A 72,089-nucleotide genomic window follows, 5' to 3' on the forward strand; every position below is an offset into this window, starting at 1 on the left:
GCTCAGGTACCTCTTCTATAAAGATGTCTAGGGGTCAGGGCAATTGTTGACAAAATACACTGTCATGCAGGAAGTTCCTCTAGGGTAGTACAGAGTGTGATCATCTCACCAGTATTGTGGGCATTATCTGGTAACTTGTTAGATAGGCCTTCAAATTTAGGAACCAAACTTGGCAATAAAAGATGGTTAAACACATTCACAGCTAAACATCTCAGTTTCATGGGAAACACTGATGGGACCCTGTAAAATGAAAATCAGAAGTCTTAAGGAGTTGCACCAGGTCTTAGCCCTTTTCTGTTTGCTCCCCTAAACATTCCTATCTCATATTCATGAATTTGATGTTTTTCAGTAGTTCGTTTTGTAAAGGAGACATATGTTTTTCATCATGATTCATTCAAACCATTGCAGGATGCTCTTTAGAACTTAGAACTTCTTTCAGAGTAGATTGTCCTGATGAACAGTTAGAGATCTGTGTGCAATATGAATCTTTATGCTAATAGTAAAAATTTATTTTCTAGCCTGGACTGAATATCTTCAGAAGTGTTTTCATAGCTTCATGGTCATAGAAAGCTGTCCTCTACGAATCACTCATTGTGGGCTCCTTGCTGTCTAGTGCTCCAAGAAGGGAGAGCTGTTAGCAGGAGCCATTTCTTCCTGCATAGAATAGCGAGAAGGCTGGCTATGGTTAGGCCCATCGTGTCCTTGAAAGATGGTGATTAACCGAGAAGTCACTTGAGCTGCACGATTGACTCTCATTTGTAGATGGTTGGAAGGAAGTTTCCACACCTCTGAGGGTTGGAATTCATCACGAATGTCTATGGTTTTGTCTCAGCTCATGCGGACAATACAGAGATGTATGTGAGGAAAACATTCTCCCTTTCATTTCAAAGTTATTTATAACGACTGAAAATCCACAACTTGAAAAGGCTCGAAAGTATGTATTCCCCTTTGAGAGAACATAAACATTTGACTTTTCTTTCTGGAAGAAATAAAAGATGAAAAAAACCTTATTTCAGTCTTCACCATGGGTTTAATTACTTTGGAGCCTCCTCCTGTGCTTTTGGCCTATTTGGCAATCCACATTTATGAATCATCTAAAAGCAAGTGGGCAAGCAATTATGAATGATTTTGAAAAACAAAGATAGGACTGTGAAGCATTTGCTCTCCATATATTTTGATGTCAACTGTGTGAAATTTCTTGGTTTGGAGCATTGTCATATGTAAAAATGACCTAGGAAGTATAACATGTTTTGTTTTTAATGATTAAATCTAATTCTATGGGTTTCTCATATTCTGTAATCATTCTGGGTAGAATACTAAACATGATGGAGAACTGTTTTATGCTCTGTAGGAACACAGTTTTTCTATCTCTTTTTGTGTTTTTCCTATCTACCCTATCAAAATGTAATCACAACTATAGAGCTGTGTGTAAAAAGTACACTGTTCTAGGGCTTCCCTGGTGACGCAGTGGTTGAGAGTCCGCCTGCCGATGCAGGGGACATGGGTTCGTGCCCCGGTCCGGGAAGATCCCATATGTCGCGGAGCGGCTGTGCCCGTGAGCCATGGCCGCTAAGCCTGCGCGTCCGGAGCCTGTGCTCCGCGATGGGAGAGGCCACAGCAGTGAGAGGCCCGCGTACCACAAAAATTAATAAATAAATAAATTAAAATGCAATTTAAAAAAAAAAGTACACTGTTCTAAATGGTACACTAAGTGCATATCCTCAAATTTTAATGCACATTTAATTTAATCTATTCCAAAGAACAGAAGTATTTACACAAGGAGCTTGTTCTCACCTTCCTTGAATGATAAAAGAAAAATTCATTTAGCAGATTAAAAAAAGACTCGGAAAACATGAAGATAAAAAATCAGCCTGGTGAATCTATGGATGAAGTACGGTCAAACCACAGATATCTAAGCCATGCACATAGATTTTTCTGCAAAAGCAAATATTTCTACTGGTTGAGTAAGACTGCAAATCAGGTCTTCTGCTTTAGGCTTGGTTGCCTCTTTCTCTTTGATTTTGTAGTCCTCAGAGATCTAAGCTGTGCAACTGAGTTATCCTAAAACTCTCCACAACGGTTTTCTCTTTAATATATAACAAATATTAACTAACTATAAAGAACATCGAAGACATTCTGGATTAATATTCAATATGTATGGCAAGAGAAATTCAAGAAGGTGTTCTTATATATCCACATGTACACAGAATGGAAATGAGTGAAAGCCAGGGAACTAATTACTAGATTTTTGTTGTTGTTGTTTGGTGTGTACATGGAATTACATTTTATAGTGGATGTTGTTTCAGGCAGTCAAAAAATAATAATTTACTTTAAATGAGATTTAAAAATAGAAAAAAATGCATATTGGTGTGTGATGTCTTTGCTTAAAGAAGGTAATAAGAGCTGAAAAGCATGTATAATGTTAGTTGAAATGGTCAAGGAGTGAGAGGGGCACTGCTGACATGGCACTTACGTGACCCTCCTTGCTGTCCTAGTGTGACAGTTCTACAAATATTGTACAAATGATGTACAATACATCATGAAAAGCTTGTCATTCGATGACTGATAGGAACAGACTCCTGTGTCAAATTAGCACTATTTCAGGAAGGGAGGCAATAGTTGGAAAACATGCAGAATTGGGAACTTTGGGAATATCAAAATAAATCCTGGCACAAAAAATAAATGCTTTGTTGACAGGAGGAAAATCTTCTTAATGTGTGACTTTAAACTGCTTGCTGTGAGTAGACAGAAACCTGATCATTTTAACCTGGATTATAGCATGGCATGTGCTGAGAAGACCAGAGGGGTTAGAATGAGAATAGGCTTGTGTTCCTCTCTTCTCCATGCACAGGTACCTGAAGAATAATACAACTACCATGTTCATCGTTAGAAATACTTGTATCCAAAATCCCAACACACAACGCTTATTTTCCTTGTGGTGGGGAGGTAAAGTAGGGATAGATTTACGTTTTGATGGAGGCAAATTTACTGATATGTTTTTCTCTTATTGTTTGTGCTTTTTGTGTCATACTTAAGAAATCTTTGCCAAACTCAAGATCACTAAGATCTTTCCTTATATTATTTTGGAGAAGTTGTATAGTTTTAGCTTTTACTTTTATTCTTTGATCTATTTTAATTCAAATTTTGTAAATAGTGTGAAAAGTCAAGGTTATTTTTTTTTACATAAGGCTCTCCCATAATTCTAGCACTATTCGTTGAAATAATGTTTCTTTCCTCAGTGAATTGTTTTTGTTCAAAATGAATTGACCATGTATGTGTGGGGATATTTCTGAATCTTATTCCATTGATTTATATATCTTTCTTTATAATGTCTTGATTATTGCTACATTATCTGTCTTGAAATAAATAGCGGTGTGGAAATACTCCAAATTTGTATTTTTTCAAAGTTTTTTTACTATTTTAGGTACTTTGATTTCCCATATAAATAATAATAAGCTTGTCGATTTCTACAGAAAAGGCCACTTGGATTTTGATTGGGATTACATTGAAGCTATAGGTCAATTTGGTGAGAACTGACGTCAGAATAGAGTCTTCTAATCCTTAAAAATGGTATACTTCTCCATTTATTTAAAAAAATTTCCCTCAGTACTTTATTGTACTTTTCAGTGTACAAGTCACACACATCTATTTTCAGATTTATCCCTCCGTATTTCATATTTTGCTATTACTGTAAAGACATATATTTTAATATCAGTTATGATTGTTTGTTGGTATTACTTATAAATACTGCTGATTTTTGTATATTGACTTCATACCCTGCAACATTGCTAAATTTATTTATTTTAACAGTTATTTTGTAGCTTCTATAGGATTTTCTACATACACATTTATGTTTGTGAATAAAAGTTTAGGTTTCCTTCCAAATTATTTAACATTTTTGTTTCTTTTTCTTGCCTTATTGCGCTGACTGGAATCTCTAATATGTGAATAGAAGTAATGAGAGTGGACAGTCTTACCTTGTTACCTATCTTAGGTGAAAAATAGTATGATGGTAGCTGTAGACTTTTTGTAGATGCCCTTTAACAGGTTGAGAATGTTCAGTTCTAGTCTTAGATTCCTGAGGGATTTTTTTTTTTTAATCAAGAATGAGTTGGATTTTGTCAAATGCTTTTTCTGTATCTATTGAGGGAATCACATGATTTTTCTTTTTAGTCTACTAATGCGGTGAATTACACTGACTGGTTTTTGGCTGTTAAACCAACCTTGTATTCCTGAGATAAACACCCTTAATCATAACATATTATCCCTTTTATGTATTGATGGAGTTAATTTGCAAAAATTAAAAATTTTTTTACATTTACATCCATGAAGGATATTGGTTTGTAGTTACCTTTTATTATAATATCTTTGTCTGGTTTTGATAGCTGATTAAGGCTGGCTTCACAGACTGAGTTTGACATCTTCCTTATTCATTATTTTCTGGAAAAGTTTTTAGTTAGTATTCCTTTTTCCTTAAATGTTTGGAGAATTCAGCAGTGAGCCCATCTTGGCCAGGAGTTTTCATTGTGAGAGTGTAACTACAAATTTAATAAATATTCAGACTATCTGTTACTTCTTGAATGAACATTGTCCATTTCATCAAAGTTTTAACTTCAATGGCAAAATATTGTTTAAAATATTCTCTTTAATCATTTTATTATTTGTGACTTTTATAGCTGTGTCACCACTCTCATTCCTGATATTAATAATTTGTGTCTTCTCTCATTTATTTCCTGATCAGTATGGCCAGTTCATCAATTTTACTTATCTTCTCACAGACCCAGTGTTTGTTTTTTAGAATTTTCTCTATTGTTTTTCAGTTCTGTTGATTTCCACTCCTCTCTTTACTTTAGATTTAACGTCCCCCCTGCCCCCAGTTTCTTAAGGTAGAAATTGAGTGTAGTGATTTGAGAGCTTTCTTCTTTTCTAATATGGGCCTTTACTGCTATAAATTTCCCTCTAAATGCTAGCTTCGCTGGATCCCACACTTTTTCTATGTTGTGTTTTTTTTTATTCAGTTCCAAAGTGGTCACCATTTGGAAAAGGACTCTGTGACTAATTAGGCTTCTATCTTTCACTCAGATAACAAGTGAGGACATTTTGTTTTATCAATAATGGAAGCCTAAATTATCATATAGGAGTTGTATATTATGTGAGAGTATTGAGCAATGCAAGGGGGTGGGATGTATCAGACACCTTTTATGTATCTCAGATCTTTTGGTTTCACCTCTTTCTAGAGTCTTTGGGCACTTGTTGCACTGAACTGTTGCAACCACTGATTTCACAAGGGAAAAGTATTACAGTTCTTTGCTTTACACCTATGCATCTCTAATACTATAATGCTCTTGTTGCTACTGAAGTGTGAGACTGCAGGACCCACTTGGTCCCCATGCATGTGCAAACCAGAGGTACAGGGGAGCCAATGTCAATGGGGAAAATCTTTGTTCAGTAAGAGATGTTACCCAGTGGGTAAACTTTTCCTCCTTTCTCCCCTTGGATCGATTGTTCTGAGATAGTAATTTATACAGCCTGTTGGAATATGGTTACAGAAGATAGAATGATCCAAGAAGCTGTACAAATGACTTGCATTTCCTTTCCGTCCTCTTTGACTTTTCCCCTTTCCCTCACTCCTGCTTTCCTAGGATTGTACTCTCTAATAAAAGAGTGGCATAGCCTTTTGCCTTCTATTCTACTTTCTGGGAAACCCAGACTAAGGCAGAAAGGGCTCAATAAATGATAAATCAGCACTTATTATCTTCAATTAATTTTACTTAAAATTGTTTTATTTTCATCAAGGTCTATTATGATTGAGAAAATCAAGATAAGGATATACAAAGTTGTAACTAAGTTTTAACTTAGCCACTGTTGGAGGAGGTCATGGAGAGGATGTGACCGCCGGTTGATCCTCAAGCTGGACTTGGGCAATCAGAGGCTCCTCACCCTCTCCCATCTTTGGAATGTATGTTCCACCCACCATTTCCACATTCGCAGCTGTTTCAAAGACTCAGCCTTGAGAGAATTAGGTGTTGTCAAGACCGTCTGGACTAAATATGTGATTGAACCCAGTTAAGCCTTCTATATAAACTTCTAAGAGTCTGGCAGACGGGTGCAGAGATCTGCTCATCTGGAGGCCACCCAAGCCAAGCCTCGGATGTAAGTTCCCTTGATTATTAAACCTGTCACCTACTGATCTGGAGAGGTCTGCCTCTTTCTTTGGTCTCCCCTTGCCCTCTCTGTGTGGGGGCCAGTTTGCGAACTGACAACCAGTGTTATTCTTTTGAAACTGAACCATTATTAGAAGTTTTTTTTTTTTCTCCACTCAATATTGATTCAGCAGTTGCTTTCCTCTGATGATTATATTTCCTTCTTATGTATAGTGTTTTGCATTTTGAGTTTGGGTGTCTGGCATCAGGGAGCAGGTGTTAAGGCTTTCAAAACTCTTTTTGGGGTTAGAGCCCTTGTATTTTTTTGTATAAATTGCACTGTCTGAAAGGTGAATACTCATTGATCCTGAGTATGCGGTAACGTGTATTTTTTAAAAAGTCATCCTTCTCTTTAACCACCTCCATGTCAGCTCCTTCTGTTTGCTCTGAGCTGCTTGTATTGATTTTGGAAGAAGGTAAGAGGAACTATCTGTGTTATGAATAATCTCTGTGGAGAGTCATATATTGTCACTTGTAAACTAGTGTATGCTTGTAGTTGCTAAAGTTGTAGCAACTGTAGCAAAGTCGCTGAAGTTCTTTATGGGTTTGCTTATTTGCTCCTTTCTCCTTGTTCAGTGACTAAAATCTTGTAAACCTCTGTCTGCTGGCAAACTCTTCTGTTGACAGCCAGAGCCAAGATTTCATAAAATGCAACTACTGCTAATCTGGTATTTGAGAAGCATAAGGCATGGGAGGCAGTGGTATGTTTTATATTACCTCGTCATTACAAAATTAATAAATGCTCATCATGCAAAATGTAACAAATTGGAAAAATAGAAGACAATATCACCAGTAACTCAACACAAATGTGTCACTGTTGGCATTTGGGTGTATCCTTTCAATCATTTTGCTGAGCGTGTTATTTTTATGTGACTGTTATCACAGAAAATTAAATACATCAGTGTTTTCAAGAATATATTTTCTGATTTGAAAAGTAATACATGCTTGCTCTAGGAAATTTGGAAAATAAGATATTTTTGATAAAGAAGAAAATTAAAGTAAATTATGTCACCTGAAATAATCACTTTAAATATTTAACTTATTTCTTTATAATGTTTTTCACATGCAAAAGATTATTTAAAAATAAGCATTTCTTAAAAGTTCTAATAATACTCTGGATAAGAAATATCAACAGCTTTACCTGATAGCTTTATTTTCTTTTTTGCTGCTTTATGGATTTATTTACTGTAGACTCATAACTTTTTATTATCATTTTTAGTTTTTATTTTATATTGGAGTATAGTTGATTAACAATGTTGTGTTAGTTTCAGACGTACAGCAAAGTGATTCTGTTATACATATACATGTATCTTTTCTTTTTCAAATTCTTTTCCCTTTTAGGTTATTACCAAATATTGAGCAAAGTTCCCTGTGTGATACAGCCAATAGCTTTTATTAAATCTGAATTATCTAAACTTTAACAAAAGTGAACTTAATTTGTTTTCTCCTTACTTATTAAAAATATTAAGTTGTAAGGGCAAATAATTACTATCAGGCTAACATTTGAGGAAGAAAAATGTATGCCTGATAACTTCTTAATATAAGCAATATCAAGGAGGAGATCAGAATACCAGGTGTTTCCCAGAAAGAAAATACATTAAAGTTTTCAGAGGAAACTTGAGGAGTTAATGTTGAAATTCACATGAATAAAAGGCTGAATTAATAATAATGCAGTCAAGCTGGTTGATGTAGAACCAGAAACAGGAACACAGCTACACCATAAGACAGACAGACAGACTTAAAGACAAAATAGACACACACACATACTCTTGTACAGACTGAAGATAAAATTAGCTTAAAGTGACTGCCTAGAAAATTCATGGAGGTAGTTCAGGTCTTAGGTAGGCTTGCATAAGTAGGCTGGTTTTCAGCAAGCTGTTCTAATTTTATTTTATCATATATATGATAGTTACAGAGTCACAAGAAGTTGCAAAGATGGTACAGAATAGTCACGTGTACATTTTACTTAAATATCAAGCAAACACAAAATCGACGTTTTACAATACATGTATATAGTTCTATGCTATTTCATTACATGTGTAGATTTATGCAATCACACTTGCTGACTATGGTCGAGTTTTATAAAAAAAAAAATTTTTGAAGGGAGTGTGAAATATCCATGGAGGAAAACCCAATAAATATTTTAAAATGTTGTGGTGGTTTTAGATATGTCCACAAATTCTTTGATACTCCTCCCTTCCCATCCCATCCTACTGGGTGTGGGCTCTTCTTAGTGATCTAATTCTGTCAAAAACAATAAAGTGGGAGTAGTAGTATGCAACTTCAGAGACTAGGTCATAGAGGGCGACACTCCCTGAGTTGGAATACTCACTTGGTGGACTGTAGCTGCCATCTTGTGAGCAGCCACATGGAGAAGAAGCCCATGTGTTGAGAAACTGAGGCTTCCTGCAAATACCCATGCAAATATGCCATCTTGGAAGTGAATCCTCCAGCCTCAGTAAAGCTTTCTGTTATGGCTTTAGCTGACATCTTGACTGAGATCTCTTGAGAGAGCCTGAAATACAATTGCCCAGCTAAGCTGCTCCCAGGTTCCTGAACCCAGAAACAATGTGAGATAATACGTTTGTTTTCTTAAGCCACTAAATTTTGCAGTAATTTGCTGTGTAGCAATATATGACTAATCCAAGCATCATTATGTAGGAAGGCATATAAAATATGTTAGAAAATCAAAAGAATGTTTTAAACATCATGGAAAATTCCTACAGATCACCTTTGATTTTTATAATTACAACAGCATTATGGGCATGAGACAATTAATGTCAGGCCAGGAGACAGATCACTGGTTGCCCCAACTATGAAGGATGTTTGTTTTTGCTGTTTCTAATTGGGGTAGAGGAGAACCTAGGTCATGGGATCTTCTAAGTTTCCATCCCACACACTCCTTTGTCTTTTTATCCCCTGAGGCTGCTGGCTATGTGGTACCTTTTGTGAGGTTTATTTGCAATGATTGACCTTGGCCATAGATGGAGGTCACCCAAAAACTTTGTGCTAGACCGAGACACAAAATAATTATCCACTGGCCAGTCTCTGAGATGATTTATTGTTAGAATTTGAAGCCAAAACTGTTTGTCTTTTGAATCTATTATTTTCTCAGTGCTCCAATTTAGTTACATTAAAAAAAAAAAAGAGAGAAGAGAAGCGAGTCTGTGATTTATAATATAAACAAAGCTAGAACTCATCACTCACTGTCAACTGTCCTGTTTGGTTTCCACAGTATTTGTGCTCAATCACCCTATCCTTATTTTGTGTCTATTGGGTTGCCCAAAAGTTGGTTTGGGATTTTCCATAATATCGTACAAAACACCCGAACGAACTTTTTGGCCAAACCAATCTTTAACAAATATTTTCTGATTATAAATATACTATCTTTGAAGCTTATGTCATCAGCCTATGTAATAACTACGGCAACCCTAGAGCAACCACTGGCAGGTTCAGACTTTTTTTATGAAGGTACTTGTTGGAGGAGTGTAGCAATCTAGCAGGAATTGGGAGATGGGGCATTTGTCTCGAAGCTACAAAGTGCCAGGAGATTACAGGGGCGGGGTGGTGGTGGTGATGAAACTTCCCTCCCTTCCAGGCATTTGTTGGCAGTGCCATTGAAAACAATAATCTACTGTGGAAACTTTCTTTCTCCATCTCTTTTGTTGGCAGCTCTTCTTCCACCAGTCCCTTAACTGCTATTCCCTAAAGCAATGTTTCTCAAACTTAAGCATGCCTCAGAATTGCCTGGCAGATGTGTTAAAACAGATTTCTGGACCCACCTTCAGAGTTTCTGATGCAGTAGGTCTGAAGTGGGGTTGGAGAATTTTCATTTGCAACAAGTGCCCTGGTGGTGCAGGTACCGCGGTTCTGGTGACCACACTTACTTAAGAACCACTGCCCTCAAGTTCTATGCTTGAGTAGTAGTGGGGACCCAAGGATGTGGGGAAGGACAGGAGCCAGTGCAGTGAAGGAGAATGCCAAACTGCTCTGCATGAGGCAGCAGAAGGAATATGTTTTTGCTCTTGAGGGAAGAAGTGAAGAGGAGAGAGAAGGAAGAAGCAAGGTGGCATGAGGAAGATAGCTTGAGACCGAGGGATCAGATAAAGATCAAGGTGGCTCTAGAAATATGCCTGGTAGAGAGGTCCTTGGAGATCTTTATAAGTTTCTCCTCCAATCTGGAAAATTGTTAAAATATAATAAAGTCACTAATTTTCCTAGGAAGGGTGTGTGTGTGTGTGTGTGTGTGTGTGTGTGTGTGTGTGTGTGCGCGCGAGAGAGAGAGAGAGAGAGAAGGTACATGTGCCTTTGTGAAGAAATTAAGACAGATGCTGATTTTCTGCTAAGGGTTGATGCAGCGCAGAAGAGAGAGAGCACCTTTGAAATGGTAAAGTGACCAGCAAACTAAGTAAGCAGTAGGTTGTAGTCAGAGGTGATCCTAACATGTTAGTCTCCTGCACTACCCCCCTTCCCTTCACTGGAAGTTATCGTTGACTTAGAGAAGGATTGGGGATTGCTCAGCACATGAAAATGGGGGCTTGAATCAATCATATTTAGTTCTCTAGGGGCCAGAGACGCCTCAGCTAACATCCGGGTTTGTTTCTCTTGCAGTTCTCATCTACTTTGTGTTTATTCTTAAGTCTTTCCTTCAGGTAAGCAGAGTGCAATGTACTTCTTCAAATCACTATCTCCAGAGGCTGTGGTTGGACTTCTCCTCTTGAATTCATTGGATGGTATAGGGAGATAACAGCTACATGCTGCAGGTTATTTTTATTCTCACCTCCAGATGAAGGCTGGATATTCTCCAGCTTCTGGGAAGGGAGGAACTGCCCCATCTCCATTTGGGGGAGACCAGGAGGACAGGGACTGTAAAAACAGGTCCATCCCAGCTGAGGGGAACAAGAAAGATGTTGAGGGGCCCCACGAGCATCTTGAAGTCCCATGAAGATGCCTACAACTTCCTATCACTTTCTCTGTTGTGAGGAAATTCAGAGATTTAGGGGTTCACACCTTCCCTGTTACAGTTCATCTTCAAATCCTCTTCATCCAGAAAACTGTGAGCATGTGAGGGAAGGAAAGGAAGAAATAGCTACCTTGGCATTTGAGACAAATAGACCTGCCTCTCGCCCCTGCTTCCTTAGGTACCCATGTGGTCCACGCTTGTGCATCCTTCTAGGAATTTATCTGTTGGTTTCAGCACTGACGAGTTCAGACTGTTTTCAAGCCTCAGAAGAAGAAACGGCCAGTTAGAGGATTTCATTTGAGGCTAACGGTGGACCTCAATGTGGTGCTAGTCAGAGGAAGGGAGAGTGTTGTTTCTCAATATCTTATTCACCCAGACAATGCTATGTTCTGAAAACTTGAAGAGATTAAACATTGAAAACTTTTATGATGGCGATGGTGGTCGTGGTGGTGAATCAGACCATTTTTGCCTGTAGGAGTCCTGCATACAGTCTAGCAATCCCCCATAGAACAGTTCAATGATTATTTTTCTCTTTTTTCACTTTATTGAGATATAATTGGCAACTAAAAATGGTACCTTTTCAAGGTGTACAAGTTGATATTTTGATATATGTATACATTGTGAGATCACTACAATCAAGGTAATTAACATATCCATCATCTCACATAGTTACCACCTTTTTTTTTTGGCTGCACCTCCCGGCATGTGGGATCTTAGTTCCTCAACCAGGGATTGAACCCCCAGCCCCTGGCAGTGAAAGCACAGAGTCCTAATCACTGGACTGCCGGGGAATTCCCTAGCTACCACTTTTCAATTTCAATTATTGATGCAGCGCCATACCCTGAGTTCCTGCTCAGGGTAAAATATCTTTTCCAAGCACCAAAACTTATGTCAAAGATGGAGTGTTGGCATAGTCCTCCAAGTGGAGGATGCCTCATTTGAACTGCTGGATCAAGGCATTATTTTTCCTGCTCCAGGAATCCCTACCCTTCCCCTTCCTTGCTGATTTCCATACTGCTTCCTCTGCTCTCCTGGAGTCCCTTTTCAGCATGTTTTTGACTGTTCTCTACCCACAAAGTGGAAGGCGTGTGAGAACTGAGCTCCACCGCGACTGTCAGTTCTAGGCATTGTATCAACACCAACAGAATCCCTGTCTGGGCTCTTCCCAGAGGGTATGGGAATCTTCATTCAACAGACAATAAACAATAGGGAACAAGGATGCTGGCCATTGATGTCGCATAAGAGGTGCCTGTTTTCATTATTTATACTCTCTGTCACTAGCTCATGGAGCCTTTATTCAGAAATGGTAGGCAAAACCAAAAAAGGATTGATTCATGGAGGAAATTGCTCTTGAAAATAAATTATGAATAAAAGCATTTCTGATAATTCTGAAAACTTTGGAGAAGAATAGATTATTGGAATAATATTGGCAGCTTACAGTATGGGTGAAAAAACTAAACAACTGAGCCTGGGAAGGCATGGGGAATAGAGGCCCTGTCTTTATTCAGGTTTTTAAATTCCTGGATGAGAGAATTTGACTGGAGCAGATAGAGACTATTATCTCTACGTTGGTTCCAGCGTCCATATTGCCAGGAGATAGGACAAGGAGCACAGCTGCTGTGATTGGGAGAATCCTGGTGAGCTGAGCAGCCCCTCCCCCCATATATATGTACTGTATGGGTCATTGTTGTTTATATATATATACATACACATACACACACACTTCTGTCTTCTTCTTCTTGTCTTCATCATCATATCATCACTATCATCATCATCTAGCTATCAAGACTTTATTGTTTCAGAGAATTTTTAGGTTTGCAGCAAAATTGAGAAGACGATACAGAGATTTCCCATATACCCCCTACCGCCATACATGTATAGCCTCTCGCATTATCAACATCAGTCACCAGAGTGGTACATTTTCTTTTTACCAAGGATGAACCAACACTGACACATCATAATCACTCAGAGTCCCCTTAGGGTTCTGTATTGGTGTTGTACATTCTATGGGTTTGGACAAATATATAGTGATATATATCCATTATTATAATATCATGCAGAGTATTTTCACAGCCCTAAAAATCCTCTGTGGTCTGCCTATTCATCGCCTCTCCCTGCTACCCCTGGCAACCACTGATCTTTTTATTATCTTTATTATCTATAAAACTATACTGTAGTTTTACTAATTCCAGAATGTCATCTAGTTGGAATCACACAGTATGTAGCCTTTTCAGATTGGGTTTTTTCACTTAGCAATATGAATTTAAGATTCCTCCATGTCTTTTCACGGCTTGATACCTCATTTCTTTTTAGAGCTGAATAGTATTCCATTGTTTGGATATACCATCACTTACTTATCCATTCACTGCTGAAAAATATTTTGTTTGCTTCCAAGTTTTGAATAAACTTGCTTTATTTTTTTATTCAATTGTGAATAAAATTGCTATAAGCATGTGTGCAAGTTTCTGTGTGCACATAAGGTCAAATATAATTTTAACCAATCAAGTTAGTAGCTATTCAACAGAATGTGCCTAAACTTAGATTCTTACCACTCACCATTTATCTTAAAATATGAATGATTTATTACCAAACTGGGGTCAACACAAAGCATTCTCCAGTGAAAAGCAATTTTCCTCAAAGTGTGGTCTCCATACCATCAGCATGAACATCACTGAGAACTTGTTAGAAATGCAAATTCTTTTTCCCGCTTCAGACCTAGTAAATCAAAACCTCAAGGTGAGACCCAGGAATTTTGTTTAATAAATGATTAAATTATGATGATTCTGATGCATGTAAAAATTTAATGTGCATATGAATCACTAGGGGGTGTTGTTTAAGTACATAGTCTTATTTAGTAAGTCTGGGGTAAGCCTGAGATTCTGCATTTCTGACAGTCTTCCAGGTGATTCCAGTGTTGATGATGTAGAGATCAAACTTTGAGAAACAAGACTTGAAAGATATTGAAGGAGAAAATTTTTAGATCACTGTCTAAAACTGCTGAAATCCTGTAGACAAAAGAGCTACAAAACCCAGAAAGCTCTTTATGAATACATTATTTTTATTGCTGTTGGATGATGATAATTTGCATAAGTCTTCAGAATGTTGTATGTTGTTTTGGGGGAAAGGGGAACTCTTATTTTCAACTGGCAGGTCTGCAAACAGAATTGGTTAAAACGTTTATGTACGAAAAAGTTTATGTACGAAGTCACCTTTAAGTCAAATGTGTAAATGCTCCATCATGTCTTAATCTCAACATGCAGCAGCATGTACCAAGAGCAGAATCAACATCTCCAGCTATCCTTTATTTTGTCTTGTTCATGACAGAAATACTGTGCTCCACATTATTTAAAATGGTAACTCAAAGCTTAATGCTAATGAAGTTACCAAGCCATGACCTAAAAGAAGGGAGAGTCTGGCCAGATGGCTCAAGTCACTGACTATAACTTCTTAGGTCTTTCTTTTCTGTCCCAGATTGATCATATCTAGTGTTTTTAGTCTCTGGCTATTTGGTGACTAATCTTGAAAGCTTTTGAGAATCGGGTCCAATCAGCAGTTTGCTATTAGTGCCACTCAAATCTGATGACGTTTGCTTGACACATTTGACTTAATGGAAGTGGGGGGAAACTAAGTGGGTCTATGAACCTTCCCAGGTGAGGATTCTCTTAGACTATGTTCACAACCAATATTTTCATGTCCAATTTTATTGCTTTCATTATCAGATGGCTGTTCTTTGAGTTTTTGCTTTGGAAAGGTTACAGATGGTTTCATTTCACGTAATGAATTCAAAACATTTAAGAGGATCTCTCCTATGCCAAACTCTCCCAAGAGGTTTAATCAACCTAAGTATATATGAAAAACACTCTCATTACAACCGAAATTAAAACAAAAACCAAGATTTATCTGCAGAATAATTTCTATTAGAATTATTTGAAGAGGTCAAATGAGCATGAGAATAAAGATAAACCAGTAAACATAATTTATTTAATCTTTGAAAAATACTCATACACTTTGGTAAGAAAAATTAAATCATCCTTGAGTGAGGGCTTCCTCCTCCCCATAAAGCCTTTGTTTCCTGTCAAGAAATAAAAGGCAGAGATACAGGGACTTCCCCGGTGGTGCAGTGGCTAAGACTCCACGCTCCCAATGCAGGGGGCCCGGGTTCAGTCCCTGATCAGGGAACTAGATCCCGCACATGCATGCCACAAATAAGGAGCCCGCCTGCCACATCTAAGACCCGGCACAACCAAATAAGTAAGTACATAAATATTTTTAGAAAGGCAAAGACACAGTGTTTTTCTGAAGAAAGAAATATTGACAGTGTGACGTCGCATAAATTACTTCTGACGTGTCTAAATTAACATTTTTATAAATGATCTGGATGGTCAGTTATGCACAGTTAAATGGCAAGTGATGAGCACAATAATAACATTTGGGAGCCTAATGGCTATTTCTGGTTTGAATTTAAGGTGTGATTGCATTTCAGATATCACCGTCTGATCACTCAGCTTACAGGCTTGGAAACGTGGTTATCTTTTTATTGAGAGCCTTTCCAGAAAAATGGCTTCCTTAACTTGGAAGAGGCTGATTAAAGGTAAGAGAGTACAGTTTTTATAAAGACTTTTTCCTCATTATAAAAATCTATAGATGTTGCTTGTAGAAAACTTAGAACATATGAGGATATTCAAATTTAAAAAAATTCCCCTTTACCCCACTATTGTTAATATTTTGGGTTTCAGTCTTTTAGTATCTGCATATACAGTAAAATTTTACTAACCTTGCATGAAAATCTTTGTACATTTAAGTGTGTTGTCTGGTTCAATAGATACACCAAAGTTATTTTTGTAGATTTTTCATAATTACCCTCCATAAATCTATAAATTTGCATTCTCTTCTGTTAGGTATGAGGGTGCCTATTTTCCTACCTTTTCATCACCATAAGAGATGTCATCCCACTTGCTTTTGGCATTGGCCTCTTTCTCATGAACCTGTTACTGACATGCTTGGTCCTACCTGGTCATTGGGCTTATGATACCACCTGCTACTATTGGTCATCAATCATCCTTGCCTCTGTCTTGAATTGCTGAACCTCAGAAATATTTATTTCCTAAGATTCCAGGTCTCTTTTATGGCACCAGTCTTCCCCCCTGGGTAGAAGTATTAGAAAACATCTTGGTTTCCTTCATACCACATACAACGTGGGAGAGACTTTTCTATACAGTTTCCTCTGATAGTGCAGCACTACTGCTGTTAAACCATATTGAATGTGGCCCCAGGCTGAAGGCTAGGCTTCCGAGAGAGTTTGCAGCCTCTCCCAAGCAACACCTGGAAGAGTGGGGTGCTAGCTTTGATGTTCTGCTATTCTTTGATATTTATCTGAGTGTCTCTGCAGTTTATTCCCCCTAATCCATGGAGGTTTGGCATTTGACCTCCTTGCTCTATCTGTATAACTTCCCCTTTCTTTCAGACATAGAAGTGTTTTCTTTTTCTTTCATTTCCATTCTAGTCTGGCTGGGATTTTGTCTACATAATATTATTTTTCAAGATGTTGTGATGAGAAGCATGTAGAGAATCATGATTATTTATATTATGCCTTTAACATGTGCCTTTATAGCACTGATTATGTGCAAGGCACTATTTTAAGTACTTCTCAAATATTAATTCATTTAGCCCTCACTGCAATCCCACAGGATGGATTATCCCTACTTAACTACTGAACTGAGGCACAGAGAAGTTATGTAACTAGTCCATGTTTACACAGCTTATAAGTGGTAGAATCAGGATTTGAATTGAAGCATTCTGGCTTCACAGTCTATACACTTTTCACTGCACTACATTGCCTCATATTTGAAAAAGTCTCATTTTAAACTGCCTCATATAAAATGAAAAATATATTATTTTAATATTTTCAAGATTTCCCCCATTATACACACATAAACACACACAGAAGAGGGACTGGAAGAATATCACCTAAAATTTTTAACAGCAGTTATTACTGCATATTGGGCTTATAGATCAGGTGATTTTAATTTTACTTCTTGGGGCTGTTATAAATTTGCTTCAGTGTAGATGATTACCATGATGTTCAATAAAACAACACATTTATTAATAAAAATGTGATTATTTGCAAACATACACTTAGACTGAAAAGTCTAGGCTCAGAAAAGAACTACTTTTTATTTCATTAATTCATTCAATATTTGTTGAAGGAATGTACCATGGATTACTCTATGACTAAGGATATGGAGATGAGCAAAACATAGTTCCAACCTTTAAAGGAATTATTTATAGTGAGGGTTGAGAGGTAAGTGGACAATTGTGAAACACTATTCTAATAACTATTACAAGCTTGAGTACACAGTAAGAAATGCATACGAGAGACACAACCTAGTCTTGAAGGATGGGTGAGTGTTTATTGAAAACTGAGACTGAAGGAACCTGGGGAGGGGAAAGTAAAGTATGTCCAGCCAGAAATACCAGCATGTGCAAAGGCCCTGATGTGTATCCAAGGAATTGAATGCTACTGTTGAGCTGAAGAACTGAATAAATTGTTTGGAGTGGTGAGAAAAGACACAGGAAAGCAAGTTTAATTACAAGGATGTAATTGGCGATTTTGGCAAGAGTAGATTCAACTGTGAAAGCAAATGAACCTTTGAAAACAGGATGACATAGAGGAGGGAGTTTATACCTCTTTAAAGAAGGAGTTCGAAGAAGGACAGGTGGAAGTGGTGGTATAGTGTTTGAGTCTACTTGAATCCTCCCACAAAACAAACATAGAAACTAAGGATTACAAGACCAAAATCCCATGGGTAACATCTTAACAAAACTAGGTGACCAGGTACCCCCAAACTCCAAAGTACAGCAAAATGTTGCCATGGTTGAAACTGCAGAAGAAAATCCTGAAATTGATAATAAATACTCACCCTCAAAAGAAAGGGTCTCACTCAGGAGTGAAAGGAAACTCAGCCAATCTGGGAAAACCAGCTCAAACAGAGAGAGAGCTTTTAATGTTCCAATGTGCATATATGAGTACAGGGAGACTTATAAATACTTGACAATGCTGAGCCAGCCTAGGCTCTATGAACTCTTAAAACCAACCTGCTTAAATTTTCTTCCAGGACAAAAACCCATATTGAAGAGAAACTATGGGAAGTAGAATCAAATTGACACTTGGGCAAAGGAAAAGAAAAAAGATTCAGATGAGAATGGGAGAAGAGAAGGGAAAGCAGATTTCAGAAAGAACTCGGCATATTTTGAATTATTGGTCATTAATGATAGAAATGTCAGCCCTACAACCATGAGCTCAGAAACTTGTTCTGATTCACTCCATTCCTCCAAAAAGGAGGCTCCCCCTAGGAGCACAGGAAGACCTACTGCACGGAAACATGAACAACATAAGAGGTCGGTCATTAGGTCTTACATGAATTATTACAAGAAAAAAGAGAATAATGAGCAAAGTAACATTCCCAAAGACGTTCAAGATAAAAACTGTAGCCCAAATATTTATAATAAAGTTAAAGAACTTCCACATCCAGATGTGTTTTCCCTATTCCTCCTGTTAAGTACAACTAAAAACCTTGGACTTAACATATAAAATAAACATAAAAAGCCACTGGTAGAAAAAAAAAAGGCAGACTTGCTAGGGAACTTGGGACTTGAGACATGATATGGTGGTGAGCTCTTGGGTTTTCTTTTTGCCTCACATATCTCAGAATTAAATCTGAAAAGTGAGCAACCTAGAAATGCCAGTGACTACAGACAAAGTCCTATAAAAGCAGTATATTTCTACCCAAACGACCAGGAAATGGGGAAGCCTAGGAAATCAGAAAACTTTCAGATATTAACTGCTCTGCTGCAGTCAAATACCATACAAAAACTGTGGCCCCACTGCTACCCATGCCAGCAAAGGCTGAGTGGAGAACCTAGAGTTTTATTTTTAAAAGGCTATAACAGTGTGGCCCATCAATTTCACCTGAGTGGTGTCAGAGAAGTAGGGACTTTTATCCTTTCAATCTTGTAAGAAGGCCTTGCACTGTCAGTGGACACCTCATGGGAAGCTGGAACTCCACCTCATTACTTACAGTAATGAGGAGACCTGCCCTCACCATAGCAGGTATCAATTGAGACTAAGTGGAAACCTAGGCTTCTACCTCTGTGTAGAAGAAATGAGGCAGCACCACCTTTCCCTTCCCTTCCAGAACAGTTTTAGAGAAAGTCAGCTAAAACAGAAGATTTAATAGTATGCAGTCTCCTAACATAATAGAAAATGTCCAAGTTCTTAATTCACAGTCACTCATCATACCAAGAACCAGAAAGTTCTCACAGTGAATGAAAAAGGCAATCAATAGATGCCAATACCAAGATGACAAAGCTGTTAGATGGCCTGACAAAGATTTCAAAGCAGCTGTGATAAAAATGCTAAAATAAGAAATTATAAACATGCTTGAAAGAAATGAAAAAGTAGAGATCCTCAGCAAAGAAATAGAAGATATAAAGGAGAATCACACAGAAAAATTTTAACTGAAGAATACAATAACCGAAAAATACAATAAAAATACAATAAGTACAATAATTTTAACTGAAAAATACAAGTTAAAAAACAGTAAAATATTAACTGAAAAATTTTAACTGAAAAATACAGTAACAATACAAAAATACGAAACAGAAAGTTCAGTGGATGGACTCAAAGCAGAATGGATATGACAGAGGAAAGAATCAGTGAACTGGAAGATAGAAAAATATAAATGATCCAATCTGAACAGAAGAGAGAAAGTAAACTATATTTTTTCCAACTTTATTGAGGTATAATTCACAATTAAAAATTGTATATATTTAGGGTGTACAATGTGGTGTGGTGTGTTGATATAAATACCTTCTGTAATGATTACAAGGAAATTTCTCAGTACTAAAAAAAAAAAATTGAAGCACCAGAGAAAAATTGCAAGCAACGGTGGATTTCTTTTCAGAAACAATGCATCTCAAAAGGAAGTAGCACAATATTATCAGATGCTGAAAGAAAAGAACTGCCAGCCCAGAATCCCAAACGTCACACAAATATCATTCAGGAATAAAGGGGAAATCAAGACATTCTCAGGTGAAAGAAAACTAAGGTAATTTTTCACCAGCAGATCTATCCTAAAATGTAAGTTCTCTAAACAGAAACAAGGTGATAAAAGAAGAAACCTTAGAAAATCTGGAAGGAAATAACAAAACAGTAAATTAAAACATGGATAAGTAAAACAGGCTTTCCTTCTGCTCATAAATTTTCTAAATTATCTATGAAGGTTGAAACAAAAATTACAACACTTGTGGTTCTAAATGGATGTAGAGGAATTATTTAAGGCAATTATATTGTCAATGAGGGAGGGTAAAGGGACATAAAGGATGGTAAGGTATCCATGCTTCAGACAAACTGGTAACATGATGACACCTGTAAATTGTGATTATATAGAGTATATAATTATATATGTATATATATTTAATATAATATCTAGATAATGTCTCTGGATAATTACATTATCTAGGTATATAATGTAATATCTAGAGCAACCACTAAAAAAGCTATATAAAGAGGTACTAAAAAGGTATAGATGATTCAAAATGGATTCTAAAAAATGTACATGTAGCCCACAGGAAGGCAGACAAAAGAAAATAGAGAGAAAAAAAAAAAAACCAAAACAGAGAGAATAAACAGTAAATTTAAATGGCAGATTTAAGCCCTAGCAGTAATTACATTAAATGTAAATGGTCTAAATATACCAATTAAAAGACAAGGATGGGCAGCTTGGATTATAAACTATATTCTATCTATAAGAGATTCACTTCAATCATAACCATATAGGCAGGTTGAAAGTAAAAAGATAGAAAAGGTATATCATTCAAATATTAATCAAAGGAAAGCTCTAGTTGCTATATTAATATCAGATAAAGTTGACTTTAGAACAAAGAAAACCACCAGAGACAGAAAAGTATATTATATAATGATAAATAGGTCAATTCACCAAGAATACCTAGCAATCCTAAATGTATATGTACTTATTAACAAAGCTGCAGTATATTTGAAACCAAAACTGATATAAATGAAAGGAGAAATAGACAAATCTATAATTATATTTGGAGACTTTAAAAACCCTCTCTCAACAATTATTAGAAATACTAGACAGAAAATCAGCAAGAATATATAAGAACTCAGCTACACCACTGACCAACAGGATCTAATTGATATTTGTTTAACACTATACCCCCAAACAGTAAAATACATGTTCTGGGCCATAAAATAAACCTTAACACATTTAAAAGAATTGAAATTATACAGAATGTGTTTTCCAGCTACAATGGAATTGACCTAGAAATCAGTAATAGAAAGAATGGGAAAGTCTCCAAACATTTGGAAATTATACAACACACTTTTAACTTATCCATGGATCAAGGAGGAAGTCTCAAGGGAAATAAAAAATAATGTTTAACTGAATGAAAATAAAAATTGTGGCAAAGAGCTAAAACAGTACTGAGAGAAGAATTTATGTCTTTAAATACATACATAAGAGAAGGGGGCATCTCATATAAATAACCTAGGCTTTCACCTTAATACGTTGCAAGAATAATAGTGATATAAACTCAAAGCAAGCAGAAAGAATAAAATAATAAAGAGCATAAATAAAAAAACTGAAAACAAAAAAGTAGAGGAAAATTAGTGTAAGAAAGGGTTGATTTTTTGCAAAGACCAATAAAATTAACAAACCAGTAACAATACTACCAAAGAGGTAATGAAACAGGGACTATTACTACAGACCGAGCAGATAACAAAAAGACAGTAAGGGAGATATTGAAAACAAACTTATAGTTACCAAAGGGGAAACGTGGGTGTATGTGGGTGGGGATAAATCAGAAGCTTGGGATGAACACGCACACACACTACTGTATATGAGATAGATAGCCAACAAGGACCTACTGTATAGCACAGGGAACTCTACTCAATATTCTGTGATAATCTATATGAGAAAAGAATCTAAAAAAAATGAATATGTGTATAACTGAATCACTTTGATGTACACCTGAAACTAACACAACATTGTAAATCAACTATACTCCAAAAACAAAACAAAACAAAAAACCCCAAAGGATAGTAAGGGAATGCCACAATAAACTCTACATGCATACATATGATAACTCAGGTGAAATGAACTAACTCCTTAAAAAATATACAAACTACCACAACTCACCCAATTTGAAAAAGCTAATTTGTATAAGCTTTTAACTATTAAGGAAATAAAATCTGTAATTAAAAATCTTCCAAAAAGAAAATCTCTAAGCCATTGGAGAATCCAAACAAAAGTTTAAAAAAAGAATTAACACGAATTCTACATAGCCTTTTCCAAAAAATGGAAGAGAAGGGAATACTTCCTAATTCACTCTATGAAACTACTATTTTCTTGATACTAAAAGCAAATGAAGATAGTACAAAAACAAAAAAAACAAAAAAACCCAATATCCCTCATGAATATATTGCATGAATTATATAGCATGACCAAGTGTAGTTTATTCCAGGGAGGTAGGGCTGTTTCACTGTTTCAGTCAGTGTAATCCACCATATTAACAGGCTAAAGTAGAACAATCATATGGTCATATTAGTTGATGCAGAAAAGCATTTGACAAAATTTAACACTCATTCATTATAAAAACTCCAGAAAATGGGAATAGAAGGAGGACTTCATGCACTTAAGCCTACAGGTAACATTATATATAATAGTGATAGGCTGAATGCTTTCCTTCTAAGATCAGGAACAAGGCAAGGATGTTCATTCTTGCCACTTTTATTCAATATAGTACTGGAATTTCTGTGCAATAATGCAAGAAAAGGAAATAAAAGCCGTACAAATTGGAAAGGAAGAAACAAAGCTTTCCCTATTTGCAGATGATATAATTGTATACATAGAAAATTCTAAAGAATCCCCCAAAATAGCCAAAAACGAAAACAAAAGCCCTTTCCTAAAATTAATAATTTAGTTTAAGAAGATCACAGGATACAAGTTAAACATACAAAAATCAACTCTATTCCTATATACTAGCAATGAACACATAGATACTGAACTTTAAAATACAATACTATGGGCTTCCCTTGTGGTGCAGTGGTTAGCAATCCACCTGCCGCAGGGGACATGGGTTCGAGCCCTGGTCTGGGAAGATCCCACATGCTGTGGAGCAACGAAGCCCGTGTACCACAACTACTGAGCCTGTGCTCTAGAGCCCGTGAGCCATGGCTACTGAGCCTGTGTGCCACAACTACAGAAGCCCACATGCCTAGAGCCCATGCTTCACAAGAGAAGCCACCACAATGAGAAGCCCAAGCACCACAACGAAGAGTAGCCCCCGCTCGCCTAAACTAGAGAAAGCCCGTGTGCAGGAACGAAGACCCAACACAGCCAAAAATAAATAAAAAATAAATATATTAAAAAAATACAATGCCATTGCAGTTGCTTAGAAAAAAATACCAAACCACTTTGCACCCACTAGGATGGCTAAAATAAAAGAGATAATAACAAGTGTTGAGAGTATGTGGAAAAATCGAAACCTCTTTCATTGCTGGTGTGAATGTAAAATGGTTCAGCCATTTTTGAAAGCAGTCTGGCAGTTCTTCAAAAGGCTAAACATAGAGTTACCATATGATCCAGCAATTTCACTTCCAAGGAAATGAAAAATAGGTTTCACACAAACACTTTTATATCAATGTTTTTAGCAGCATTATTCATAATAGCTCGAAAGTGGAAATAATCCATTCAAATGTCCGTCAACTGATGAATAGATAAATAAAATGTGGTATATCCATACAGTATAATCTTATTTGGCAATAAAAAGAATGAAAGACTGATACATGCTACAAAATGGATGAAACGTGAAAACACTGAAACCTTAAAACACAGATAATTTGCCTCTCTGGGGTATGGATGCCCTTATTGATGAGCCCCAGGTCTTCCTTTTCCAGGAAGCCCTGGCCAGATCATGGCCTCCTTGAGCCTCTGGCCATAAGGCCAATATCCACCATTGCATCTCAGCATAGTGGTCAAAGCATCCTCCACAGTTCTTCCTGGTCTGAGGCCTGTGATGTCCCTCCCACTCACAGTGGTCCTGGATGAGATGCTCTGGCTACTGCTTTGAGGGCCTCATCTGTCCAGTGGCAGACGTTGCCAGGCCTTCCCTGTCCTCTGGCTTTACTGATTCTATCATCTCATTTCTAGGTTCTTTTATTTATATTGCCTTTTCACATTCTGTACAACTTTCTTACTTTTTATAATTTGATTTGAAATCTTACATTCTAATTTTCATCAGTTTTGCATGGTAATATCTTTTTGGTATGTTTTCATAGAAAATGTGTTCCAGTGTCTATTCTCGCTTTTCTTACAGTAGCTGTGTATATCCAAAATCTTTTCTGTTGCTCATTTGTGTGAATTAGTTTTTCTGGATTTTAAAATAATAATGTAAATTATTTTAATAGTAATTAAAGTATTTTTAATAATTAAAAACAATGTGAATTTGTTGTTTGTATGAAGTGTAAAAAGATATAAGCTAGTACTTTCTGAGATCTCTCAATTCTGTTCTCATCTGTGCTTTTACTTGTTCCTTTATTTGCTTCTATTGCCTCTGTCCTGTTTAATTTGGAATTTATTCTCATCTATTTTTCCTCACTGCAGGGCCTTGTCCTGGAAGGGATCTATTACTAGTTAGATTTTAGAGTTCATAAGACTTGGTCTGTACCATCCCCTTCAGGTCCCATGCATAATCACTTGCAAGTGTGAAAACTTTTTCCACTTCAACTGTTTTGCTCAAATTGTACACCATGTTTTCCAGCGTGCATCTGTTGTCTCTTTCGGTTTTCCTGTTGTCAAGTCTGGTAGATGTCTAAGTGACTCCCCTGCTTCCCCTAGCACACGTGTTCATACCCATTAGGTTTCATAGATATGGGTGGTATGCCTCCACCCACTAGTATTTTGAGAGTTGTGAGATACCTTGTCATCTAGTTTTAATTTACCTGCTGCCCATTAGTTTTGCTATCTAGTGAACTCATCTCTTTTTTATGGGTGGGTTTTGGTGAGAATAAAAACTATGCTTCTACTGCTACTGCTACCTTTCAGAATCCTCTCAAAATGGAATTCCTGATCATTCACCCCAAACCAGTCTTTACCAAATTTTCTCCATATCAGTAAATGGCATCACTAATCAGTCACTTATACAAGTCAAAAACGAAAGTGTCATCAAGGATACAGCCTTTCCTTTCATCCTTCGTATCTAATCCATCAACAAATCCTGTTCATTATATCTCCAAGATACATATTAACTTTATTAATTCTGGTTCATCTTCACTATCATCACTCAAGTCCAAAATGCTGTCATCTTCCCAGATTCCTATAATATTCTCTTTCTTGGCCTCCCTGTTTACACTCTTCTCCTTCTATAAGAGCCAGCGTGATCTTTTAAAATTATAATTTCCTGTTTTAAAAGGCTTTTCTGTTTAAAATGGATTTTAATAAAATTTCAATAGAATAAAATCTTTCAATAGCATAAAGTCCCAGCTCCTTCCAGGTCCATAAAGTCTGTATATAATAGGATCCTTTTCTGATTTTCCAAACCTCATCTCTCTCCTATCTTCTCACTATTCTCTATCCAGAGCAGTATCATTTCAAAGCTAAATAAGTGATTCGTAGAAAGGGAGAAAATATAGAAGTAAAAGTTTGATTACCTTGATGAGGTAGAAGAACAAGTTACTTACAATAGTATATAACAACTTTGTTCCTATATAGTTCTGATACCTCTCCCTCATTTGTGCTATTATTGTCATAGACATTACATCTTTACACTATGTGCCCCTCAGCACAGATTTGTAATAATTGCTTTATACAGTTTTCTTTTAATCATATAGGAGAAAAAAGAGTTACAAACAAAACATACACTTACACTTTTATATTTATCTATGTAATTAACTTTACCAGTGATCTTTCTTTTTTCATGTAGATTTGGGTTACTCTCTAGTGACTTTTAATTTAGCCTGACAGAGTCTCTTTAGTATTTTTTGTAGGACAGGTTTGCAAGTGATTAATTTGCTTAGCTTTTGTTTATCTGGAAATGTCCTAATTTCTCCAGTTTTGAAGGATAATTTTGCTGGGTATAGAATTCTTGGTTGAGAGTCTTTCTTTGAGCACTTTTAATATGGCATTCCCACTGCTTTCTGGTGATTTCTGATGAGAAATTGGCTGTTAGTCTTGCTGGAATCACTTTTATGTGATGAGTCACCTCTCTCTTGCTGTTTTCAAGATTCTCTCTTTGTCTTTCTCTTTGAATAATTTGATTATGATTTATCTAGGTGTGGATCTTGTTGAGTTTATTCTGCTTGGATTTCATTGAGCTTTTATAGGCAGATTAACTTTTCTCCATCAAATTTGTGAGGCTTTTTGCCATTAATTTTTCAAATGATCTTTCTGACCCTCTCTTTTTCTTCTCTCCTTCCTGGACTCCTAATACAAAGTGCTGGTATACTTGATATTGTCTCACAGGTCACAGATGCTCTGTTCATTTTTTCCTCATTTTTTTCTTCCCATTCTTCATACTGAATAATTTCAATCAACCTATCTTCAGATTTGCTGATTCTTTCTTTTCCTTGGTCAAATTTGCTGCTGAGTCACATTAGTAAATGTTTCATTTCATTTATTGTATTCTCAACTCCGAAATTTCTGTGTGTGTGCTTAAAATAATTTCTCTTTATTGATATTCTGTATTTGATAAGTTATTATTCTTATACTTCCCTTTTGTTATTTAGGCATGGTTTCCTTTCATTGTCTAAATATATATATTAAAATAGATTCTTTACATTCTTTGTCTAGTAGTCCTAATGTCTGGTCTTCCTCAGGGACAGTTTCTGTTTATTGATTTTTTTCCCTGGGTATGGACCATGTTTTCTTATTTCTTTTTATGTCTAGTAATTTTTATTGAAAACTGGACATTTAAAAGAATATAATGTGACAACTCTTGAAATCAGATTCTCTTCCCTCCCCAGCACTGCTGTTTGCTTAGTACATTTTGGGAACTAATTCTTTGTTGAGTGTTGTCAGTAAAGCCTATATTTGGTTAGCTTAGTAGTCAGCTAATGATTGGATAGAAATTTTCTTAAACACCTGTAATCAATACCTCCCTGTCTTGTGGAAGGGTCCTGTGTGTGTGTTGGAGCAAACCTTCAACAGTCAGTTAGGCAGTTAATAATTTTGCCTTCTTACTTGTGCAGAGCCTCAAGGTCAGCCCACAGTGACAACTTAGGGCCTTCTCAGATCTTTCCTGAGCATGTGCACAGCCCTGGACATGTACATAGCCTATGCATCGTGTGGGCTTCTAGATTCCCAGAAATGTCTTGGAGCTTCTTAATACCCCTGTGGGCATCTCATTCCCCAGCCTTTCTTTTTAAAAATTTTGGTTTGCTTATTGTTTACTCCAACTGTTATCCACTGCCTCATGCAGTCACCAAGTTAATTAATTGCCTCTAGTTGTTTTTACAAATTCTCCTGGGGAAATAGCTTTTACACTGACTGAGCTCTGAGTCAGGTAAAAAACCACAGCCTTGAATATAGCATTTTCCATGGAACCATAAGGCAGGTTGAATAATGATATTGATCTGGGAAAGAGGCTTTGAAGGAGCTCCACTACCATTCTTCCCACTCTGGTGGTTATCAGGCTTTTAGTTTACATTGTGACTGCAGGCTGTTGGTTTTCACCATGATTGCTTTGGTTTTTTAAAGCCATCTCAGAACTGCAGAGTAGAGGATCAGAAAAGGACAAGTGAAAATGCCACAGAGCTTCCTTGTCTTACTAGAATTCAGACTTTTTCCTTGAATAAATGCTCCTTGCATTGCTGAAACCTTTGGCTTATATCCAGAGTTCTGAAGAATTTGATTCTGACAATGTTTTCTATTTTTTCTTAAAAAATTTTTTTTTGATGTGGACCATTTTTAAAAAAGATTTATTTATTATTTATTTATTTAATTTATTTTTGGCTGTGTCAGCTCTTAGTTGTGGCACATGGGATCTTTGTTGGGGCATGCGGGATCTTTTGTTGCAGTGTGTGGGCTCTTTGTTGTGACACACGGATTTCTCTCTAGTTGTGGCATGTGGGTTTTCTCTTCTTTAGTAGTGGTGCGCAGGATCCAGGGCATGTGGGCTCTGTAGTTGTGGCGCGTGGGTTCCAAAGTGCATAGGCTCTGTAGTTTGTGGCACACAGCCTCTCTAGTTGAGGTGCATGAGCTCAGTAGTTGCGGTGCACGGGCTTAGTTGCCCCGTGGTATGTGGGATCTCAGTTCCCTGACCGGGGATCGAACCCGCATCCCCTGCATTGTAAGGCAGATTCTTTACCACTGGACCACTAGGGAAGCCCCTGTTTTCTATTTTTATCGTTGATTTTATGGGGGAGAGAATTTTATGAGGTCCTAATTCTGTAATTATCAGAATCATCTCTAAAGATCTGATGATGACTATCGTCATCTCTAAAGATCTTATCATGTGACTATATAACATGCTCCAACTGGTATTTATTTGAAAACATATTTATAATATGTTACATTCCCTAAGCCTGGAATTTTTCCAGCTGATTCTTTAAGTTAAGGAGTCAGAAAAACTTAGTTCTTTGGAAGTGTGTGCTATGTCCATAATGACCAATAAAATGTAGAAGGCTAGTGAGAGAGATTGAATACTTTAATTCAGTTTTCAAAAATAAAGTGAATGAATGTCTGGAATATTTCATGCAGTTCTGGTTTCTATACATTAAGAAATCATAATAGCAAGCAGAGATATGCATATAATATAAAATTAAAGTTAAGACAAGTTTGTCTTCTAGACAAATTAAAAAGACAAAGGCTGCAGAAAAGAAAATTTATCTTTGATTAATAAATTTATGGAAGTTGTTTTCTCAAGGGCTAATAGAGGTGAAATTTATCATATTAAAATTTTGCTGCCTTTTACTCTCATTTTTTCAGAAAACTTGACAGAGCAGTAGAAATCAATTAAAATTAAAAAATGATTCTTACCTGAATGTAAAATATGTCAAAATTTAGATCTAACAGGATTTAACCCAGGTCAAACCTTTGTCCCTGATACTGTAGCAGATTTAGAGATTATAGTTTGATACATTGTTCCATTCAGAGGAACCATAATTTGACCAAGAGTATGACCAAAAGCATGTTTTTCCATTAGCAGGCCAGAAGTTTATGTGTTATACACTGAATAAAAATTAGAAATTATTTTATTGCTAATTGAAAGGAGATATCAAATCCTAGGTCCAATAGTTTAGGTCCAAGACCCGTGACAAGATTTGAATTTGACCATGAATCATGGAAATTGCAGTGTTTTGAGTCTGACTCTTAAAGCTCTAAATTGATTTTGGTGGTTGAAACTGGATCTTGGCATTTTTATTTAATTTTTATCAGTGTATTTCCTGTGGTTACTATTATTGTATGTATGTATGTATTATGTATGTATGCATTTAGAGAGAAAAAAATGGAGAGATTTTTTAGTTTTGATTTTTTTGTCACGAACAATTAGGGCCTTCAACATAAAGTTCTAAAATAAATCAGTGTCAGCATAAAAGATGAAAATATAGTAGGGTACATGAATTTAGTTATATTATGCTCAGGGTGTATTTGGTTGAATTATGCATTAAAAAGTAAAACATAAAGCAGACTACACTGTGCATGATGCCTCCCACTTGGAGGGTTAGGGCACCATTCTAGGGGAGATACACTGGTAGCATAGAAAAGGCTGGTGGCAATAAGGACATGAAGTGGATGGATGAAACGTGTTTAAGAAAGTGAAAAACCAACATTTATAATTTCTTTTTTCCCCACGTAATATAATTCACTTCACCAAGATTGCAAACTTTTTGGCTTTAAACATCCATTCCATTCCAATAAAATGAACTTTCTTTCCTGTTGGTCTTCCTCAGAATAAATACTGTGCTCTCTTCATAGATGTTTGAAAATACTTCTAAAATATCTTAGGGAAAAAGTCTTAACATGGGGATCTTGATACTAAAACTAGCACAAAAGCATTTTCATTTGGCCTATACACGGTTTAAAAAAATTGAATTAGTTGTCAACCTTTATATGTAGGGAGCTTCTTCACATGAAAATACAAATTTTTAGCTTTCCTTGAAAATGTGGGTGCTTGACCAGATGGCTTCTCTTAGCATGTAGCAGCCCACTGAGGTTGACCAGCTGCCTGAAGACCACATGCTCTCCAGACTCCCTTGATCCTACCTGACAGTTTCACTCATTTTACAGGACACATTTCTGCTCCCCCTGGAGGCACTTAAGTTTGCAACTTATGCCCAAATGTTAAACAAAACCCCCTCTATAGGTAGTTTATAAGTAGTAAGAATACTACTTATTAGTTTGGATCAAGAGTGGTCAAACAGCTTTATATCATTAGTGTTTGTTCTGTAAAGATGGTGAAGCTATAAAATGTTTCCTTTATGTCTCTGGGCCACTTGAAGTTGGGAAGCCCAGGTATGTGAGTCAGGAGAAAGGGAGGAGAAGGAAAGAAGGAAGAGAAGTGGTAATAGAAGAATATATACAAGCCTTTGGAGACATGGGGAGCTAAGAACTGACCTAAGTGGCTCCAGAGTGTGGCATTTAAAAGCCATCTTGCAGGGCTTCCCTGGTGGCGCAGTGGTTGAGAGTCTGCCTGCCGATGCGCGGGACGCGGGTTCGTGCCCCGGTCCGGGGGTATCCCACATGCTGAGGAGCGGCTGGGCCCGTGAGCCATGGCCGCTGAGCCTGCGCGTCCGGAGCCTGTGCTCTGCGACGGGAGAGGCCATAACAGTGAGAGGCCCGCGTACTGCGAAAAAAAAAAAGGTCATCTTGCAGACTAGAGATTAGGAGAGGAGGAAACTTGACAGATGTTGTTGATTAGAAGCTTTGGGTTCATAAAAATGAGAGACACATAGAGGAAAATTTCTGTATCTGAGTGAGTTTTTCATGGTTGGGGATTTTTATAACTGGGGATAAAACCATTTTGTTAACAAGTCCAAGCTTGCTCTGCTCGCCGCACGACAGGCCAATACACTGGGAGACAAGGTGTTGAGGCAAGGACTACGACGTTATTAGGAAAGCTGGCACACTGAGAAGATGGCAGACTAGTGTCTCAAAAGAACCATCTTCTCGGGGTTTGGATGCCAGTTCTTTTTATAGAACAGAGAGGGAGAGGAGATGAGGAAGTAAAGTAAAAAGACCATAAGTTTTGCAAATATCCCCTGGAATGGCCAGCCTTGGGGAGGGGATGTGTTAATTTCTTCTTTCTTGCAGCCATCCTCAGGTGGACAGGGTCAGGATCCTTCCCTGAACAAAGGCACTTTGGTTTAACATTCAGGCAGAGGGGCAGGGTTCCCTGAAGCAGGCCGTTATGTATAGACAGTACCCTTTTAGTGAACAAAAGCAGCGGAAAGCAAAGATTAAAGTAAAAGAAACAGATCTAACATGTAGTCAGATTTGGCTCTTCCCTGTTACATTACAATTTTACCTTTATTTGAGGGGTACACTTGGGGCCCAGCAAGAAAAAAAAAGGAGAGAAGGAATTCTAATTTATATTTCAGAGATAGAAAAGATCCTTGCTTCCCCCTTTCCTCCCCACCTCCCTCTCTCCCTCCCTCCTCCCTTCCTTCTCTTCCTTGTTCCTTTTCTTTTTCTTTCTCTCAAACAATTTATTGAGCATATGCTGTCCTAGTGATGTACATAGCTGACTGTCATCCAAGGCAATATGTGTTTACTACTGTGATAGAGGCTCAAGGTGCAATAGGAGAGGGCCTGGGCTCAACTGGGGAAGGTGGTATGATGTGAAAAGAGAGAGGGGTTTGGAGTCACATATATCTGGATGACATTTAGATTCCACAACTCCCTCGCTCTATAGCCTTTAATGAGTTATCTCCAAATCCTACTTTCCTCATCTGTTAACTTGGAGCGTTGGTATTAGCTGGGCACTTACCATATACTAAGTACAGGTGTGTATTATTTTAGTTGATCCTTACCAGAGCACCATGAAAAAGACAGTTATTATTCTGTCTTTTACTGATGAAATGGAGGCAGACTTTCTGTCCCTTTTCCAAGGTCACACAGCTGTTTTATTATCATTAAGATATGGTAAGGCCATAGATAGATGGAATAGATCAGATCAGACGATGACTGCCATTGAAAAGGAAGTTTGCTATACTCACAGGTCCCAAGAGGAAGGGACATACCATGGCAGGGGTGGGGTTGTGGGGCACTGGAGTTGGTCAGGAGACAGAGGGAGAGGGGGAAACTAGGCAAGAGCCTTTACTGTGATTTCCATGGGAAGGACCAGGAGAGACAGATGAAGCAGGTTTAGGATTGGCTAATTTGAATAATCCCAGTAGGCTCTGGGGTCTGTGTGCTGTCCCTAGTTGCCTTGGTACCTAGCCCTGAGGTGAGCAGGGCAGGCAGATCGTAGCCTGGAGTGTGAGAGTCCAATAAAGGAGGTGGTTAAGAGTGTGGGCTGTGGGTGGTTGGTTTACATTTGAAAAACATACATTTTTTTTTTTTTTTACTATCTCCAGGAATTGGATAACCTTGGGAGGGGCAGTCCCTCTGTGGTCAGCAAGGCTCGAGATGTCAAAGCATCAGGATACAAAAAAATAAAAGGTAAGGTCAATACAATGGCTTGTCAATAAGTGATGGAGCTTGGATACTGATTTCTTGACTCAAGCCCAAGTCCTTAACATTCTGTGGTAGGACGCATAGAAGAGCCCAGTTGAGGGATCTGAGGACATGACCAGTGGACCTAGAATTGGAAGCCAGTTCATTAATTATCATAATTTAGTTGAGCTGGTTTATTGCATGAGACCACGGCTATGCCTCCTTGTATATACTGGGTTGGCCAAAAACTTCATTTGGGTTTTCCGTAACATCTTACAGAAAAACCCGAACGAATTTTTGGCCAACTCAATACATGAGCCTTCATGTACCTGAAGTAAATGTTCTTCCTGATAGACTGACAGAGCAAAGGAAGTGCTGCAGTGAGATTAGCAGAGGAGATAGAGATTCATAAAAGGAAGACCGCCATGGTTATTATGACCCGGCTCAGTAGAGACAATGCCTCCCTCTCTCTTACAAGGAGTTTCAAAGTCACTAGTTACAGTAAAAGCTCATGACTCTAAGGACCGTTTTGGACCCACTTTGTCAAAATTCCTTGGCTTGAAGGGGTGTTTCTTGCCCTAAATGCTTCCTCTGAGGTCACCTCAGGCCTAATGTGGGTAGACTTAGTCTGAGAAGAGAAGGTGAGTAAGGCAGCAGGGAAGACGTACCCTGAAACAGCTGTTGCACCATTGTTCCCCTTAAGCCCCTCATTCTTTCCTTTATTACAGCAGCTGCACAGTCCAGGTTCATTTTCAGAGTCTCTGCCCCTTGGCCAGATGTTGGAAATTTTACAGGATGCAGGAACTAAGGAGTGAGACCCCACCCTCAACAAAACTGCTCGTGCTTTTCCAAATTCAGGAGAGATCACCCCGCAGTTAGTTTGTAGGGAAAAATAACTGTAACAGAACCTGTTTTTCATTTACTCAACAAATTAATTGCCTATTTACACATGTAGTTCTGAAATGTTTACCAATATATGACATTCCTGAAATTTCACAAGCTCTCTTTAAATAGTACACTTTATTTTCAGGCACAATTGAAGAACTCACTGAAAATCAATTCTTGCTTATAAAAATAGGTTCTATATTACTTATTTGCTGTAACTCAATGATTTGCTATATGTGAAGATAGCTTAAATACAAGTTTAGTTGAAGACGACTTTATTGTCAATATGAACCCCAGTAAACAGTGACTTTTTCTAGTTTTATTTCATGGAATAGCAAGTTAATACCATTTTTTATGAATGTGGAAATAAGTCACTTTTTAAAATGCAAATGACCTGATTTCTTTAAAGACATCTTTTACTAGAAAATTTGGACTCTAGAATGAAAGCTGCAGGAAAACGAATATATTTCCCTTTAATGTGGTGAAAGGTGGCTTTTAGAATGGAAGTAGCAGGTTTCCTCTAAATGAATCCTGGCCAGAAGATGGAGAAAATTTGCCAAAATGACAATGATTATGTACAAATATCAGAGTCAATACAACACACTCTTAAAATGAAATGAAGTTCGCAGGGCGGCAGAAACATTTGAATGATGAAGCCAAGGACTGACAACAATTGTAGTGTGAGTTACTGTTTATTTTTGAGGCTAAAATATTTGATTTCAATCAAGAGTCACTATTGTTTAGAATAAATTCTATTTTGTTAAGATTACTCCCTTAGCATTTAATCAAAGAAGGGCTGGAAGGAAATTTGCTTTTGTGAAATCTTCTGATGCAGGAAGCCACTTTAAAAGTGGCTCAATAAGTATCCTGTCTTATAGACAATTCATTTGGTGGGTGATGGGATTTGTAAACTGAAAATAAGAATTCTATTGCTGGACTAAAGAGTGACTATTCCCTATAATATATATTTGAATGATAGTCCCCTGCAAAAATATATTTGTTGTGTAACTGAATTTGGGGTTGGGAAACTTCGTTAGAAAATTACCCTCTTTGGAAAGACTGCAATTAAGAGCCAATCCTATATCCATAGAAGTGCTTTAAACATTTGCTTCAACTTTAAGTCCAACTTGAGTCTCATAAGATTTGGGTGGTTGGGTAGAGTTTGGGTAATGGCTTCCTCACATGTATGGTGTTGCTGGTGGCTTTGTATCTCCAGAACATGGATGGATTTCCATCTGGAAGGAGAACATCAGTCTTGAGTTAGAGGATCAGGCAGACTGAGGGGGGCAGGAAAAAAGAGAGAGATTCAGACAGAGGCTGGCACAAAGGGGTGCTTTGCTTCTCATTACTCATCGTCTGAATCCCAGGATTAGGCTATTCTATTGTTTTCTGTTTTAGACTGCGATGGTCTTCATAAATCTAAGACATGTGTATAATTCTTTGTAGTATCTCAGAAATATCCAGCCAAAAGGTTTTAATCACCCCCAGAAGTTTTAGAAAAGTTCTGGTGTAGTTTTCACATCACGTGGGTCGGTTAACAGGGCATCCCAAATTGGAGCATTCCTGTTGATGGCAAGGGGCCCTGAAACCTATCCAAATGTTTTGTTTATCATTTGACTGCCTTTGATTTAGTAGGGACAACCTGTATCTATGCTGTGGGTAAGAACATCATGTCTTAGGTATCCCCTCAAATGTATTTGATCTTCAGAGGTACTTCAGGGTCCTCGTTCGTTGCAGCTACATATCTGTGATGCATCCATCTAGTTTTGTAACTTAGAGAGTGGCAGAGATGTCACCCAGGAGTAGTGATGACCACCTAGTGAGAGAAATAATGTAAATGCTTCTGAGGAGACTGAGTAGAGACAACAACAGCTCTACTCTAACACCTTCCTGGGGGGGAGCGGTCCTGGGCACAAGAGGATAACTTGGGGTATATTTCAAATTAGGAACCTCACGCATGGAAAGCTCACCTCTTCTTCCTGGTTGGCTGCACTGATGTGACCTTCACTCCCTGCCCTTCCCTTCTTTTCATTGCTTTCTCCTTGGTCACTCTCTCCAAATTTTCTCTCCTATGAAATAAAATCCTACCATCTTGGCACCCTCTAATTCTCTGGTGCTTTTTGACACCCAGAAGCTGTGCTCTGAGGGACATTATTGTCTGATATCCTCCTGACTAGTGAGCCTGTCTTTTACCCCTTTAAATCTCACCTATTGTAGGTTGATTGAGTGCATTCTATGTGTGCATGTAAAAAACAAAGAATTAGCTAATGCTGCTACCTTGTTGACTCTTAAGTCATTCAGAAGAGTGCAAACAATAGGGTTTTAAAACTCAGAAGGATAGTGATGCAATAAATCCAACTTGCATTTCCTTGTGCTGCTTCATTCAGATAGGAATACTTGGATATGTGTGGCCTTGTCTGTGCAGTCATTTGAGATGAATATTGTCCCCCTATAAACATATGCACTCTCTTTGAGTGTGTGAGAAGGCATAAATAATTTCTAGACAGATAGGATGCTGTTTCAGCTTTTATTATACCTTTTTTTGGTAGCTAACCTATTGTTTTAAGACAAAGAAGACTAGCAGGACTATTTTGAAAGACATTTTCACAAACATTGCTCTTGGGAGTGTAAATTGGTACAAAATTTATGGAGGGCTATTCAACAATATATGTTAAAAGCCTTGAAAAACTCATACTCTTTGAACTCAATAATTTCACTGTTTTGTATTTACTCTAAAAAGAAAAAAAATCACAAATATCCAGAAAGATTGATATCCCAGAATTTTTCATATCAGAGTTAATAGCAGTGAAACATTGCATACCCTATGTCCAACAATTGAGAATGATTAAATAAATTATGGCACACGTATATAATGAAATCCATTTATGCATTTAAAGTCCTGTTTATATATAAAAGGCTCAAAAAAACAACCAACTCCTAATAATAGCTATTTCTTGGTAGTATTTCAGAACATTTTCTTTCTTTCATTATATTTTTATTTATTTTACAACTTTTTCTGCCTTGAGTATCGATTTTTAAATGAGGAATATAGTATAAAAATTAAAATAAGGAAATGTCCATTAATTATATTAACCACTAACCATATTATTAAGTTGAATCATTAACTGTATTACTAACTTGAATTTTTTAGGGACTGATTGTTCATCTTTTTGATTATCTAAGAACTTTATTTCTTTTCCTTTTTTCCATCCTTGAAGCTCTGCTTCTGTTGATTTCATTACTTATTTGCCCTGTGGTTCAAAGTGAATGAACAGAGAGAAGAGGAAGCAGACTCCTAGGACCTTCTTATAAGCTGGATTTTAATATAGCTTTTATTAATGATAAGTAAGGGAAAGTCTGTTGGTAACAAATTATTTTTTTAATAAATTGTTTTTGTAGAGGTTGTTTAAATGTTGAGATTATATGAGAACCAGCAGCAAAGTTTCTGAAGGGCTTCTGGTTCTTTGTCCTAAAAGAGAGGTAGGAGCAGAGCACGTGTGGGCAGGAAATCAAAATGGTGTCCTCCTGGGTCAGTGGCGCCCCAGAGGCGGGGGCCCTGAGGAGAAGAGCTGTTGACCTGACACAAAGGACTCAGAGTTTTGTTTTGTTTTGTTTTTTTTCTTAGCCTCCTTTTCTTCTAACCTACTCTCATCGAGAAGTTTCTGAGTCACATACTGGTTATGTGGAATATTTAAAACACTTCAACTAGAGAGTACTGAGCAAGAATTACTTAAACAACTGCTCCATGTAATGATGATGACTATGGGCCTAATGATTAAATTCATGTGTTTGGTAAAAAGAATCACATTCTTATAATGTATGTTCTATTTGGTAGGCACAAAGATACTTCTGTTTTTATCATCTTAACACAGTCAATAGCATGGGCCGTTTTATGCTTGGTTACTGGCTGTGAACAATGGAAAATGCAGTATTAAGAGATTACACAAGGGCACATGCTTCCCGGTCTTGGCTTTTTGTCTTTTTAAATGTCTCATGGTTAAAAACTTTTGTTTTACTAACCTTTATGAAGGCTGAAATAAGTTGATTTATGTCTAGTTAATTAGCCCAAGGGAAGTCGCTGCAGAGCTCAAAGCCCAAATTGTTTTATTAAAGTTGGGGAGTTTGAAATTAAAGTCTTCCAAATTCTGTCTCCTTCCTCACCACTCTATTCAGTAATCTCTTTTTAAAAAAAATGTTTATTTATTTGGATGCACTGGGTCTTAGTTGTGGCTGACGAGCTCCTTAGTTGCAGCATGTGGGCTCCTTAATTGTGGCAGGTGGGCTCCTTAGTTGTGGCAGGTGGGCTCCTTATTTGCAGCAGGTGGGCTCTTTAGTTGCAGCTCATCGGCTACTTAGTTATGGCATGGAAACCCTTAGTTGTGGTATGTGAACTCTTAGTTGTGGCATGCTGTGGGATCTAGTTCCCTGACCAGGGATCAAACCTGGGCCCCCTGCCTTGGGAGTGTGGAGTCTTAACCATTGCACCACCAGGGAAATCCCCTATTCAGTCATGATTACATCCAATCTATGCTGGATGAACAAAATTCTAGGCATTTATAGGGGTACGAAATTATCCTAGGAAAGGCACTCTGACCCATCAAGAGCCATTCAGGTACCATGTCTTAAAAAACGCATCAGCCACTATGTCAGATTTTCTTCTGCATCCACTCAGGAACTTTAATGTTTTATTTTCTTTTTCTAATTATGAAGGTAAATAATGCTCATTGTAGATAATTTAGAAAATCCATACAGATTTTTAAAAAGAAAATTAGAAATGCCTGCAATTCCTAAGCATAGAAGTAAATTTTGTTAGCATTCTGTTGTATTTTTCCTAGTCCTTTTTCCAATGCATGTATGTATATTTAACCTAGTTAAAGTCCTTAAGTATTGCATTTTGATTTCTTCATAAACAATAGTTCATGATCATTTCCTTAGCATTAAAAAATATTCAGAAATATATTTTTTATTTATAATACTTAATTGAAGAATCTCAAGTATATCCTCTATTTTTGGACATTTTGGGTGTTTGTAGCTGTTAATCATTATAAATAATGATGTATTGAACATCTTGTGCATACATTTTTTTGCTCATACGCTTAGCTAATTCTTTAGGACAGATTCTTAGAAATGGAGTTGCTGAGTCAAATGATACATTTAAAAAGTTTTAACTTCATGTTGTCTCAGGTACCTCTAAAATCAGATTTATAGAAAATCAGATTTACTTACTGAGAAATGATAAGGCTGAAAGTGGGAAGATTGTAAATGCTATAACAAAGAATTTAAACTTTGTTCTGAGTTCCTGATGAGCCATATGGTCCAGACTCTTTGCAATGTCACTTCAACAGTCTGTGCCTTAATCTCTTCATCTCATGGAATTGTTAAATAATACCACTCTTTTTCTTGTTGCCCTTTCAGAAAATTTTAAAGTAGCCTGATTGACAAGAGTTTTTGAAGTATTTTGAACATGTAAAAAGGGGTGTGGAAGAAGAAGTAATGACAGTCTGGTTGTTTACTTTGTGTTTGTGAACCAAAATCAGATGTTCGGACCTCCAGTTGTTAGAAGTTTGGCTGGGAAAGCAGGAGACAACGAGACGGGCCAAAGCAGCATTTACCGTTCAGTATAATTTCAAAGGTATGCTAAGAGAAAGTGAGCTCAGCCAGGAATTTATGACTCGGTCAGAGGCAAAGTTGAGAGCTATCACCTATTTCAAGGAGGAGAGCTTTGGATGAGTTCATATATATGCATGGCACACTGCTGCAGTCTAACTTTATGACTTTTAATGACTCCGACCACCTAATCACTTGTGAAAGGATGTGCTGGAGTTTGCCTTCACTCAGCTTGACAAGGTGATGGGAGGCATATATCTTCCTTACATGAAAACACTTGTCAGTTGCATCATATTTGGTAAGACAAGCACCAATGTCACCTTGGGGGGAAAGAAAAGTAACTCAGCTGACATCCAATGCATATGAGTTTCCAATATGCTTCAACATAGCCTAATTTCAAGTGAAATATGCAAATGCACCCTATTTTGTCTGTAGTTTTTATTTTCCTGATGCTTTCTCTAAGTGCCACATCTTCTGCTGATGGAAACATTGTGTAACTTCTTCTGAGCTGATGCATATTTAAACACGCGAGGCAAGGAATTTTTCAGCCTTTGAGTAGAAGCAACATGGCAAACCAAATGCAAATCTCTCAGTCATCTGTTCTCGTTTGGTTTGTTTTTATTTTATTTTGGAGCTTGGGATGCACTTATATAACCAGTTCGAGTTAGTTCAAACTGCTGAATTTTAGACTGTTTATGGGTAGGTTAGTTGAGTGAAGTTGGCTTATTAGGGTTTAGGACTAAGCTACGTGGGCAGCAGAGGGATGACTGAGTGTGTTTGATAGTGAGGAACAGATAAAAGAGTTAGGTCACAAACTCATGTCTCTTTCCTACTTCTTTCACTAGACTTTAAAGAAGAATATTAAAGTAGGTGTGTTTTGTAATTTATAATTTTTTTAATAGTAGGGTTTGTCTATTTATTTGGTTTAGATTTCTAAACAACTTCTGTACTGGGACAGCATAACCAAATAAGTCTAGGTATAAATGCTTCCAAGAGACAAATATTATGGATCAGGTGAATGTCCTGAATCATAACAGTGGGTCTGATGGCTTTCAGAGCGGTAGAGTCCTGTTTCCTAAGGAAAGGAAAAGGTTAAGCTGAAAATGGGACTGCTATTGAAAAGGCTTCAGTGCGAGCTTTGTCCGTAACAAAAGAAAGCCATTAATATTTGATGGGGCCTACTAGCCCCAAAGAGCTATGTTTTCATTAACATGGTAAACTATGGCTTTCTTTCACATGTTCTGATTAGCAGTTTTAAGAAAAACATATTTTTATGGATAGCCAGAAATACAAAGTCGGTATTTTGTCCCTTGGTGAATTACAGTGAAAAACCAAATGTAATTTGTATCTACTGTTTTTTAGGACAGCGTTTCACCATGGCCCATCCAATTCTACATGTGTTTTTTTCTTAGTGTATAAGAACTCTCTTTCTCTGAATTGTATAACATTGTAAATACAACTACACCATATCACTGTCTTCATGTTTCTCTCAGGCTGCCATGGAGACCACAGGCTGTAGCTCTTTATTCCTTGACCTTCCACAAACTATATAAAGTAGCCATCAACTGTTTTGATTTGCTGTGGATAGACTTAGATGAAGAATCAGATTCCAGTGATGAGACTGTCTTGTTTCTTGGGCGGGAAAAACAGTTTGACTCATCTCATCCCCTGGCCTCCATTCCTCCATGATATGAAACAGTAAAATCTAAATAAAGTTATATCAAATTGAAAACAACACCCTGTTTTGCTCTACGTATATGAGCAAACATTTGGAATTTTTGCTTCCAGAATAGGCAGAATCCTACTACACAACTCAGTTGGAGAAAGGATCCACTCTAGCCCCTCAGAAACGATTGAATATATGTGGCTAGCAGTAATTGAAGGGAAGCTATATATGAAATGAGTTGGAACCCTCGACCATTGTATTTGCAACAGCTGACTGACATTATTAGAAAGTGCCAGCTATAATAAATGTATGCATGGTTAAAAAAGAAAAAAAAGCACACTATGGGAACTTGGACTTAAGTTATTTACCTATAACCTGGAAAACACAAATTACACTCTTTTGTAGATCGGGTCCTCCAAAAGAGACCACCATCTCCTTGTAAAACACAGACGTTTTATTAGGGAAAGTCACTTTAAGTTTCATTTTAAGTTTCAAGCCTTTGTTCCTTCCCCAACTCAACATTCATGACTATGTGATGCTATTTTTTCTTTTTTTTTTACTATTTATTTTTCAAAAGTTGGTGAAAGTTGTGTTCCAGTGATCATCCGATTATGAGTTTGGTTTTTTAAAAATTAGAAGTCATTTGAGAGTAAAATAGCAAGTGTCACTATAAATCTGAAATGAAATACATGTTAGGAAACACACTTTCTCTTATCATGCAATTGTCTCTTACAAGGTAGCTAGGAAAAATGATCTCCTTTAGTGTTTATTATTGTATAGCTCCTTCCACAATTGGTCCATTGGTTACAGGTTTCCTGCTCTTGCTATTGTTTGGCGGTGAAGAGGCAAACAAAGGAAACGCACTGAATTGTCACATGACTGTTTAGGATAGTCATGAGCAACATTTTCTTCTTGGATGAAACAATAACATTTAAATATTGTGGTTATGTATCATGAGTGTCTGACAGCAGAAACCATTGTGATTGGCAGGCAGTAGATTAAATTTATGGGTTTTAGGCTTTTTTTTTTTCTTAATAAGGATACCTTGAGAAAGTCCAAGGGAAATGAAAGTCAGTTTTGTCATCTCACACAGATTTCAAAGGCAGGGGGCTACACCAGGGCTTGAAAGGTCTATATTACACTGCTGCTGTCTAGCCATACTTGACAATGAGACATACTGTATTTGCTCACGGTGCTGGAGTTTATCATGCAAGAAGAGTAATTATATTTGAATTGTGTCAGCCAGCCACCCTAAAATGAAGGAACGTCAACGAATGTTGCTCCAAGGAGAAGGAGATGATTAGTTATAATTATCCTCAGTGTCCAAGAAATATGTTTCATTCCCTCATTCTGTTGCAAAGGGGAGAGGGAAAAAAAACCCAACAAAATTTTTTTAGTACTTCTCAGTATTTAAAAAAAAAAACTTTCAAGGTGGCCATTTATTGTAGAAATTTCAGATAAATGCTCTGGTGTGACCATTTATCTATCTGAGGACTTGCTTGGTCTGTGCAAAATTTTATAGCCTTAAAAAAAAATAGTGTGTAATACATCTTCTAAATTTTTCTTCCTCACCATTTGTAGACAATCTCATAACAGGGGAAATGTTAGACAATAGGAAACAAATTTTTAATTCACCTAACTGTGGTTTCATCTACATAGTGCCAAGGCATAAAATATGGCTTTACAGCTACTTATGAATATGGTGATTTGATTTATAATTCTTGTCAAATGAATGGTTTGTTTGAGATGATGGGATGAATACTGGAGTGTTGATACTTTTTTGTGTGTTTTTGTCAGCAAATGGTTACCGGAACTTAGCTCTCATATCCTAAGAATACACATTTTGAAGCTTATGTGTCTCTGAGACTTTTTAGGTGGTGCATTTTGCTGTATATTCTTTTTTTATTGTGTAGTGTCCCATATCTAGCTTAGAGTGATGGTTTTGGGGGTATTAGCTTGTTGGTTAACTCTCATAGTTGTTGATTCCTGTGACTTCCTATGTATAACTTTTTGGGGATAAAATTCTCACTTCAGCAATTTTTTAATAATGTTGAGATGATGATCTGGTTGATGGGCTTGGCTTATCCCTCAAATAATTTGTTATTATACTTATAAGAATGAGCTTCATTTGTGTGGTTTCAGTAACTTCCAAGACATTCTCACGAAACCAATATTTTAAGTAATGGTAAGATGAGTAGAGATAGTGGATTTAAAAATGGATGATGTTCTCAAGTTGTATTTGCTGAAAAATCAAATTAGTACCAGCCATTTTTGTATATTATTTAATTTAACTTCCTTAGCAGTGAAGACATAGGTGGTCAAAACATTTAAAATATTACTTCTGTTATCTGAGTAATATAGTCTACCAGCTTCGACTATATAACTATAAATACATAATCAATATGTACATGTTTTTATTGGAAGTTGAAATAATAAAAGTATTTTCAAAGGTGTCAGAATGATAAAAGTCATAGAGATGCTCTTTCTGGTTTCCATATTTGCATCTGGTTGGATAACTATTATGGATCACTCTAAATGGCTCTGAGTAGTTGTCTTTAACACGATAGTTTACCTTTAACAGAAGTTTGCAAACTCTTATCAGAAAATGTGCAATGTATCTACCTCTGATCCATATAATGTGAATTGGGACATGACATAGTCTTCATGCAGAGAAAACCTCACTGTTTCACCTCAGACAACTAGATCATTGAGACAGAATTTCATGTATGTATACATATATAAATTGCTTTTTCTCAGCTGCTCAACTCATACACACAACATGTAGCACAGCCATGACACTGTTGCCTGATGTGACTGCCTGTTCCAGGTGGTGGAGGTCATTGCCATGATAACCCTGATTTTTTTAATCACATCCAAGTGGTGAGCACTGTTAACTGCAGTGAACTCTTCAGATGGTTTTTCCTTACTGTGATTTTCTTTTTTTCATGTGTTTAAATGTAATCAGACCCATAAATAGATTTGCCAAATAAATAATTTTCAGTATGAGTTTTAAGATTTCCAAATTGTACTTGACTGTAAATATTATAGCTTAAGGATGCCACCAATCTATAAATTTTTGCTATACAAATCATTTTCTTTCCCTTTATATGAATTTTATTTTTAGATATGGTTGGCTTTTTAGATATGTTGGTTTATCCCAGTGTGCAGTGTCAATAACTATGGCTCCAAAGTCTTTTGTGCTTTTCTTTTCTTTTTTTTTTTTTTGTCAAGTATACAGAATTGAGTCAATCATGGTCCTCATTCATAGCCTACTATGTTGTAGATTGGCTGGAACAAGCCTCTCTTTTGTTTCATTTTGTTTTCCAATGTGGTCCCCAATCTCTACTTAATGTTATGTTCTTGCAATTCTTGCCATGTATATGTGTGTGTCTAGATACACACATAAAAATTATATCCAATAAATAAAATTATAGAAGTACACAAAGTTAAGCATACCCTTGAAAATATACAGTATTGTTTTGAGTGTCTTTTAAATATATATAAATGGTATTGTGCTATAAATCTCATTTAATTTCTTGCTTTAAAAATTAAGCATTATGTTTTTGAGCTCTTTCTGTGTTGCTAAATGTTAAGTCCAGCTCGTGAGTTCTGCCTCTGATTTCGTACTCATGGTTTGCACACTTGATATTTTACCATTCCCAGAGATGGATATTGTGTTTCCTCCTCTATTTGCAATCACAAACAATGCTTCTGTGAACATTCCTATACATACTCATTTGTGGACCTGTGAAGGAATATATTCAGAAGGATTGCTGGGTTGGTGGATCTGTGCCCATTTCCTTTCGACAAAACCTTTCCACCTAAATTTGGACCAATGAATGAGCAAATGCTGGTTTGCATTTTGGGATCACCTAGAATTCCCCCCCACCACTTGTTTGAGCTTCAGAATCAGGTTAACAGGTATCTTTTTGGAAGGAAAAATTTGACCCTCTTTTTTCCTTTTACATCAGCTCATCAGCAGCAGTATAAATCTGCTTCAAAGTAGTGCCACTTTTTTAAACTTAGAAATAAAACTGATGGGGCTTTGTATTAAATTGTGTAAAATATTTATCCTAGCATTGTAATTAGTAAGTCTGAGTTTACAAGTAGAATGTTTATTTTTTGATGATTTTACATTTATTTAGATGACTGATGAAACAACTTTAATTATACATTGACCATTTGAATACAGTTCTTTACTGTCTTGCACCCTCATGTAGTAAACAGTGAGCAAAAGAGTGTACAGAAGTGGAGAAAGGACAGCCTCTTCAATAAATGGTGCTGGGAAAACTGGACAGGTACATGTAAAAGTATGAGATTGGATCACTCCCTAACACCATACACAAAAATAAGCTCAAAATGGATTAAAGACCTAAATGTAAGGCCAGACACTATCAAACTCTTAGAGGAAAACATAGGCAGAACACTCTATGACATAAATCACAGCAAGATCCTTTCTGACCCACCTCCTAGAGTAATGGAAATAAAAACAACAATAAACAAATGGGACCTAATGAAACTTCAAAGCTTTTGCACAGCAAAGGAAACCATAAACAAGACCAAAAGACAACCCTCAGAATGGGAGAAAATATTTGCAAACTAAGCAACTGACAAAGGATTAATCTCCAAAATTTACAAGCAGCTCATGCAGCTCAATAACAAAAAAACAACCCAATCCAAAAATGGGCAGAAGACCTAAATAGACATTTCTCCAAAGAAGATATACAGAATGCCAACAAACACATGAAAGAATGCTCAACATCATTAATCATTAGAGAAATGCAAATCAAAACTACAATGAGATATCATCTCACACCAGTCAGAATGGCCATCATCAAAAAAATCTAGAAACAATAAATGCTGGAGAGGGTGTGGAGAAAAGGGAACACTCTTGCACTGCTGGTGGGAATGTGAATTGGTTCAGCCACTATGGAGAACAGTATGGAGGTTCCTTAAAAAACTACAAATAGAATTACCATATGACCCAGCAATCCCACTACTGGGCATATACCCTGAGAAAACCAAAATTCAAAAAGAGTCATGTACCAAAATGTTCATTGCAGCTCTATTTACAATAGCCCGGAGATGGAAACAACCTAAGTGCCCATCATCGGATGAATGGATAAAGAAGATGTGGCACATATATACAATGGAATATTACTCAGCCTTGAAAAGAAACGAAATCGAGCTATTTGTAATGAGATGGATAGACTTAGAGTCTGTCATACAGAGTGAAGTAAGTCAGAAAGAAAAAGACAAATACCGTATGCTAACACATATATATGGAATTTAAGGGAAAAAAATGTCATGAAGAACCTAGGGGTAAGACAGGAATAAAGACGCAGACCTACTGGAGAACGGACTTGAGGATATGGGGAGGGGGAAGGGTGAGCTGTGACAGGGCGAGAGAGAGTCATGGACATATACACGCTAACAAACGTAGTAAAGTAGATAGCTAGTGGGCAGCAGTCGCATGGCACAGGGATATTGGCTCGGTGCTTTGTGGCAGCCTGGAGGGGTGGGATAGGGAGGGTGGGAGGGAGGGAGACGCAAGAGGGAAGACATATGGGAACATATGTATATGTATAACTGATTCACTTTGTTATGGGGCAGAAACTAACACACCACTGTAAAGCAATTATACCGCAATAAAGATGTTAAAAAAAAAAAAGTGTGTAAAGAGTGCACAGCTGTGCCGTGTGTGTGTGTGTGTGTGTGTGTGTGTGTGTGAGTACCTGCCTGAGATCTTCATTTCTGGTTAGCTTGTCTTTATCAGAATTTCTTCCTTACTTTACACCCAAATTCTGTCACCCAAATTCAAACAGAAGTTCCAAACAAGAGCTTCAGAAAGGAAGTGAAAGTGATGTTGGATGAATAATATTATTTGCTGAATACTTTCCTCAAACCCCATTGCCCAAAGAGCCCCCATTTCAGTGAATCCTAGGCTGTGTGGCAGAGCGTCTTTTGTTTACTGGAAATAGAGACCTTATACAAGTTACCTTTCCATCCATGTGGAGGGGTCTGTTTATGCAGGAGAAGCAGAGACTAACTAGAAAACTAAACTGAGACTCTCTCGTCAGTGTCTTATGGGGAATTGTATATATTTATGAAATTACATGCTGGTTTATTTCATGTTTTATTTTCCTATCTTTCCTAGTAAATCTGTGTCCCAAATATCAAGAACTGCAATCAGCATGATTATAAAGGAAGATATGCTATTTAAACTTGGTCACGAGAAAGCTCTTATCTAGTTATTTAGATAAAACCTAAGTGACCACTTCTTAATTCAGGCGATTTGGTTATAATTTCACACATCATTTTGTTTTTCTCTTAGGCATTCCTCTATGCCACATCCGTATTGATAGCCCTTCACTCTAACTTTACGTACCAGATAGAAACAGTGATTTCTCTTTGTCTTCCGTTGTAAATCTTCTTAGTGTATTTTTAAAAATTAGCTGACATGAACGCTGATTGATGTTACATTTATTGAAACCCTCTTTTTAAAACCTAAATATTTTAGCGGCTTTCACAGCAATAACAATAATAAAACCCCAATTCTTTGACTTTCAGTGCACATCTTTTAATGATTCCTCACACTCTATTTGGAATTGAACCGTCCTTTCTGGCTCGCGTTGAGGCTGGGCATGGTTATTAATTCTTTAGGGAATGGTGGATCCACTCTTAGGCTCTTCTGCCTTCCTTTGGTCCTGGGAGCCAAGGAGAGAGAGGAGGAGGGGTGGGGGGAAGGAGGAGAGACAGTGAAGGGAAGAGGGAGACAGGGAGACAAAGCCTGAGAGGGAGACGATGACATTAGAGGTGACACATAGCTATCCCGAGCTTCCTCATTCTGAGGGGAGAATAATGAAGGGCTTTCCCTGCGTTCTACAGCCCGAGGACAACCCTATGGCCACAGCACCTTTTCTAATCCCATTTTCTGTGTGCTGCATGTCATAATCTGTAAGGCACTGGTTCCAAGTGAAAACACTGAATCCAAACAGTGACTGGATCTTGTATTTATTTGCACTTTAAAACTACAGTGTGTGGGAAAACTTACTCCTTAAAAAAAAAAAAGGGGCAGCAGCAAAACAGCATCAGGAGCATGTTGACATTAAAGTAGCATCACTGGACCCAGCACGCCTTCACATTTCAGTCCTCTGCTTTATAGCAGCATGTCACCAGTGAGAGAAAAGTGTGTGTCTCTTTAAAACTTTTTGTTGAAATCTCCTCTCTTTGGATTATCTTTGTTTCTTCCAGTTTAGGGCCCCGTGTAACAATAAGCAGCTGTCCTAGAGTCTGGCTGACCCTAAGCACCCCACTGTCTAGAGAATCATGGAAGGCTACAGCCACAAGATTCTGAGTGGGAAGAAGGCAGGACAGTTTTCCTAGATGCAGGGACCTGGGAGGAAGCATGTCAAAAGCAGCAGGGTTATATCCTGCATGCTGTTTTGTACACGAAGATCAATGGTAATAACCAAGAAGAAGAACTTGTACGCAGAGCATATTGAAATAGCCACTTACCAACTTTCCTCTGCCAACCTGGTGAGTAGAAGAGTCACTAGATTAAATGATTCTCATTCTGTACCGAGAGAGTTGATGGTATAAATGGAGAGTCTGTGTGTATTATTTTGAAGGTATGAATAGTATTTGTAAACTTCCTGGGAGTGAGAGGCAAAGAGGACCAGATAGGAACCAGAGTGAGGAAGTGATTCATTAGCCTGACAGTAGGGAGTGGGGGCGGGCAAAGCTGGGAAACTGGAAAACAGGCAGATTTCTGGGGCTAGCATTCATGTCTGCCTGTCTGCTGGGAGTGTTCTAGCCAGAACTTAAGAAAGAAACTATTGTAAAAAGCCTAATCTAGCTATTTTATAAATGCTGATTAATCATTATAGCAGCAAATGTCTTGCTGATATAGAAATGGTACGATTACAGTTGAAAAAAATCATTATTTAGACCTGTAGTCATTATAATTCTGTGGGCATACCATTCACTATTTTACTCCTTCAAAATTTGACTGAGATGTGTTAAAGATGTAATATGACATTTTATTATAAAATTGCATTTTCTTTTTGCAAATATAAAGCAAAAATAACAGCTCATTTTGAGCTAGTTTAGCCTGCTAGAAATAGGTTGTGACTATTGATCAATAAGATTAACTATATTTTAATAAAATAGTTAAAATAGTTAAAAAATTGCTACAGAAGAGGTGTTTAAATGGATATTAATATAGTTTTTAAAATTCTCTTTATTCCATTGATGTTCTTTTGTTCGCTTGTGGTCAGTTCGGGTCTTTTCTTTGTTCACTTTCTAGGGCTACAAATTTATTCTATGTAATTATGTAACAATTCCAAAAGAAAATACTTAGTTCACTTTTGGTTTAATAGGATTTCTTGTCTGAAGATGAGAGAGTTGATTTAAAAATCCACAAATGCATACTAAACATTTTATAATAATTATGCCTATTGGAGCAGTAATAGGAGGCCTCCACTTTTAAAAAATATGAATTAAGGATATGGAGGAAAATATCTGCTGATCCAACCAGGGAAATCTAATAACTTGGTCAAAAATGCTGTTTGATTGTTAGAATTCTCTAAATGCATTGTCTGGTTTTTGGAACTTAGTTATTATTATTAGATCTGGGCTATCAACTCTGAGGAAGAATGATGAAGCCATCTTAGCCAAAAGAAAACCTTTTTTTTTTTTTAATCAGCATTTTTTTTCACTCAGATTATAATTCAGCTTTCATAACTAATAGAATTTACATTTACTGGTTCCCATTTGAATATCATTATTTTTACCCTCTTCTGTCTGGCAGTTATTTATAAGGAAAACACAACAGAATTACAAAGAGATCATTTCAGGTCATTTATTATTGTGTGTTTTTAATAGAATTTTGGCTCAGTACATCCTCATTTCAGAAGAATTAATGATACCCTAATGGGTAAATAAGCAGGATCACTTGTGTGCTTCACTAAGCGAATTTCTGATTTTTAAAATGATAATATCCTGGTGGGGTCTCTAGTCACTTCATCTCAGAATAATGTGAATACTGTAATTGGCATAATTTTATAATTTCTGGTAAATTATGGATGCAGATTTTGGTTTCGTTCCAACACCGTCACAAACTAGTGGTATGATTTTGGACAATTCACTTAATATTATCAGACTTCTGATTTCTTATGTCTAAAGTGTAGACAGAGGAAGAGGCACTCCAAAATCCTTTTTTTATTCCAAAGTTTTATGATATAGAAAGAATTTGCATGAACGTAACAGAGTACTATGTAGAAGACCATAGTTACTGTGATAGTGTGATTGAATCAAATTGAACATTGGTTTTCTTTCCAGGCTCTCAGAAGTATTGTTGAAAAGAAAATTGAGATATCCTTAATGATTCTGGCCATCTCATTTGGTCTTGCTTCGTATTATCTGATAGTTGACTAAAAGTAAAAAGACATACTGCACAGTAGCTTGGAGTGACTTAGAAAATAATATTACACTTTTATTAGTGAGGAGTCTATTGGTTGCAAGTGACAGAACTCCAACTCAAATTACCTTAAGCAAAATAAGGGGAATATTTTGGAATCTGTAGTCATCCATCCAAGGATGGATCTACTTCAGGTACAGGTAGATTCAGGGTTTCAAGTAGTGTCCTTAGAGCTTTGTTTCTCTATCCCTTTGCCCTATTTTCCTATTGGTCTCAACATGAGAGGAAAGGAAGCCCCAAGAGTTTATCTATCCTTTTGAGATTTGATTAAAAGGAAGAAATACTCTCTCAGTCCAATCAAATACCCTGACTGGCTTTCATTAGGTCATGAACTCATCCAATCACTGTGGTTACGATAGGGATGGAGTATTCTGATTGGCCAGCTGTGAGTCATAGGATCATCATTTGGCCACAGACAGGTTCAGCCCACCCAAATCACAAGAAATGGGCTTTCCAATGGAGAGCCCATAATGGATTCTATTATTAGAAGTGCGGTGGACATACAGAAAAGACACAACAAAGTCACAAATCTAACACAAGGTCTTAGATTGATTACTTTTTTGGCCGTTGAGAAAATTGTAGCCAAATGGATAAGTTGTCAACACATTTGGAAAACAACAACAAAGCAACCAGTAGCTGAATGGCTTCCACTCATTCTTTAAACAATTCAATCAGGCAGATGTCAAGACCCTTCCTGAACTAATTTAAAATTGATCTGCCCAAGGATTCAGAACTTTGCTTTATTCATGCATGTATTTCATTCTTTTAATAATTTATAGTAGTGAAGCTTTGTGTTTCTCCAAGGTATTCAAGATGGGCACCTTGATTTTCTTGCTTTTTAACACTTACATGTTTGTAATATGACTGCTCCATTCCTATTTTATATGATAGAGAGTAGAATTTGAAATGATTTTTAGGATACTTTTCAAAATCAAAGGACAAGATGTCATCTTTTCAGGCTCCTCTCTAATGTTTTCTTGTGTGACAAAATGTGATTTAAACTTTCCATTTGGTACCCATTCAGTATTGATTGAATTTTATTCTGAATCACAGGAATATCTTGAGTCATATATTGTGTAAAAGTCCCGGCAACATTTACTTTTGTCATTTATCAGAAAAACACAGAGACTGTGGGGCAAGTGTCACTCAATTATTATTAGTTACTAATAATTAGAACTAGAGATATTTTAACTGGCAAAACATTTTATTAAACAATCCATATAATTAGACTTAAAAATATTCGCTGGTGCTATCTCATTAGGTAATGATCATCAAGCCAACAGAGTAGAGAAGAAAGAATGTGTACTTTGGCAACACACAGAGCTGGTTCCAAACCCAGCTCTTCCAATTACTGGTTCTGTGGCTCTAGGCATGTGATTTAATCTCCTTTGCCTCGTCCTTATTTGCAAAATGGGGAGAGTCATAATCCTTATTCACAAGATTCATATCAATATAAAAATGAGGAGTCTAGGTGCCAATTCCTAGCATAAACATTTAACAGATACTTAGTTTTTCCCTTCCTTACTGTTATTTCCTTCCTTTTTTTCTCTTCCTTTTTTTAAAAAAAAAATCTAGCTTAACCATCATATATGTATTCTTTGTTACATATTTTAAGCAAAGAATAAGTATCCTTAATTGAAGTGATGATTGATTAAATACCAATTTACTTAACAGGAAAAAACCCCATACCTGATAACAAATAATATGTAGATGTTTCCTTATGACTAATTGGGAATGATTTGGTTTAAACCGTATGCTCTCTCTATTTTTTTTTTTTTTTTTTTTTTTTTGGTCATGCTGGGCATGCAGGATCTTAGTTCCCTGACCAGGGATTGAACCCGTGCCCCCTGCAGTGGAAGTGCAGAGTCTTAACCACTGGACTGCCAGGGAAGTCCCTAAACCATATGCTCTTTTTCTTCTTTTTTTAAAAAATTAATTAATAAATTAAGTTTTGGCTATGTTGGGTCTTCGTTGCTGTGCGCGGGCTTTCTCTAGTTGTGGCGAGCGGGGGCTACTCTTTGTTGTGGTGCGTGGGCTTCTTATTGCGGTGGCTTCTGTTGTTGTGGAGCACGGGCTCTAGGCATGTGGGCTTCAGTAGTTGTGGCACTTGGGCTCAGTAGTTGTGACTCGCAGGCTAGTGTGGCATAGGTGGCTTTGAAGTAACTAAGTTCAGCTAGATGTCGGTTTCAGTCATGCCCACTCTTCCCATTGAGGCTACAGATGTGGACAAATTACTCTTTTAGATCCTCACTTTCCTTACAGGTTGAATGGGAAGAAAATATTCATTTTGGGGGGTTGTTTAAGGATAAATGAAAGAGAGGATTTCAGTGTCAGGCATATAATCGACACTCTATAATTCATAGGTTTTATTATTGCTGCTATGTATTATTTTCAGAAGGAATTTTGACACCATCTTGGAGCATTGAGAATATTTGTTGATGTTCAACTAAGGAAGGAAAAACAGAGAAGTCCCTGTTACCAAGAGTGATGTGAAACAAGATCTCACTCATTTCTGATGACAGTGCAGATTGGAGCATCTCTTTTGGAAAAAGCCTTAGCCATTTGGTATCTATTGTAACACTACCATGGTGCAGGAATGCACTATTTAAAAAGCGTGGGTTAGGAGGGGAGTGGGCAGAAAGGGCTTGTGATGATTCAGTGGAAAAACGGGAACCCAGTGGAATCAGGAAATGTCTTTCTGGTAAACACTGGAAAAAGCTGAAGAAAATAGAAAAAAAATTGCCATTTCCACTGAATTAAAATCTTTCTTCCCACTTTCAGCTTCTGTTGACAGCATGACCTAACTCTTTGCAGAAGGCAGCGACCATAGCAGATGGTGGTGTAACCACCTGGGGTATTAGCAGTTAGAAACTGGGAGAGACTAATTCTGTGGTCAAGATTTTTCAGCTCAAATCTGGGATTCAGGGTCTTGTGTGCCAAGCCAAAGAGTGAAAACACACCCTGAAGAAAACCCTTCCATAGTCAGCACAATTCAAGGAGTTCCACTGAGGCCAGGACCAATAAATAACACCAACCCCAAGGAGTCACATGAGGGGTGTGACTGCGTTTTCCAGGTTGATGCCATCCTGTCTTCCACCTTATGCACAATCCACACATCTGTATGTGACATATGACAGCTAGCCTTTCCTGTTACTCCTGTGTCCTATCATCACTTCTTGGGGTGAGAGCTTGTCCTTTATTTTAAACATTCCCACGTTATTGGGCAAAGCTAACGTGAGGTATATGCTTTCTACTGACATTCCACCAAAAGAATTATCTGAGAGACTACAGGAAAACTTACCTAGAAAGAGGTGTCACAGTAATAGATCCACAAGATATTTACACATTTTTGCTGCCATACTCCTAGGATCCCACTACCAGATCTGGAAAGTATCCAGAAAATACTTAAAGAAGTTCAAAGTTAAACATTTTGAGGTAATATACATACCCCAAATGAGAAAAGGCTTAAGTAAATTAGTAGAATGTTATGCTTCTAATAAAAAATATGCATGTGAAAAATACTCACCAATATCATGTAACATCATGTGGGAAAGAGAAGGTACAATATTTGATATATATGACAATTACAACAATATGAAGAATAAGCACTTATGAAAACAAGGAAGAGCATATACAAAAATCATAATACTTCTATTGGGTAGTATGCTTATGGGATATTATTTTTATGTTAATTTAAAAATAAAGCAAAGACTTATTTATGCCAGATTTTTTCTTTTAAGATCAACTCTTTATTATGCCTTTATCTTCTGAGAACTGTAAAAAGGAAGAGAAGAATTCAGTATTTTCTTGTGAACATAATACTCTTCAGCTCAACTTCCCCAAAGTGGGATTTATTTTAAAGTGAATTATAATTAAATAAGAAGCCAGACATATTCCAATGGCTGTAAGATTAAAAATAGAGAGAAAAAAAACCTTTAAGACATATGAAAGTTATAGATCTCACCATCACACTGACTAGGTGTTTTTATTTATGCCACAGTGTAAATACAAGTTGTAGATATTGGAAATGCATGATATGTCTCATCTAATTTTGGGGGGGAATTTTGCATCTTCACCCTTGTCTGTGTTTCCAAAATATAAAGTCTACTTTGACATTACTTTACTGTGTTGGTCTTCTCCCCTCATTTATTAAAACAGAAAATGGTAGAGAAAATGTCCAAAGATTGTGTTTCTTAAGCAATATCCACCAGCTTTTAAGGAAAGTATATTTTCTAAGTCAAAAGTCACAAATAATCAAGTGGAAAATCTGTTGGTTGATACTTGATGTCCCCTAATGTCATGGATGTGCAAGGGAATATTTTATCCTTCTGACCAGGTTTATCATACTCATTTTTCACTTAGAATATACACACATGAAAAGTTCTCCTTCTCTGATACCTTTCCAATTAAATAATTTTGAGGACATTTTCCCCCTTTTTTTCTTGTTTTTAAAGAGAGTGGACCAGGGAAGCCCCCCTTTTTTCTTGTTTTTAAAGAGAGTGGACCAGGGAACTTTTCCTCTAATCCCGTTGAAGGCACGTTTCTGGGAAGGCTAAGTATTTAGGCACAGAACAAGAATCTGCCTAAATTAAGCCTTGCAAAGAATCATAATATCCCTCCACTTCTTTCACTCTACTTTTCTGTATATTGGCCTAGTTCCTAACAGGTTATAAACTCTGGTATAGTTTATAAGGAACTTAGTATTGGAAATTTCCTTTAATTGGAAACAATGAGCTGAAACCAAAAGACTGTTGAATTTAGAATTAGAATTAGAATCTGCTGTACAACATAGAGCCTATAGTAATGATACTGCATTATATGCATAAATATTTGTGAAGAAGGTAGATCTTATGTTGTGTTCTTATCACACAAAATAATAATATTAATAAATCAAGAGGGTGGGAAGGAACTTTTCAGAGAGATGAGTATGTTTATGGCATAGATTGTGGTGATGGTTTTCAGGTGTATACTTAACTCCAAACTCATCAAGTTGTATATGTCAAATATGTACAGGAAGGAAATAATAAAGATTACAGTGGAAATAAATGAAATAGAGACTAAAAAGACAATAGAGAAGATCAATGAAACTAAGAGTTGTTTCTCTGAAAAGATAAACAAAATTAACATGACTCACCAGGAAAAAAGAGAGAGGACTCAAATAAATAAAATCAGAAATGAAAGAGGAGATGTTACAATTGATACCACAGAAATACAAAGGATCATAAGAGCCTACTGTGAACAATTATACACCAACAAATTGGACAACCTGGAAGAAATGGATAAATTTCTAGAAACAAAGAACCTATCAAGACTGAGTCATGAGGAAAAGAAAATCTGAGCAGACTGACTACTAGTTAGGAGATTGAATGAGTAATCAAAAACCTCCCAACAAACAAGTCCAGGAGCAGACAGCTTCATTAGTGAATGCTACCAAATTTTCAAAGAAGAATTAATACCAATCATTCTCAAGCTCTTCCAAAGTATAGACGAGAAGGGAGCTCTTCCAAACACATTTTATGAGGCCAACATTACCCTGATACAAAAACCAGACAAAGACCCCGCAAAAAAAGAAAATTACAGGCCAATATCACTGGTGAACGTAGATGCAAAAGTCCTCAACAAAATATTAGCAAACCAAATTCAATAGTACATTGAAAGGATCATACACATTATCAGCTGGGACCCAGGATCACAAAAATGGGTCAAGATCCACAGATCAGTCAATATGATACACCACATTAACAAAATGAGGATAAAATGCATATGATTCTCTCAGTAGATGCAGAAAAAGCATTTAACAAACTTCAACATCTATTTATGATAAAAACTTTCAACATTGCATGTAGAAAGGGAACATACCTCAACATAATAAAGGCCATATATAATAAGCACACATCTAACATTATATTCAATGGTGAAAAGCTGAAGCTCTTCATCTAAGGTCAGGAACAAGACAAGCATATCCGTTCCTGCCACATATGTTCAACATAGTATTGGAAGTCCTCACTAGAGCAATTAGGCAAGAAAAAGAAATAAAAGGCATCCAAATTAGAAAAGAAGAAGTAAAACTATCTCTATTTGCAGATGACATGGTATTATATATAGAAAACCCTAAACACACCATCAAAAATCTGTTAGAACTAATAAATGAATTCAGTAAAGTTGAAGAATACAAAATCAACAAACAGAAAAAGCTACTGCATGTCTGTACACTAATAACAAACCATCAGAAAGAGAAATTAAGAAATAATCCCATTTATAATTGCATCAAAAAATTATAATACCTAGAAATAAATTTAATCAAGGAGATGAAAGATGTATATATTGAAAACTATAAGACAATAATGAAAAAAGATAAATAAGACACAAATAAATGGAAAGATAACCCCATGCTCATGGACTTGGAGAATCAATAGTTAAAATGTCCCTAATACCCAAAGCAATCTATGGATTCAATGTAATCCCTATCACAATTCCAATGGCATTATGCCTTTTTTGTTTTGGTTTCACCACACAGCACATGGGATCTTAGTTCCCTGACTAGGGATCGAACCCATGCCCCCTGCAGTGGAAGCAAAGAGTCCAAACCACTGGACTGCCAGGGAATTCCTGAAATTCCCATGGCATTTATCAAAGAAATAGAACAAATAATCTGAAAATTTATATGAAACCATGGAAGAACATGAATAGTCAAAGCAAGCTTGAGAAAGAAGAACAAAGCTGGTGGCATCATGCTCCCTGATTTCAAACTATTTTACAAAGCTGTAGTAATTAAAACAGTATGGCACTGGCATCAAAACAGACACATAGATCAATGGAACAGAATAGAGAACCCAAAAATAAACACACATATGGTCATATATGGTCATTTAATTTACGACAAAGGAGCCAAGAATATACAATGGGAAAACACAGTCTCTTCAACAAATGGTATTATGAGAACTGGACAGCTACATGTGAAAGAGTGAAACGCAACCACTATTGTACACCATAATCAAACATTAACTCAAATGAATTAAAGACCTGAATGTAAGACCTGAAATTCTAAAACTCTTAGAAGAAAAAAACATGTGGTAAGCTCCTTGACAGAGGTCTTGGTGATGATTTTTTTGAATCTGACAACAAAGTAAAAGCAACAAAAGCAAAAATAAGTGGGACTACATTAAACTAAAAAGCTTTTGCACAGCAAAGGAAACCACTGAAACAAAATGAAAGGGCAACTTACTGAATGGGAGAAGTTATTCGAAAATCATATATCTGATAAGGGGCTAATCTCCAAAATATATAAAGAACTTACACAGGTCAATAGCAAAAAAAAAAATCCAATCAAAAAATGTACAGAGGATCTGAATAGACATTTTTCCAAAGAAGACATACAGATGGCTGAAAGATACATGAAAAGATGCTCAACATCCTTAATCATCAGGAAACTGCAAATCAAAAATTACCTCACACTATTAGAATGACTATTATTAAAAAGACAAGAAATAACAATTATTGGTAAGGATGTGGAGAAAAGGGAATACTTGTATCCTGTTGATGGGATTGTAAATTGGTGCAGGCACTATGGAAAACAGTATGAAGTTTCCTCAAAACAGTAAAAAATAGAGGGTGACTTGGAGGAGCTTCAAGTTGGCAGAAGAGTAAGACGCGGAGATCACCTTACTCCCCACAGATACATCAGAAATACACCTACGTGTGGAACAACTCCTACAGAACACCTACTGAACGCTGGCAGAAGACCTCAGACCTCCCAAAAGGCAAGAAACTCCCCACGTACCTGGGTAGGACAAAAGAAAAAAGAATAAACAGAGACAAAAGAATAGGGACGGGACCTGAGCCAGTGGGAGGGAGCTGTGAAGGAGGAAAGGTTTCCATATACTAGGAGCCCCTTCCCGGGCGGAGACTGCGGGGTGTGGAGGGGGGAAGCCTCAGAGGACAGCACAGCAACAGGGGAGTGAAGGGCAAAGCGGAGAGATTCCCGCACAGAGGACCGCTGCCGACCAGCACTCACCAGCCCGAAGAGGCTTGTCTGCTCCCCCGCCGGTGCAGGCGGGGGCTGGGAGCTGAGGCTCGGACTTCGGAGGTCAGATCCCAGGCAGAGGACTGGGGTTGGCTGCATGAACACAGCCTGAATGGGGCTAGTGAGCCATGGCTAGCCCAGAGGGAGTCCGGGAAAAAGTCTGAACCTGCCGAAGAGGCAAGAGATTTTTTTCTTGCCTCCTTGTTTCCTGGTGCGTGAGGAGAAGGGATTAAGAGCCCCGCTTAAAGGAGCTCCAGAGATGGGCACGAGCCACGGCTATCAGTGCGGACCCCAGAGACGGGCACGAGATGCTAAGGTTGCTGCTGCAGCCACCAAGAAGCCTGTGTGCAAGCACAGGTCACTATCCACACCCCGCTTCCGGGGAACCTGTGCAGCCCACCACTGCCAGGGTCCCAGGATCAAGGGACAACTCCCCCGGGAGAACGCACGGCGCGCCTCAGGCTGGTGCAACGTCATGCTGGCCTCTGCCACCGCAGGCTCGCCCCACATCCGTACCCTCCCTCCCTCCCCCCGGCCTGAGTGAGCCAGAGCCCCCTAATCAGCTGCTATTTTAACCCTGTCCTGTCTGAGCGGGAACAGATGTCCTCAGGCGACCTACACGCAGAGGCGAGACCAAATCCAAAGCTGAACCCCAGGAGCTGTGCAAACAAAGAAGAGAAAGGGAAATCTCTCCCAGCAGCCTCAGGAGCAGCGGATTAAATCTCCACAATCAACTTGATGTACCCTGCATCTGTGGAATACCTGAACAGACAACGAATCATCGCAAACTGAGGAGGTGGACTTTGGGAGCAATGATATATATATATATATATTTTCCTTTTTTGTGTTTTTGTGAGTGTGTGTATGTGTATACTTCTTTGTGTTAATTTGTCTGTATAGCTTTGCTTTTACCATTTGTCCTAAGGTTCTGTCTGTCTGTTTTTTTGTTTTTTTGTATAGTTTTTAGCACTTGTTATCATCGCTGGATTTGGTTTTTGGTTTGGTTCCTCTCTTCTTTCTTTCCTTTTTTTTTATTAAAGAAATTTTTTAATTACTTATTTTTTATTTTAATAAATTTATTTTATTTTACTTCATTTTATTTTATTTTATCTTCTTTCTTTTTCTCTTTCTTTTTTTTCTCCCTTTCACTCTGAGCCATGTGGATGACAGTCTCTTGGTGTTCCAGCCAGGCATCAGGGCTGTGCCTCTGAGGTGGGAGAGCCATGTTCAGGACACTGGTCCACAAGGGACCTCCTGGCTCCACGTAATATCAAATGGCAAAAATCTCCCAGAGATCTCCATCTCAACGCCAAGACCCAGCTCCACTCAATGACCAGAAGGCTAGTGCTGGACACCCTATGCCAAACAATTAGAAGACAGGAACACAACCCCATCCATGAGCAGAGAGGCTACCTAAAATCATAATAAAGCTATAGACACCCCAAAACACATCACCAGATGTCGACCTGCCCACCAGAAAGATAAGATCCAGCCTTATCAACCAGAACACAGGCACTACTCCCCGCCACCAGGAAGCCTACACAGCCCGCTGAACCAACATTAACCACTGGGAAAAGACACCAAAAACAACGGGAACTACTAACCTGCAGCCTGCAAAAAGGAGACCCCAAACACAGTAAGTTAAGCAAAATGAGAAGACAGAGAAACACACAGCAGATGAAGGAGCAAGGCAAAAACCTACCAGACCTAACAACTGAAGAGGAAATAGGCAGTGTACCTTAAAAAGGTATTCAAAATAATGGTAGTAAAAATGATCCAAAATCTTGGAAATAGAATGGAGAAAATGCAAGGAATTTTAACAAGGACCTAGAAGAACTAAGGAGCAAACAAACACAACACAATAAATGAAATTAAAAATTCTCTAGAAGGAATCAAGAGCAGAATAACTGAGGCAGAAGAACGGATAACTGACCTGGAAGATAAAATAACGGAAATAACTACTGCAGAGCAGAATAAAGAAAAAAAGAATGAAAAGAATTGAGGACAGTCTCAGAGACCTCTGGGACAACATTAAACACACCAACATTCAAATGATAGGGGTCCCAGAAGAAGAAGAGAAAAAGAAAGGGACTGAGAAAATATTTGAAGAGATTATAGTTGAAAACTTCCCTAATATGGGAAAGGAAATAGTTAATCAAGTCCAGGAAGCACAGCGAGTCCCATACAGGATAAATCCAAGGAGAGACACGCCAAGACACATATTAATCAAACTATCAAAAACTAAATACAAAGAAAAAATATTAAAAGCAGCAAGGGGAAAAAAAATAAATTATATACAAGGGAATCCCCATAAGGTTAACAGCTGATCTTTCAGCAGAAACTCTGCAAGCCAGAATGGAGTGGCAGGACATATTTAAAGTGACAAAGGAGAAAAACCTACAACCAAGATTACTCTACCCAGCAAGGAGCTCATTCAGATTTGATGGAGAAATTAAAAGCTTTACAGACAAGCAAAAGCTAAGAGAATTCAGCACCACCAAACCAACTTTACAACACATGCTAAAGGAACTTTTCTAGGCAGGAAACACAAGAGAAGGAAAAGACTTACAATAACAAACCGAAAACAATTAAGAAAATGGTAATAGGAACATACATATCAATAATTACCTTAAATGTAAATGGACTAAATGCTCCAACCAAAAGACAAGACCCATATATATGCTGTTTACAAGAGACCCACTTCAAACCTAGGGACACATACAGACTGAAAGTGAGGGGATGGAAAAAGATATTCCATGCAAATGGAAATCAAAAGAAAGCTGGAGTAGCAATTCCATATCAAACAAAATAGACTTTAAAACAAAGACTATTATAAGAGACAAAGAAGGACACTACATAATGATCTAGGGGTCAATCCAAGAAGAAGATATAACAATTATAAATATTTATGCACCCAACATAGGAGCACCTCAATACATAAGGCAAATACTAACAGCCATAAAAGGGGAAATTGACAGTAACAGAATCATAGTAGGGGACTTTAACACCCCACTTTCACCAATGGACAGATCATCCAAAATAAAAATAAATAGGTAAACACAAGCTTTAAATAACACATTAAAGAAGATCGACTTAATAGATATTTATAGGACATTCCATCCCCAAACAACAGAATACACATTCTTCTCAAGTGCTCATGGAACATTCTCCAGGATAGATCATATTTTGGGTCACAGATCAAGCCATGGTAAATTTTAGAAAATTGAAATTGTATCAAGTATGTTTTCCAACCACAACGCTATGAGAGTAGATATCAATTACAGGAAAAAAGTCTGTAAAAATTACAAACACAGGGATGCTAAACAATACGCTACTTAGTAACCAAGAGATCACTGAACAAATCAAAAAGGAAATAAAAAAATACCTAGAAACAAATGACAATGAAAACACGATGACCCAAAACCTAGGGGATGCAGCAAAAGCAGTTGTAAGAGGGAAGTTTATAGCAATACAATCCTACCTCAAGAAACAAACATCTTAAATAAACAACCTAAACTTATGCCTAAAGCAATTAGAGAAAGAACAAAAATGCACCAACATTAGCAGAAGGAAAGAAATCATAAAGATTAGATCAGAAATAAATGAAAAAGCAATAAAGGAAAGAGTAACAAAGATCAATAAAACTAAAAGCTGGTTCTTTGAGAAGATAAACAAAATTGATAAACCATTAGCCAGACTTATCAAGAAAAAAAGGGAGAAGACTCAAGTCAATAGAATTAGAAATGAAGAAGGGAAGTAAAAACAGACACTGCAGAAATACAAAGAATCATGGGAGATTACTACAAGCAACTATATGCCAATAAAATGGACAACTGGAAGAAATGGACAAATTCTTAGAAATGCACAACCTTCCAAGACTGAACCAGGAAGAAATAGAAAATTTGAACAGACGAATCACAAGCACTGAAATTGAAACTGTGATTAAAAATCTTCCAAGGAACAAAAACCCAAGACCAGATGGCTTCACAGGTGAATTCTATCAAACATTTAGAGAAGAGCTAACACCCATCCTTCTCAAGCTCTTCCAAAATATAGCAGAGGGAGGAGCACTCCAAACTCATTCTACGAGGCCACCACCACCCTGATACCAAAGCCAGACAAAGATGTCACAAAGAAAGAAAACTACAGGCCAATATCACTGATGATCATAGATGCAAAAATCCTCAACAAAATACTAGCAAACAGAATCCAACAGCACATTAAAAGGATCATACACCATGATCAAGTGGGGTTTACCCAGGAATGCAAGGATTCTTCAATATATGCAAATCAATCAATGTGATACACCATATTAACAATTTGAAGGTTAAAAACCATATGATCATCTCAATAGATGCAGAGAAAGCTTTCGTTATAATTCAACACCCATTTATGATAAAAAAACGGAAAGTAGGCATAGAGGGAACTTACCTCAACACAATAAAGGCCATATATGACAAACCCACGGCCAACATTGTCCTCAATGGTGAAAAACTGAAACCATTTCCACTAAGATCAGGAACAAGACAAGCTTGCCCACTCTCACCACTATTATTTAACATAGTTTTGGAAGTTTTAGCCACCGCAATCAGAGAAGAAAAAGAAATAAAAGGAATCCAAATCGGAAAAGAAGCAGTAAAGCTGTGACTGTTTGCAGATGACATGATACTATACCTAGAGAATCCTAAAGATTCTACCAGAAAACTACTAGAGCTAATCAATGAATTTGGTAAAGTAGAAGGATAGAAAATCAATGCACAGAGATCTCTTGCATTCTTATATCCTAATGTTGAGAAATCTGAAAGTGAAGTTAAGGAAACACTCCCATTTACCATTGCAACAAAAAGAATAAAATATCTAGAAATAAACCTACCTAAAGTGACAAAAGACCTGTTTGCAGAAAATTATAAGACACTGATGAAAGAAATTAAAGATTGTACAAATAGATGGAGAGATATACCGTATTCTTGGATTGGAAGAATCAACATTGTGAAAATGACTCTACTACCCTAAGCAATCTACAGAATTAATGCAATCGCTTTCAAAGTACCACTGGCATTTTTCACAGAACTAGAACAAAAATTTTCACAATTTTTATGGAAATACAAAAGACCCCGAATAGCCAAAGCAATCCTGAGAAAGCAAAACGGAGCTGGAGGAGTCAGGCTGCCTGAGTTCAAACTATACTACAAAGCTACAGTAAACAAGACAGTATGGTACTGGCATACAAACAGGAATATAGATCAATGGTACAGGATAGAAAGCCCAGAGATAAACCCATGCACATATGGTCACCTTATCTTTGATAAAGGAAATAAGAATATACAATGGAGAAAAGACAGCCTCTTCAGTGAGTGGTGCTGGGAAAACTGGACAGCTACATGTAAAAGAATGAAATTAAAACACTCCATAACACCATACACAGAAATAAACTCAAAATGGATGAAAGACCTAAATGTAAGTCCAGACAGTATAAAACTCTTAGAGGAAAACATAGGCAGAATACTTGATGACATAAATCACAGCAAGATCCTTTTTGACCCACCTCCTAGAGAAATGGAAATAAAAACAAAAATAAACAAATGGGACCTAATGAAACTTAAAAGTTTTTGCACAGCAAAGGAAACCATAAACAAGACGAAAAGACAACCCTTAGAATGGGAGAAAATATTTGCAAACTAAGCAACTGACAAAGGATTAATCTCCAAAATTTACAAGCAGCTCATGCAGCTCAATATCAAAAAAACAAACAACCCAATCCAAAAATGAGCAGAAGACCTAAATAGACATTTCTCCAAAGAAGATATACAGATTGCCAACAAACACATGAAAGAATGCTCAACATCATTAATCGTTAGAGAAATGCAAATCAAAACTACAATGAGATATCATCTCACACTGGTCAAAATGGCCATCATCAAAAAATCTACAAACAGGGCTTACCTGGTGGCAAAGTGGTTGAGAGTCTGCCTGCCAATGCAGGGGACACGGGTTCGGGCCCTGGTCTGGGAAGATCCCACATGCCACAGAGCAACTAGGCCTGTGAGCCACAACTATTGAGCCTGCGTGTCTGGAGCTTGTGCTCTGCAACAAGAGCGGCTGCGATAGTGAGAGGCCCGTGCACTGCGATGAAGAATGGCCCCCACTTGCTTCAACTAGAGAAAGCCCTCGCACAGAAATGAAGCCCCAACACAGCCAAAAAAAAAAAAAAAAATCTACCAACAATAAATCCTGGAGAGTGTGTGGAGAAAAGGGAACCCTCTTGCACTGCTGGTGGGAATGTAAGTTGATACAGCCACTATGGAGAACAGTATGGAGGTTCCTTAAAAAACTAAAAATAGAACTACCATATGAGCCAGCAATCCCACTAGTGGGCATATACCCGGAGAAAAGCACAATTCAAAAAGAGTCATGTACCACAATGTTCGTTGAAGCTCTATTTACAGTAGCCAGGACATGGAAGCAACCTAAGTGTCCATTGACAGATGAATGGATAAAGAAGATGAGGCACATATATACAATGGAATATTACTCAGCCATAAAAAGAAATGAAATTGAGTTATTTGTAGTGAGGTGGATGGACCTAGAGTCTGTCATACAGAGGGAAGTAAGTCAGAAAGTTAAAAACAAATACCATATGCTAACACATATATATGGATTCTAAAAAAAAAAAAATTGTCCTGAAGAACCTAGGGGCAAGATGGGAATAAAGACACAGACCTACTAGAGAATCGAGTTGAGGATATGGGGAGGGGGAAGGGTAAGCTGGGACAAAGTGAGAGAGTGGCATGGACATATATACACTACCAAACAAAGAATAGATAGCTAGAGGGAGTCAGCCACATAGCACAGGGAGATCAGCTCAGTGGTTTGTGACCACCTAGAGGGGTGGGATAGGGAGTGTTGGAGGGAGGTAGACACAAGAGGGAAGAGATATGGGGACATATGTATATGTATAAGTGTTTCACTTTGTTATAAAGCAGAAACTAACACACCACTGTAAAGCAATTATACTCCAATAAAGATGTTAAAAAAAAAAGAATACTTTATCATTAAAAGAAATAAAGTAGAAATCCCTCTTTATAGTCAGCATTCAAGGTTATTTTTCAAAATCAAAATTAGATATTAGAGTCCAGGGAGTATAATATCAATAATTTATTTAGATCTGGCATGTCCACTGGTCTCATATTGTCACCCAATCTGCCACTAGCATATCACAGTTATTTTTGGAATTATGGAGTAGTGAAAGAGTCTTTGGGGTCAGGCTGACAAGTATTCAAATTCTAGCTCTACCTAATGTGTGCCTCAGTTTTCTTTTCTGTATTATAAGGATAATAATTTAGCATTGTTATGGAGATTAAATGAATAAATATAGACAGAGCATTAAAAAAATTAAAAAATAGGTCTACCATATGATCCAGCAATTCCTCCTATGGATATTTATCGAAATAAATCTCCCAAAACACTAACTAGAAAAGATATATGCACTCCACTGATCATTGCAGAATTATTTACAATAACCAAGACATGGAAGCACCCTAAGTGTCCATTGATAGATGAATGGATAAAGAATTGTGGTATATACAGGCATACCTCAGGGATACTGCAGATTCAGTTCCAGACCACTGCAATAAAGTGAATATCACAGTAAAGCAAGTCATATGAATTTTTTGGTTTCACAGTGCATATGAAAGTTATATTTACGTTATAGTCTAGTCTGTTAAGTGTGCAATAGCATTATGTCTAAAAAATGTACATACCTTAATTAAAAAATACTGTATTGCTAAAAGTTGCTCACACAATTATAATAGTAACATCAAAGATTACTGATCACAGATATGGGAACATATGTATATGTATAACTGATTCACTTTGTTATAAGGCAGAAACTAACACACCATTGTAAAGCAATTATACCCCAATAAAGATGTTAAAAAAAAAAAAAGAAAGAAACATTTGTTATAAGCCACACACAAAAAAGAAACATTACTGATCACAGATCACCATAACAAATATTATAGTAATAAATAAAAAGTTTGAAATATTGTGAAAATTAACCCAAAATTGCACAGAGGCACAGAATGAGCAAATGCTATAAGAAAAATGGTGCTGATAGACTTGCTTGATACAGGGTTGCTGCAAACCTTCACTTTGTAAAAAACGCATGTATGAGAAGTGCAATAAAGCAAAATGCAATAAAAGGAGAAATGTCTTTATATACAATGGAATATCATTCAGCTATAAAAAATTATGCGATCTTGCCATTTGCAACAATGAATTGACCTTGGTGGAGTTAAGCTGAAATAAGTCAAACAGAGAAGCACTAACACCATATGATCTCTCTTAAATGTGGAGTCTAAAAAATAAAAAAAAGAAAAAGAAAAAAAAAAGCTTGTAGATACAGAGAACACATTGGTGTTTGCCAGGGGCAAGGGATTCGGGGTGGGGGCAGAGAAATGGGTGAAAGAGGTCAGAAAGTAAAAAGAAAAAAATGTGGATGGTGACGATTTTCTTATTTGTTAGTGGGTTATGCATTCCGCTTGCTCCCCGGAACCCCACAGTTGTGTAGAGGAAGGAAGTGCTTCTACTCCTCCCCAACCCCCCCAAAATCAGACCCAGGTCAGTCTGACTCCAAAGCCTGAATTAGAATTTAGTCTATAATCTGTAACCTCTTAAAGTAATCATTAAAATTCCTGCTATCTAGACACAATACATCTTTTAAAAACAGCCTTATTGAGATTTAACTCACATACCATAAAATTCCCCTGTTTAAAGTGTACAATTTAATGGTGTTTATTATATTCACAGGGTTGTACAACCATCACCACAGTCTAATTTTAGAACTTTCCCCTGCAGAAGAAGCCCCATGTTTACTAGCAATTTCAAACATCTCTTAATCCTATTCTGTGACAAATCACTGGGCCATAATTGACTCTGAAAACAAATGACTGTATAATACTTATGGTGAATGTTGGGAAGAATAGTATTGGGATAAATATTTTCTATACCCTTGGTACTCTACTCTCACCTGCCCTATGTATTAATCATAGGCCTCCTATTACCCTCCCAGAGAGAATAATAGTGGGACAGCAAATCCATGTTGTAACACTTTCTTAAAACAACTCCTAGTATAACACAGGCTGTTATGACAACAATGCTAATCTAGGGTAATATATTAGAGGAAGAATGAAAAATAATAAACACGAATGAATGAATGATTGAATGAATGCATAAATGAAGTACAGTCAATCATACCTCAATAGAGCAGTTTTAAAAAGCTATAAGAATTAGAATATTTGATTCATTCCTTTTTAAAAAAAATTTGATACTTGCATGTGTTTCAAGAATGTTTCTTACAGTTTTTTATTCCTGTCTCCTGACTTAATGGTGAAGTACACTCATAAATATTTAGAGATAGCTGCACACAAACTTTTAAAATGTTAACTTACAAATAAATGTATTCAAACTTATAAGAGCATGCATACTTCATGGAAGACTATGTTAAGGCTGTTTTCAATAATTCAGCTACTTGAAGGCAGCCATCTAACAGAGCTCAGGTCAAAATTTTTTATTTTAAAATGGAAAATATGTTAGTGGATTGCAGTGCTAGTTTCATCCATGAAATTAAGTGGTATCCAAAACAAATCATACAATAGGTCTTATGAAAAAATGTAATACACCCTTTTCCACATTTTAGTATCAATATTTATTTTGTTTTTTGGAATCTGTTCTGGGATGATTGTTTGGGTTATGTCTACTGCTAGCTGAGACTTGCATTTTCTCTCTATTAATTTTTCTCTATTAATATGAGAAGCAATAGGCAGAGACAGTGGCAATGCTAACATGACCTGAGTCAGTATTATTTTACTAATCAATTGGATTAATTAACATTTATGAATGTATAATAATTTTTGAAAACCATTTGCAAGCTAACCTAGTAAAAAGGAATGAATAGGTTTTATTTCAATGGAAACAAACTACCAAACCTATCTGTAGACTATTCCTTGGATTGCCTTCAAAGCTCCTGAAGTTTGGCTGAAAGGAAGAGAAAAAGTTGACTCTGAATTGAAATTTAAGTAAGGCTGAGGCAATGGAATGGCTACTGTTGAGGGCAGAATTTCAGCAGACTGGTTAATGTCCTAAAGTCTGTGGTAAATACAGCCTATACAGTCCTAGATTTAAGGGTGTCTATTCTATTGGATGAAAAAGATCAGTGTCCTATTTCTCGACTCTGCAGTATTTAAAACTTTCTTTTGGTTCAGTCCTATTCCAGGGAAAGGAAGTCTTTATTTTGACTTTTGGGAAGACCTCGATAATCTAAATTAATTTATCATATTCATAGTGTATAAAAACTTGAGATCCAGCAAGTAAAGCCTCTAAAATTCTTGCTCAGAGTCAACTCTTCATTCAGGACATGATTTCTTTTTCATCTAGTTGATGATGCTACCTCTTTATGCACAAAGTATGAAACTCATAAGTAATATGAATTTTCCTCAAAGCTGTCTGAACTTATTTTCCTATAATCAGGAATGAGATAGTAGAAGTTTTCTCACTGGCTATATTGCTCTTTCTGGACGTGTAAGACCCACAGAGCCTTTCTTAATTTCCAAGTTCAGATCAGTTCAAACAAATTTGCCAGGAGGCTCCTCTTCCCTACTGTATGTGCCAGGTACTCTGCCAGACACGCCTAATGGTTGCAAAGTTATAGGCAGAAACTCTTGGCCAAGATTTGAGAATCCCCAAAGCAACATTCTGAATTGAGTTGAAATGTTTGTTAAATTTTGGCAGACATGTAAAATATTTATTCAGGAGGTTTCTCTTGTGTAATTTAGTTTTCTCATAGTTGTAATGTCATACGCTCTTGTAATTTTAGAACAACATGCCTTCAGAAATTTTCTTCTGCACATACAGTATTCTCTCTTAATGGTACAAGATGCTTCAGAGGTCCTCAGAATTTCTTGATTTGCATTTCTAGTTGCCTTAATTGGGTTATTTTTCATTGTTACACTGGAGTCAGAGGGAAATCCACATGCTGAGTGAGCCAAACACAAAACTAGGGTACTTTATTTTACTTTCTAAAGCTGAGGGTTCTCCCATCTATGGTTCTTTGGTGCCTGATTGTTGTTCTGTTTTTTTTTTTAATTTTAATTTAAAAATATTTATACAGTTTTGAAGTGTTATTCTCCATTTTCTGTGTCGATCGTTGATGATCATGACTGAGTTGTAAGCTCAGCCCGATATAGCTACAGGGCTAAATTCTGTGCTTAAATATTCTGCAGAGTGCATTGGGAATAGTAATGAAATCTGCCACATCATTGATACATATAAATCTCTAAGAAGAAGAGAACTCAGTGCATAATAAGTACCTAATACATATTAACTGTTAACGTCATAGAACCTTTTTCACATTGTGGTTGATTATGGCCCTTGTGGGCATTTTCCTTGTCACAGAATGTAGGCACCATCAAATATAGGCATCTTGGTTCTGTTCACTAATGTTGCCCAAACATTTTGCAAAGTGCCTGGCAGAGAGTAGACACCCAATGATTTGTTAAATGAAAGAGTATTAGACTGGTTTCAATCAGGCTGCTGGTCTACCACCTAGCCTTTGATATCAAAGGATTTTTGGATTTGTTTAGTGTTCTAAATAAATCCGGGATTTATTTCATTTGACTTCTTATAATTCCCCAAGATTGTTTCTACTGTTACTCATTTACCAATTATTGTCCCTGTTTTAAAGTGAAGTTTTCATTTGTGCCTCAGTGGAGTATGAAACATTATTAGTTTTCTCCATTTACATTGTGTTTTGGGCCTTGGCATATACTTCCTACTCCTTAAATAATTTAATTCATGTTAGTCACTAATTTTAATGTTCTTTGTTTGACCAGAGTCATTAGTACCAGTAGATTTCCCACTGTAATCCTTACTATTTCCTATCTCTTATTATTTCATATTTCTATTGCTCTATTTTCTCATTGACTATGCCTCCATATTAGTAGTGATCACACTGTATTATCTTAATATATGTCTCACAGAGATTGTAAATTTCTTGAAGCAATGAACCATGCCTTCCAACTTTGTATCGCTAGCATATGGCTTATAGTAGGAACTTGGTGTATTTTTGTTGAATAAATAAATAAAACTAAAATGTGGCAAGGAGGTATTTGTTATTTAAGCCATAGAATCTACAGATAAGTATGGAGAAGAATGGCTATTACAAATACGTATGAATAGAGTGATATTTTTAAATATAAGAAGCATACCAGTATAAAACTTACACCTCTGGTGGACTCTTGAAAACAAACTAGTCAGTCCTGCTTTCAAGAAGGACAAACTTAAATCTTATTTGAAATCGTGCTATTGTGAATCCTGAGGATCCATATTATGGGACTATCTTATTGATGAGACTAACTTAAACAGAGGTCCTTGTAAAATTATATTAAATATACTCTTTGTTTTGGTTTGAGGCTAAGTCACATTTATGCAATATTGTTTCTCTTGTATATTAGCTTTTATTATGATAAAGTTCTTGTATAATTCCCTTCAGTGGAACTGATTCTATATTCTTTCTTGATAAGTATTATGATCATTAAAAAACATTATTATTATTTTTTTCAGAAAGGCTTATTAGGAAAGTGAGTTCCTGAATTTTGAGGATCTTGACTTCTTCTTGTTGTGACAAGAATTACTTTTTTGTGTAATGATGCAGGACACCTAAAATACTTCTTAAATGCATTTACAAAGTTATCTATAGTTTTTCAGGTCCTAAAGAACTAAACAAGTGGCAGATATTCCAATAAAAGTAAGTTACTTTTCCCCACTTTCACCTAGTATGTAAAAACCTGGAAAGAAAGCTGCTCCTACCCACCCTAACAAGGAGAAAAAGTCAGGTACACTCCAAAGTGATAACTTTTCTTGAGCCCGTTAGAGAGCTGAGGTCACAAAGTAACCTAAATTCCAGAATGACAAGTCCACGGAATATGAGTGGTCTCAACTAAACGAAGAGACCATACCATATAAGCAGGTCAGAATAAATCAGCTAAAATTTTAACCAGCTGTTCGAAGCCAAGTGTGGGCTACCATGCCAGAGTGAAATAGATGAGTTCTCATTTACTAGCAAGATCTTTTCTATCCACCTTTACTGGGTGCTCATGAGGGGAGGACAGAAAATTGCACTTCTCCTTGGGGCACAGGCATGCAGAGGTGATCTGTGCCTTCTGCAGAAAAACTCAAAGCTTCTCTGTTCCTAGTCTCTTCTCACCTATGAATAAAAGGTCTTAAGCCACCGAGGAGGGGCAGCAAACACTGTCACTCACAGGTGGAAAGAACCACTGTGACTACGAAAAGAGTAGAAGAAAACCCTTTATCCCCATGGGAGAGCCAAGTAGCCTGGGCTCTGGATCTCATAGTAAGACCAAGCAGTAGTCTGCTACCATAGAGGAGGGCAGGAAACTCCTGCCCAAGATGAACCACAGATGCAATGCAGAGCTTGGTTGCCATGGTAAGAAAGGCAGAAATGCTGAAGACCCTCCATCCCAAGTTCCAGGAGCACAAGGCCTGCCTAAGACTGAGGCCAAACCAGGAAGA

At 37.0% G+C, this 72,089-nt stretch overlaps 1 long non-coding RNA gene across 2 annotated transcripts; it reads left to right on the forward strand.

Annotated features, from left to right (window-relative positions):
* Positions 1 to 5,922: 5,922 nt before the first annotated feature.
* LOC111187717 (uncharacterized) lies at positions 5,923 to 45,644 on the forward strand. Of its 2 annotated transcripts, XR_016393394.1 has the most exons (4): positions 5,923 to 6,153; positions 15,650 to 15,757; positions 32,762 to 32,846; positions 33,569 to 45,644. It is a non-coding gene; the product is annotated as an uncharacterized LOC111187717 (long non-coding RNA). The 2 variants fall into 2 exon arrangements; XR_016393393.1 differs by having other exon boundaries at positions 5,925 to 15,757.
* Positions 45,645 to 72,089: the final 26,445 nt, after the last annotated feature.

Source organism: Delphinapterus leucas, chromosome 5, assembly GCF_059928025.1.
Source record: "Delphinapterus leucas isolate spDelLeu-1000000601 "Yukka" chromosome 5, BTC_Dleu_Yukka2, whole genome shotgun sequence".
NCBI lineage: Eukaryota > Metazoa > Chordata > Mammalia > Artiodactyla > Monodontidae > Delphinapterus > Delphinapterus leucas.